This window comes from Narcine bancroftii, chromosome 2 (assembly GCF_036971445.1).
Source record: "Narcine bancroftii isolate sNarBan1 chromosome 2, sNarBan1.hap1, whole genome shotgun sequence".
Taxonomy (NCBI): Eukaryota; Metazoa; Chordata; class Chondrichthyes; order Torpediniformes; family Narcinidae; genus Narcine; species Narcine bancroftii.
In genome coordinates, this window is record NC_091470.1 from 168042751 (window position 1) to 168114839 (window position 72089).

Below are 72089 nucleotides of genomic sequence, written 5' to 3' on the forward strand. Positions count from 1 at the left end.
CACTCTAGTATTTGCCAAAGCCTTTTCCTGCTCACGGTGTCGAAGGCTTTGGTGAGGTCAACAAAGGTGATGTAGAGTCCTTTGTTTTGTTCTCTGCACTTTTCTTGGAGCTATCTGAGGGCAAAGACCATGTCAGTAGGTCCTCTGTTTGCGCGAAAGCCGCACTGTGATTCTGGGAGAATATTCTCGGTGACACTAGGTATTATTCTAAATAGAATAATAGAAACTGATAGGCTTTTACTAACAACAAAACCGAGGCAGGTCTATCCCAGTCGACTGCCCTAGACTGAGGAGGGAGCTGTGGAACAGTCGCCTGTGTCCATATGAACTCTAACAAGTATTAACACAGCAAAAAACATCTATACAGTGGTTTACCTCAGTTATATAAATAAAAACATAATGCAGGAGAAGTTCGACAAGTCGAAAAGTGTACTTTATGTAGCAAAGATTAAGATAATGTTATGGGCCCAGAGGACCTCAAAACCCATCACCAATAGAAATTCACAAAGACAAATGCTTACTTAAACAAAAGTTGCTTTTAATTTTCTTTAAACATGAAAACAGGATCAAACTTTAACTTATTACTAATAACTTAACCCTCTTCTAATTCTAAGCGCATGTGTATGCAGTGTGTACACGTTCAGGAAAGTTCTTTGATTCACAGTCCAATCTCACTTCTCACTCTGTCAAGTTCATTGGTGTCAGGCAATTCTTATCCTGTGCACAGAATTTAGCGTTTATGAATTTTCACCAGGCTCTAGTGTTTAAAGGTAATTGGTTACCACTCAGGAAGGTTCTTGTTGGTTTCAGAGAGAGATTCTTTGCTTGTTGAACACACTCAAACTCATTTACTTCTATCAGTCACTTCAGTGTCTTGCCGAAGAAACCTGCCCCATCAGGGTTTTCCAAATGATAACCTCTTCATCCAGGTCTCTACTGAGTTCCTCTTGCTTCCCTTATTTTAGGAGAAACAATTTTGCCAGCCATTTCCTCTTGTAAGGACTACAATGGCTTTAAACAGGCTGAACTCAGAACTCACAATCCATCTTCAAAATAGGGTTTTCAACTAGGCTGCCAGTTTCCAAAAGCCACTGGAGAACTTCAACTGAATTCACTCTCTCTCTCTCTCCCTCTTAGAGAAAGCCTGACTGGTCAATTCTCTCTCTCTCTGCTTGCAAAACCACATGACCTTCCTGCAGGGCTCCAGTCCCAGTCTTTGAAAGACCTTATCAGTCTCTGAGCATGGACTGTTTCATTTGCACCTGCTTTTGAAGGTCCTTAGCAAAGCATTTCCAAAAAAGTTTTTATTGTTTTTGCAAAGGGTCTTGGTGCCTCACGGTCTCACTTTCAGCAAGGCTCTTGTATTTTAAATGAGGTCTGTTTTGTGAAGCGTTTGTGTGTTTGTGGCGCTCCCACAATATCTTTTTTAAAAAACATATTTCTATATATAAAATATAACATACCCATCACAATACATAACCAACATTTCAAGCTTGAGTCATAGAACCATAACACCATAGAATATTATAGCACAAAAACAGACCCCTTCGGCCTTTCTAGTCTGTGCTGAACCATTTTTATTGCCTAGTTCCATTGACCTGCACCCACTCCATAGCCCTCCATACCTCTCCCATCCACGTAGCTGTCTAAATTCTTAAATGATAAAATTGAGCCGCATTCACAACCTTAGCTGGCAGCTCGTTCCACACTCCCACCACTCTCTGTCCCCACCCCCCCACATGTACCATCTAAACTTTTTCCCTTTCACTCTAAATCATTGTCCTCTGGTTTGTATCTCGCCTACCCTCAGTGGAAAAAGCTTATCACCATTTATTCTGTCTATCCCCCTCATAATTTTAAATACCTCTATCAAATCTCCCCTCACTCTTCAATGGTCCAGGGAATAAAGTCCTAAACTGTTCAATCTTTCCCTGCAACACAGTTCCTGAAGCCTGGGAAATATTCTAACAAGACTTTTCTGCACTCTTTCTATCTTATTGATATCTTTCCTGTAGTTAGGTGACAAAAATCGCACACAATACTCCAAATTTGGCAACACCAAAACCTCTCTTTACAACCTGTGATGCCACTTGCAGGGAGTTATGTGTCTATATTCCCAGATCCCTCAAGTATGATTCTGCCACACACTTCAGTGCTCTACCATTTACCATGTATGTCTTTTCTTGGTTGATTCTTCCAAAATGCAACACCTCACCCTTGTCTGCATTAAATTCCATCTGCCATTTTGCAGCCCATTTTTCCAGCTGATCCAGATCCCTCTGAAAACCTCCTTCACTGCCCATAACACCTCCAATCTTAGTGTCATCTGCAAACTCGTTGTTCCAGTTTAGCACATTATCATTGATATAGATGACAAACAACAATGGTCCTGGTACCGAACCCTAGTCACAGGCCTCCAGTTTGAGAATCATTATCCACCACTACTCTCTGGCTTTTCCCCTCCAACTATTGTCGAATCCAGTTTATAACTTTACCTAGCATCTGAACCTTCCTGACTAACCTTTCATATGGGACCTTGTCAAAGGCCTTACTGAAGTCCATGTAGACAACATCCACAGCCTTTCCTTCATCAACTTGCCTGGTGACCTCCTAGAAAAACACTACAATATTGGTTAAACAAGACCTACCGGCACAAATCCAATAATTTACTTTCTACTGAGGCCTATAATTTTAAGAGTTACTTTTGGAGCCTTTTTTAAGCAAAAGAACAATGTGAGTTCCCCTCTAATCTTCCACCACCTCACTTGTGGCTAAGAGCATTTTACATATTTCTGCCAGACCCCTGAAATTTCTACAGCAGCCTCCCTCAAGTTCTGAGGAAATGTCTTCTCATGCCCTGAGGATTTATCCACCTTTATTTGCTTTAAGACAGCAAGCACTTCCTCCTCTTTAATCTGTATAGGTTCCATGACCTCACTACTTGTTTTCCTTCTTCCCATGACTCTGTGAATACTTAAGAGAGAAAAAAAAACATTTAAGATCTCTCCCATCTCTTTTGGCTCCAATACAAAGCCAACCACTTTCATCTTCAAGGGGACCAATTTTTTCCCTTAAAAATCTTTTTGCTTTTAATATACCTGTATAAACCCTTAGGATTTTCCTTCACATTGTCTGACAAAGCCACCTCATGTCTCCTTTTAACCTTCCAGATTTCTTTCTTGGTTTTTCTTGCATATACTCCTCAAGTGCCTCATTTGCCCTATGTTGCCTACACCTGCCACACCCTCCTTCCGAACCAGATCCCCAATATCCCTTGAAAACCCAGGATCCCTGTGCCTGCTAACCTTGCCTTTGATCCTGTCAGGAATATACAACCTCTACTCTCAAATTTCACTTTCAAAGGTCTTCCACTTACCTCGCACATCTTTGCTCGAAAACAACTTATCCCAATCCATGCATTCTAGATCCTTTCACATTTCCTCAGAATTAGCCTTTCTCTAATTTAGAATCTCAACCCAAGGCCCAGACCAATCCTCCATAATTAACTTGAAAATCATGACATGATGATCACTGGACCCAAAATGTTCCCCATACACATACTTCTATCACCTCTCCTGTCTTGTTCCCTAATAGGAGATGCAGTATTTCACTCTCTCTAGTTGGTTCCTCTATGTATTGATTTAGAAAAGTTTCCTGTACACATTTGACAATCTCCAAGCCATCCAGCCACTACAGTATGGAAGACCCAGTCAGTATGTGGAAAATTGAAATCTCCTACTATTATAGCTTTATGTTTCCTGTAACTATTTGCTATCTCTCCACAGATTTGCTCCTCCAATTTTCATTGTCTATTGGGCAGTCTCTAATACAACCCCATGAGCATGTTTATACCTTTCCCTTTCCTCAACTCCACCCATATAGCCTAAATAAATGAGCTCTCTGGTCAATCCTGCCTGTGCAATGCCACTCCTCCCCCTTTCATTAGACCCCCCCCCCCCCATTCTATCATGTTTAAGCAGCAGAAGCCTGGATATTAAACTGCCACTCCTGCCCCTTCTGAATCCATTATTTCACATGCCAATCTAAGCTGTAAGTTCGTCTGCCTTTCCTACAACACTCCTTGCATTGAAATAGATGCACATTGGAAAATCTCCACCACGTACAACCCATTGACTTCTAACTTTGCATCCAATTTTTACATCTTTTTCCTCCTCCACTCTTCTATCTGCTCTGGCATTCTGCAAATCTAGTTTAAACCCACCAGAGAAAACCTTCCTGCTAGGATATTAATCCCCCTCCAAACTGTCCCATCGAGAGTCCAATGATTCAGAAACCTGAAGCCCTCCCTCCTGCACCATGTCTTTAGCAACAAGTTAAGCTGCATTATCCTTTTACTAACCTCATTGGAAACAACCCTGAGACCACAACCCTTTTTGCTACATAAAGTACACTGTTTGACCTGCTGAGTTTCCTCAACATTGTGCTTTTACTTCCATCATGGTGTCTGCAGACTTTTATATTTTACTTTAGTGAAACAAACTGGTTTTACTGGCCATGTCCATGAATTAAATCTGGTATTAATCTGGTATTTAGGTATCCCAATTAAATTGGGATAATCATCCAAATAAGATATTTGAACATTGAAACACATGAACATCACTTTGCCACTCAAGCCTAGTTTCTCATTCAAACGAGACCAGGGTAGATCTCACTTCAGATTAAATCAAAAATATCAGGGATTTGCAGTTACTTTTGATTTGAAAGTTAAATTTGATTTGGTTGTTATGTTTAAGTTAAATACCAGAATCACCACGATTAATCCTGTGGTTTGCAGTGAAGTTTTGGTTTGGTTAATCCAGAGTGGCCTGGCAATTATTTGCGAACTGCCTGTATGGCAGGGAATACTAAGCTTTTTACTGACTCCCAGTGCACGTGATGGTAACCAGTTCAATTCAATATGTGTCTCTAAAGCCTTCATCCCCCTTCATGGTAACATACCCTTTCAGCCAACCAGCCTGTAATGCCCAATTGACCTGCAACCCCTGGTACGTTATTGAATGGAGGGAGGAAATTGGAGCACCCAGAAGAAACCCACACAGACACGGGGAGAACGTACAAACTCCTTGCGGACATTCGAACCCCGGTCGCTGGCGCTGTAACAGCGTTGTGCTATCCACTACACTACCTGTACCACCCATGTCCTCCTGAACGTTCATCAGCATAAAACCCATCAATGACAGGTTTAAAATGGACAAATAGCCTCAATTAAATTGTTGCTTTTGGAAAGCCACAAACTTCTATTTTCATAAGAACGGGTTCCTAACTTCATGCCGCAAGGGTTTTAAAATTCAGACTATTTTCCACAAACAGCAAAAATATTTTCTCTCCATCCATCCTGTCTGTTACCTCTTAGTGTAGTGAAAACTTTAATCCCCCTTTAATTTTTTAAGTTCCAAGAATACAGTCCTGGGGTCTGTAATCACTTTGCATAGTTTAATTCATGGAGTTAATGCATCAAACGTGTCAATCTATTTTGCAATCTTTTTTAAAAAAATGTAGACATACTGCACGCTAACAGGCCACTTTGGCCCACAACTCAGTGCCGCCCAATTTACACCCAATTAACTGACACCCCCAGTATGTTTCAAACGGTGGGAAGAAGCCAGAGATGCTGAAGAAAACCCAGGCAGACATGAAGAAAACGTACAAACTTCTTACAGACAGCGTGGGATTCGAACCCTAGTCCCGATCGCTGGAGCTGTAACAGCCTTGCGTTAACTACTACGCCAACCTTGCACCAACCATGATTTCTGAGACTAATATTTTCCAATCACTTTCAGTAACATGGGATTTGCACATAATTTAGACATTTGAGAGTTGTGAATGGGCCAGAAAATCAATCTCCCACACCTCGCCCCAGAGGCAGTATCTTGCTGCATTCCTCCCCACAGATCTCTCAGAATCACGTGAATTTAGGCCTTTTACATATTTATGTCTCTGTAAAATTCACCTTATATCACCCATTGTCCACCAGCTTTTAATTTAAATTTAAAATTTAGACATGCAGCGCAATAACAACAGGCAGTTTCGGCCCGTGCCGCCCAATTACACCCAATTAACCCACAACCCTCCAGTATGCTTCGAATGGTGGGAGCAAACCAGAGCCCCCAAAGGAAACCCTCGCAGACATGGGGAGGACAGACTAACTCCATCCAGGGAGTGCTGGATTTGAACCCAGGTCGCTGGCTCTGTAACAGCCTTGCGCTAACTGCCACACTAACTGTGCCCCATGTCACGTTCAGTAAGATTTACTGCTTATCAACTGATCCGATTCTAAGAAAAAAAATGTTTTAATTGTGTGCATTCCAATACCCTCATTAATATTCCAAAATAGAGCTTGAGCTCATTATTTTATTTAAATTTATTTGTAATTCTTCTACCTTCATTAAATGTACCTGCTCCTGAATTTATTTAGCACTTTTATTGTGTTTCAAAGAAGAATTAAACATTGCAAATTTTGCTTCCTGATTGTTGACTCTGAGAGCATCTTGTGATTGGTTGTTCAACTATTTCAGGCATATTTAGACAGCATGGTAGCAGGCCCTTCCAGCCCACAAGCTCTTGCCACCCAAATATCCCAATCAACCGACAACCTCCATACATTTTGATGGGTGGGAGGAAGCTTGAGCAACCGGAGGTAGCCCACGCAGACACGGGGAGAACATGGAAACTCCCTGAAGACAGTGCCAGTTTCGAACCTGGTTTGCTGTAATAGTGTTGCGTTAACCACTATGCTTACCATGCCACCCAAATACATCACTGGTGTGGGAGGCCAGCGGATCCCTGGGACTGACCACATTGCAAACGAGAAGCCTCTCTCTTCTCTAAGGTGTCAAGGTCAGCAGCGAGCAACACCATCTTCTCATTATCTGTGCCAGTGCCTGTGGTCCAGAGTTCCACCGGCTGCTGGAAAGAAGAGATAAAGGCGACATGACTTGCTTGTCACTAGTTTATCTCAGGAAGTTCAGGACCTTTGGAGATCAGGGCAGGTTTAATGGACAATCAATCAACAAGCTGCTGTAACCATGGATCGGTTAACAACAATTGAATAACGAAGGGGATTTGACCAGTATCCATTTATTATCCAGCCACAGTACACAGTGCATTAAAAATCTAATTGCAATGGGATGCAGTATTTAAAAACCCTTAGTTGCTGAAGCTTGCTTCATCCTGAACGCCAGATAGAAGTGTTTAGATCTTTCGACAGTCCTCAATGGACTGACAAGATAATTTTGACCTGGTTAGGTAAATCCTGTCAATATCCATCTCTGCGAATGGTGCACTTTATAAGCTGAGCCATAGCTTGTAATTAGAATGAGAAGTCACTGAGGAGGTTCCAGCCTGATTGTTTGTCCTTACAGATGAAGATAAAAGAGCAAAATGTTCGTATCCTGAGGCAACTGCAGGTTATTTATTTTGTGCACTGAAGAAGAGAGCAAAGCAATGAACTTCTCACAAGGATCATTTCCAAGGTTACAAACTTTGAATTTGTATTTTTGCAATGTGCTTTCACATTTCTGGGAGTTCCATCTTTACTGCGTATGTCAAGATCATTTAGATTTTGAGTTAGAGTAAAAAAATAATTGAGATAACAGAAAAGGTAAGGCAAAGACCTTGCAAAACTCTTTCCTAGTTATGAAGAAATATTAATTCTGTTTTTCATTCCACTGACCTCAGATTTCAGATTTATTTTCAGAGTACATACATGACATCGCATACAACTCTTCACACTTGTAACTGATCCCAGGAATTAATCAGCCTTTAAAGTGCCAAGTGTGAAAGCAAAATCAGCTCACCGCCGGCGTCAGATGTCGTCATCTCACGCCGGGGATTGACGGCCTCGACCCCTGGTATAATCCAGGGCGTCTGCAGATGCTGGCGTTGCGATCAGGCAAGTGTAATTGCATTGTGGGATTGAAGTGACCCAAGTTTTTTATCTGAGTGCAGGATCATGAAGGAAGAAAAGATTAAAAAGACGGTATAGTGTGGGAAAATTGCAGAGGGAGAGAGAGAAAGAGAGAAAGGAAATAAATAGCAATAGCAGACAATTTTCAAATAGCGTGGGGAAAATGGGGAGCGCTAAGTGCACAATTTATAGAGACTGTGGGAAAAAGCAATGGAGGACCTGACTTCCCAGAATGCTGTGCGGCAGACAAATCCCACCATGAATGCTCCATGCATGCAGCCGGCATACAGCCCTTTCTCTGCCACATAGCATTCTGGGAGGGCAGGTCCACCATCGCTTTTACCCGCTGTATTTATACACAATAGTGTTACCAATGTTCCCACACTATATAAGTTGTGTGCTATAATGCTACAAACTTTCCCATGCTATATAAATTGAGCGCTAAAGCACTTTCCCACCCTGTTTAAAAATTGTCTGCTATTGCCATTTATTGCTAGCACTGTCCCACGGTCCCTTTTAAAGGTTTATATAGCTTGGCATAACAACCACAGGGACTGCAGGCCTCATACCATGCTGTACATAAAGCTTAATTATGTTATAATTTGACATGATTAATTTTGTTCAAATATAAGATCATAATATATTGATCAGGATTTTGGGCAGGTCCGCCATCCCTCGATGCGTCAATTCGTCACCAGTAGAAGGTAAAACAGCCCTAACCCCAGGGGTGGCTTCTTGCAAGTGTGAAAGAGTTTAGTGTCCCAGTTAGGAGTGGTTAAGTGTAAAGAGCCAAACCCCCATTCCTATCCTGGGACACTGAACGGCCAATTTAGTGGGACGCGTGTGAAAGGGGCTTAAGATTCTTTTTTACTTGGTGCCAGGCAGAATTACCAATTATTGGGAGTTTTAAAAAATTCTACACACCGTACACATGAAAACAAATAAAGAAATGTAATCAAACTGACTGTGCAGTGCAGAGAGAAAAAAAATCAATACATTTCAAAAGTAAGAGTGTTAAATAGGTCCCTGATTGAGTTTGTTGTTGAGGAGGCTAATGGTGGACAGGTAACAGCTGTTCCTGAACCTGGTGGTGCGAATTCTGATGGCAGAAGTGAGAACAGAGCGTGTGCTGGATGGTGTGGATCCTGGATGCTGCTGCCCTCTGACAGAAGTGTTCCCTGTTCTTGACGATGGGGAGGGTTTTACCTGTGGTGTCCTGGGCTGTGTCCACTGGGTTCCTATATTGCTTATATATAGGTCATTTGGATTTTGTGTAATATTCAAATAAATAAAATTTAGAAATGAATGTAATAAAATTAATCGAGGGAAAAAAATAGCAGAGAAGATAAGTCAAAGACCTCCTGCAAAACTCTTTTCTAGTTGCGAAGAAACTTTAATTCTGTTTTTTTATTCCATAGATGCTGGCTGACCTGCTATCTCCAGTATTTTATATTCTTGTTTCAGGTTTCCAGCAGGTAAATTTGAATTTTATATTTGATTAATTGGCAAATTAATGTAGCAATGTAGCAAATTGAGGTAGGGAGAGTTGTAAATCATACTGAAGATTTTCCATCTTTCTTTGTACACTTGAATATTCCTGAGATCGTCCGATCTCGGAAGCTAAGCAGGATCTGGTCTGGTCAGTACTTGGTGGGAAGATCACCTAGCAACACAAGGAGCTATAGGTTTCTGTGAGGGGTGCTGCACTCTCTGCCTGCCTTACGGTAGACCAAAGTTAAGTGTATGTTACATTCTAAATGTAATATTATGTGACAATAATGGAACCTTTCCCTTTATTTTTTTACACACAATGTGAAGACAATATACACTGCAAGTGGAAATTAACAGCATACAGTTTAATGCACAACCTGTTAGCAGAGCTGTGAGTTGGATGAATCTGGAAACGTAATTCAAGTTTGGCAAAAAAAAAATCAGCATGTTAAAAAACACCCCAATAACAACAGGAAATCTCCTGTGAGCGTTTATACAACAATAAACAAAGGTAAACCTTTTTAAACATTAAAATAAAGTTTAATTCTCACCAAAAAAAAAACATATGCTGGCCACCGCCGTCAACTGACACTTCCCCAATGAGGCCCCATTCATGCTGGGAACCAGGAGCCCGATGTCTGAGGCAGCGAAGCTGGTGCTGGGGGCCCGAGGTCCGCTGCACCGCTGACGGCACCGTGAGCACGACGTCAGTTCAGCTCCAAAATAAAAATTGGGTAAATGATGATGAAGATTTTGGAGAATCTGATTTCAGGTAATCAGAGTTGTAGTGTTAACGACAAAAATCTATTTTAACAATTCTCAGGCAGCACTGGCTAAACTATTTGACAAGTGCAAGACAAAAAAACTGCCAAGGAAGTTCCTCCACCATTAAATTTTAATTCTATTGATGCTGAATCTCCTATCTATTTTTTGACTGCAATAGAAGCCCAAAAATCCTGATACGAGATATCCAGACCACTTGAAAATCTGAACCTTTTGAAAACTCTGGAATTTTTATACTTTTGCATGCGGACATGTGTATGCGCCACAGATGCAGAGCGGCAACAAGCAACCATGCTTAATGCAGGTAACCTTTGATGCACGATCAATTACACACAGACTGAAGTTGATGAAACGGAAGGCTTTTATTTGCAAGAGACAGACAGCCTCCCTGCGTTGGCTGCTCATACTGACCCAGAAATGAGGGCAGGCTTGTGGCATAACAGCCTTTATGGGGAAGAAAGGGGGGAGGAGTCATGAGCCATCCAGTGAGAGCAGGGTCAACCAGGAAAGGTCATGTAATTTACATATAATGAATATGTACAATAGTGGTTTCACCACAATCTTCAGACAAAGAAATTAATTTGAATGCTGTAATTTTCTTATACAATGTTCATTTTAAACATAATTTCAAGCATGATAGGTTTTTTCTTCTGCAGGGCAACAAAATTATGTTTACATTTTTGTCAAGTGTTGACTTTATTTTCCTTAAAAGCTGCTCATTTTGATAAATGAAACACAGTGTACTTGATAATGAATAAACTATCAAAATTCACTTGTCCATCTCTTCTTTACTCCTCCTGGAATTTGAATTTTAAAAGTACTGACCAGGAATCTGGAAAATCTGAACCGACCCAGTCAGGACTTTAGGACTTGTATTGCCGAATCATTTTGATGTAATTCAGAGAGAACCATTGAATCCAAATCCCTGCCTCCCATATGTTAGTACAAGCCCATCCTCTCCATCCTTGCTAATCAATGCAAACCTTCCAAGGGAACCATTCGTTCACTTCGCAGCTGACAGAAGTGCTCGACACGGATCATCTGTTTCTTTCATAAGATCTCTCGTGGCTTAAAGCTACCCACCCATCCTTTGTACATTTTTGTCTTAAAACCATTACTCTCACCATAAAGGCCAGGCAACCCATTCAGGTTAACACTTTGTGTGCGGGCGAGGTGTTGGTGGTCTAATTGTAAAACAGAACTGCAATTTCCTTTAACGTGTGATCTTCAAACTCAGCAGCGTATTTCTTAGTTCCACTGTGACAGAGTATATAAAAATGTTTCTGGGAGATAAATTAGGAAAAGTTTGTTAGTGTTGGTAACGTGCAAGCACTTTAAAACAGATCTTATTTGAAATACTGGAGACATCGTGGCTTCTCACACCTTTTTGCAAGAGCTTTGAAGAATGTTCAAAATACATCACTAATGGATTATTATTTTTCAAAGGCAACAGGTGAAAGAGCAGGCTGGAGCTGCTGCTATCTGAAAGAAAAAATTGCTGTTGTCAGAGCGTTATGTGGTTTTGTAAGCAGAGAGAGTCAAACAGGCTCTCCTTAGTGTGTGTGAGAGGGAGAAAAGCAGAGATCACTCTGACTGTGTTTCAGCCAGCAAGAGCAGCTGGAACTGAAACAGGAAAAGCTAGCAAGAAGTCCCAGTGTGGAAGATGGCCTAGTCATAGCCTTTGTGGTTCATGCAAGAGGAGAGGACTGGCTGTCTAATGTTTCACTTGTAATAAGAGAAATAGAAAGGAACTCTGTGGTGAACTGAAAGAAATAGGTTATCATCTGGAGAACCCTGAGGGGGCAAGTTTCAGGAAGACACTGAAGTGGCTGATTAAAAAGGAATTAGTTGTGGATGTCCTGGAACATTTCTCTCTGAAAACCAACAATAAACTTCCTAAGCGGTAACCATTTACCTTTCAAGCACCAAAGCCTGGTGAACTTTATAAATGTTAATTTTTTTTCTGTGCACAGTATAAGAATTGCCTGCAACCAATGAACTTGGATGATTGAGAAGTGAGATTGGACTGTGAACCAAGAACTTTCCTGCCATCCACTGACACTTCCCCAACGAGGCCCCATTCATGCCGGGAACCAGGAAGTTCCTCCACCATTAAATTTTAATATTACACACAAGTGCACTTAGAATTAGAAGGGAGTTAAGTTAGGTTAAGATAAGTTAAAGTATAATTCCATTTTCATGTTTAAAGATAATTAAAAGCAACCTTTGTTTAAGTAACCATTTGTCTTGGTGAATATCTATTGCTGCTGGGTTTATGGGTCCTCTGGACTCGTAACACTATCCAGAGCTCTCTAACAATCATCTCTGCTTGACTCCCACTTTTACACATTTGTGGATCACTCTTTGAACTAAAACTATCCATATGGTGCTCCAAATAACTCTGCAGGATGCCGCTGTTCTTGGCCCATTTTTAACCTACTGCCTCAAACTTTGGACTGGGAGTAATAAATTGTTTGTATTTAAACTCATTAAATCGGTGCTTAGCAACTAGAGGAAGTATTAATAAAGGTTAATTATTGCAGGTTTAATGGCGAGTGTATTTTACCATTTCCTATTAACAAACTCGTATTCCCAGATCTATGTTTCATGCACACACCTTCTCACAAATGTATTTAATTTTATCAGATCTTTCTTTTTCAATCTTTGTATTAGTTTTTTTTAATGATCTCAGATACATAGATACTTATGATATAATGTTCAGGGTACAGCAAATTAAAATTACAGAATGGTAAACAAGATAGGTATGATCCATGTTATTGATTAAAAAAAAAGGAAAAAGAAAAAAATCTATAACTAATTAAATTTCTAACCCCAACCTATTACATGAGTGATTACTGTCAAAGTCAGGCATCAACTACTAATTTCAAAACTAATAGGTTTAGAGATTAAAAAAAAAAGGAAATGAAAAAGGAAAAAAAAATAGACCAAAAATAATTGATCTATAAATTTCAAAAAGAATTTTAAACAAAAAACCCCTAGAGGAAAAAAAAATACTCATTTTCGTAGTTGAGCACCTAAGGGATCCCATCAAATCCAATAACTATTGTGTATGCGAGGGAGGGCCAATATCTTTTCCCTGCAGCAAAATGAGTCTTCTAGTGATCAGGGAAGCAAAAGCGGCCACCATGGGATTGAGATGGAGTGAAAATTAAATCCATTGGTCCCCTCATTCCAAAAAAAGCAATAAAGGGGCTCGGATACAGATTGATATCAAGAATTAAAGATATATTATTCCAGTAGTTACAAAGGGAGGGACATCGCCAGAACATATGATAAAAAGTATCTTCCTGATTTGTACATTTATCACATTTAGTGAATATATTGGGGTACAATTTAGCCAATTGAGCTTTGGAGTAGTGGGCCCTACGGACTGCTTTAAACTGTAATAAAGAATATTCAGCACAGAGAAAGGATGAACATGCATTTTTCAAAATAAAATCCCATGTAACTTCAGCAGACAGTTGCTGAAAGTCAAACTTTCTTAATGTTAGATAAAGAACTATCGCTAGATCTTAAAAGTAGTTCATAAAGGACTGAAAGCAGTCCTTTCTGAATAGGTCTAAAATTATATACTCCCCAGATAAGTTTAAAATCTCAATCTTAGGGAAGCCTCAACGATAAGGCGTTTAAGAAACTCCGAAACTGTAAATAGCAAAAAAAAATGTTGATTAGGTCATTTAAATCTGGCACATAATTGCTCAAAAGTTTTGCCTTATATATAAGTCCAAGAAAGATCAAATACCCAACCTGGACCATTGAGTATATCAGATGTTAAAAAAAAAGGAATAATCAGGAAGTTGGAGGAGTATTGAGTGTGTCCTGGCTGACTGTGTGGTACAGTTGCTGCAGAGAAATGGATTGGAGGCCCATCCACAGGATCGGAAGAGTGGCAGAGAAGATCACTGGATCCTCCCTACCCCTCATCAACATGATGTACTGTGATTATTGATTGAAGAGGGTGCACCAAATCATCAAGGACCCCTTCTACCCTCAACACAGCATATTTCAGCTGCTCCTGTCAGGGAAAAGCTACAGGAGAATCAGATCCAGCTCTGATTCCCACAGGCAATGACAAGGCTGAATGAGCAAAGGAGCAGCTCACATTAACCATCCAAGACTCCAATATTTACAAAAAAAATAGTCATTTATTTATATATACGAATACATGTCCTACATATGTATTATTTGTATGTGAGTTAAGCTTGATTGTGTGCCCGTGTTTTTTACACTGAGGACCAGAGAAGGCTGTTTTCAGGTTGTATTTGTGCAATCAGAGGACAATAAACTTAACCTGACTTGACACTTTCTGAAAGTATCAGGGACATCATCCTCCAATATATTAATCAATTGAAGAAAGTGGATTTGCCGCTCATTCTGTCAATGGTCTGGAAGGGAAGTTTGCTCCCCTCATGCTTGTGAATATTTAGATAGATCATTACATCATGCAATTGTGCATGAGTCAGTGAGAGTTCACCTTTCCATTTCATTAAAACTGGCTATCAACGTACGAAAAGCCGAAACTTTCTCTCTTGAGGTGCAGACAGAGGTACATCCGGTTAAACGAGAAAAAAACAAACGAGGCAATTAAAAGGCATGGGTCTATTTTAATCGTAAAAAGCCATTGATAAAGATTGAAAGATAGTATCCCAAAATCTTCCTAATTCGGGACACTCCAGAAACATATGAATCAATGAGGCTGCAAATATTCTGCACTTTTCACATAGTGGGTTAATATTTCCATAAAAATTAGATAATTTAAGTTTAGATATGTGTATTCTGTTTATTTTAAATTGCAATAAACATTGCCTTGCACAAAATAATCAAATGAAGACTGGAAAACCAATCCTCATCCGAGAATGTTATATTGAGATCCTTCTTTGGCTTGGCTTTGCGGACGAAGATTTATGGAGGGGTAAATGTCCACGTCAGCTGCAGGCTCGTTTGTGGTTGACAAGTCCGATGCAGGACAGGCAGACACGGTTGCAGCGGTTGCAGGGGAAAATTGGTTGGTTGGGGTTGGGTGTTGGGCTTTTCCTCCTTTGTCTTTTGTCAATGAGGTGGGCTCTGCGGTCTTCTTCAAAGGAGGTTGCTGCCCGCCAAACTGTGAGGCGCCAAGATGCACGGTTTGAGGCGATATCAGCCCACTGGCGGTGGTCAATGTGGCAGGCACCAAGAGATTTCTTTAGGCAGTCCTTGTACCTCTTCTTTGGTGCACCTCTGACACGATGGCCAGTGGAGAGCTCGCCATATAACACGATCTTGGGGAGGCAATGGTCCTCCATTCTGGAGATGTGACCTACCCAGCGCAGTTGGATCTTCAGCAGCGTGGATTCGATGCTGTCGGCCTCTGGCATCTCAAGTACTTCGATGTTAGGGATGAAGTCGCTCCAATGAATGTTGAGGATGGAGCAGAGAAAACGTTGGTGGAAGCGTTCTAGGAGCCGTAGGTGATGCCGGTAGAGGACCCATGATTCGGAGCCGAACAGGAGTGTGGGTATGATAACAGCTCTGTATACGCTTATCTTTGTGCGGTTTTTCAGTAGGTTGTTTTTCCAGACTCTTTTGTGTTGTCTTCCAAAGGCGCTATTTGCCTTGGCGAGTCTGTTGTCTATCTCGTTGTCGATCCTTGCATCCGATGAAATGGTGCAGCCAAGATAGGTAAACTGGTTGACCGTTTTGAGTTTTGTGTGCCCGATGGAAATGTGGGGGGGCTGGTAGTCCTGGTGGGGAGCTGGCTGATGGAGGTCCTCAGTTTTCTTCAGGCTGACTTCCAGGCCAAACATTTTGGCAGTTTCCGCAAAACAGGACGTCAAGCGCTGAAGAGCTGGCTCTGAATGGGCAACTAAAGCAGCATCGTCTGCAAAGAGTAGTTCACGGACAAGTTTCTCTTGTGTCTTGGTGTGAGCTTTAAGGCGCCTCAGATTGAAGAGACTGCCATCCGTGCGGTACCGGATGTAAACAGCGTCTTCATGCTTGAGGTCTTTCATGGCTTGGTTCAGCATCATGCTGAAGAAGATTGAAAAGAGTGTTGGTGTGCGAACGCAGCCTTGCTTCACGCCATTGTTTATGGAGAAGGGTTCAGAGAGCTCATTGCTGTATCTGACCCAACCTTGTTGGTTTTCGTACAGTTGGATAATCATGTTGAGGAACTTTGCGGGGCAACCGAGGTGCTCTAGTATTTGCCAAAGCCCTTTCCTGCTCACGGTGTCGAAGGCTTTGGTGAGGTCAACAAAGGTGATGTAGAGTCCTTTGTTTTGTTCTCTGCACTTTTCTTGGAGCTGTCTGAGGGCAAAGACCATGTCAGTAGTTCCTCTGTTTGCCCGAAAGCCACACTGTGATTCTGGGAGAACATTCTCGGCGACACTAGGTATTATTCTATTTAGGAGAATCCTAGTGAAGATTTTGCCTGCAATGGAGAGCAGCGTCATTCCCCTGTAGTTTGAGCAGTCTGATTTCACACCTTTGTTTTTGTACACGGTGATGATGATGGCATCACGAAGGTCCTGAGGCAGCTTTCCTTGGTCCCAGCAAAACTTGAAAAACTCATGCAGTTTGGCATGCAGAGTTTTGCCGCCAGCCTTCCAGGCTTGTTTGGGGGAATTCCATCCAAACCTGCTGCTTTGCCACTTTTCAGTTGTTCAATTGCCTTATAAGTCTCTTCCCGGGTGAGGACCTCATCCAGCTCTAGTCTTAGGGGCTGTTGAGGGAGCTGGAGCAGGGCGGAATCTTGAACTGAGCAGTTGGCACTGAAAAGAGATTGGAAGTGTTCTGACCATCGGTTGAGGATGGAGATCTTGTCACTGAGGAGGACTTTGCCATCTGAGCTGTGCAGCGGGCTTTGGACTTGGGGTGAGGGGCCGTACACAGCCTTTAGAGCCTCATAAAAACCTCTGAAGTTGCCAATGTCCGCGCTGAGCTGGGTTCGTTTGGCGAGGCTAGTCCACCACTCATTTTGGATCTCCCGGAGTTTGCGCTGAAGATGGCTGCATGCGCGACGGAAGGCTTGTTTCTTCTCTGGCCAGGACGGCTTTGTAAGGTGAGCTTGGTGGGCAGCTCGCTTCTTTACCAGCAGCTCCTGGATTTCCTGGCTGTTTTCGTCGAACCAGTCCTTGTTTTTCCTGGAGGAGAAGCCCAGTGCCTCTTCAGTGGATTGCAATATGGTAGTCTTCAGCTGTTCCCAGAGGGTTTCAGGGGACGAGTCCGTGAGGCGGATTGCATCCTCGAGCTTTGCTTTGAGGTTTGCCTGGAAGTTTCCTCTCACTTCGTCTGACTGCAGGTTTCCAACATTGAACCTCTTTCTGGGGGCTTTACTGTTCCTGGGCTTGGCTTGAAGTCAAGGTTGAGCTTGCAGCGAACCAGCCGGTGGTCAGTGTGGCATTCCGCGCTAGGCATGACCCTGGTGTGGAGCACATCTTGTTTGTCACTTTCTCGCACCAGGATGTAGTCCAGGAGGTGCCAGTGTTTGGATCGGGGATGCATCCAGGTGGTCTTAAGGCTGTCCCTCTGCTGAAAAAGGGTGTTTGTAATGACAAGCCGCTGTTCTACGCAGAGCTCCAACAGGAGATGCCCATTGTCGCTGCACTTGCCGACACCATATTGTGATCCAATAAATCATTATAAATGCATGTGATCAGTATTAAAGATAGAAACAATATTAAATATATTGAAAAGATATGGGGCCCATTCATAGAATTATATTAACATTGGCAGTTTTAGGTAATTTGGATGCTCCATCGATGCTCTGACTGCCTCCGAGGGTCACTGCTTGATCCACTTTTGTATTATTTTTGGTCCTATTAAGTAACTTTGATTCGAGTATTAGTATTAATTTTTTTTCTTTTTTCTATTTATTTAGATAAGTTGATCACGAATGGCTTAATTATGGTTATCCGAGATGAAAACAATTATTTAGATATTTTACCAAGTTATGACAACTATTGATATAATGTAACTCAAGCAGTTTATATTCATAATTATTTTAACAAATAGTCAAATTAACCATTATGGATGAAATTTGTTGCAAAATACATTTTTATTAATTATATGATTTATATATGGTATGACATTCCTTTGTTATATTAGTAGAACATGTACATTATGTTAAAATCAATAAAGATATTTTAAAAAGAAAGAAGCTTGTGAAAATATAATCCAGTCCTAGGATTTAAATACTGTTATCTCAAAGACCAGCATCGATAGAAATTCACCAAGGCAATCTAATATTTTTCTTTCAAACTATTTTTTTTATTAATAACTACTAACAATATAATACATTAGTCAAATCAACCCAACTATGCACGAATGTGTGAGCGTGCGCGTGCATAAATCGTTACAGCTTAAGCACAATTCTGAAAAGTGATTCCAAAGTTCATTCTTAGAAATCCCTTGTCAAAACCTAAGCTTTTAAACTGATGCACAAAAATAATTACAAAGGAGGTCGGAGAGACCGAGTAACCGCAATGCTGAAAACTCATGAATCCTTGTTGAGTTTCTTTCAGAGAAAAGATAATTTTCTACAAATAGTTGTCACAACTCCCTTTTCTCTTGCATAGGGGAAATAAAACACATGACTTCCACGATGCTTCCAAAGCCCAGGAATGGTTCAATCAACGTGACCTTTCCTTTGATCATGGTGGTGCAATAATTCCCCTAACAGGGAGAATCAGCCAAATTGTCCATTATCGCACAGAATCATTCCTACTCCGTGTTCGATCAGGTAGCCTCTAGTCAATCATGAGTGCTATTTCCTTCAGTGTCCCACTCACATGACACTCTCACCACCTGTGTCCCCCCAAAGAAGCAAAACATTTGCCTTCTCCTCCCCGAAGTAGCAAATTTGGGTCAAGTTGCCATCCAGTCTCTCCACAACTGAGAATGGTTGCAGCCTGTACTAGCCCTTAAAGTGATATTCACATTAAATGAAACGGGAGCTCATAATAGTACAGAATCATCAGTCTGAAACTGAGGTCGAGCTGAACTGCAGGGTGAACCATCTTTTGAATTAGACATTCATCTGTGCCCTCAGGAGCACTTAATGAGAGTGTGCCAACTAATATTCATTCTCCTGTCAACGGTGCAGCCTTAAGAGGATTAATCAGACATTTCCTTGCAACTTCTGTATATTTTATTGTAACATCAGATCATTGACTCTGCCTCAATTGGCTGAACAACTTTTGCAATAACACTATGTGGTGAAAAGCACTGAATAATAGAAATCATTTAAGTTTATTTATGGCAGAATCCTGCCTGGAAATTCATTCGCCATTTAATTGCCTCTTGCAATTCATAATTTCCTACTTAATGACTGAAACATGCTAACAACCATTGCTAGATTTCTTTAACCATAGCAAGAGGGCAAAATTTGGCCAGTCTCAATGCTCTTAACCTTGCAGTTTTAAGTTTGATTTTTTTTAAATTATTTTTATTAACAACATTGTAGAAGCCATTTCCAGCCATGGAAGTGTGTGATGCCCAGTAACACCCAATTAGTTTATGACACCATATATTTTCAAAAACTGGAGAACCCAGGCACATCACTGTGAGAATATACAATTTCCTTTCAGACAGCATTGGATTCAGACCCGGGTCGCTGGCCCTGTAATAGTATTGCGTTAACCATGGTGCCCACTGAATGCGATGAAATGAAGAATTTTATCATATGGTCTCATCACGCCAGCCTTTAATCTTGGTTAATTAGATGACCAGCTAGAACAGATTCATTAAAGCAAGGTAACTGATATATGGGGTCACCTTCACATGAAAGAATGGAAGAGGTAAAAGGTAAAGGTTCCATTATTGTCACATAATATCACATTTAGAATGTAACGTACATGAAATTCTTTAACTTTGTCCAGCCCCCCTCACAGAAATAAGCCCCCAGCAAGGAATGAACTCACGACCCCCAGTTTACAAGACCAGTGCTCTAACTGAGTTATTAGAGCCAGAAAGGTATTAAAAGACTTTAAAGAAGTCAAGATCTGTCATCTGCTTGTGAATTAAGTGGTGAAGGTGGGAGCAACTATTCAGCCATTGTAGCAGCTGTTTGAATGAAGTTGTGCGAAACAGCAATGGGGTTGCCAAGGATGAAGAGCAGGTTGATGCCACTTGCCGTTGTGTTGAGTCTCTTAAAGTGTCTCCTTACAAAAGTCACCACATTCAGAGGCTTTATCTGTAATCTTTGGTGGGAGGTTTAATTACCTATAATGTTATTGCTCACCTTTCATGTGGCTCCATGGAGAGGGAGGGCACTGCAGATGCAGCGACTGGTGAAATATTTTCAAAGAATATGACTGAAAATAAAGTAAAATGCTTTAAGGTTTATCAGTTCATGCAAATGAAGTTTGTTCAGTGCAAGTATAGAATAGTATCTTTTTTTCTTTTGTCTTTTAAACTGTTTATTATTTACGCAGATGTATTAGTTGGGCATTGTAAGAGTAAGTCCCAAGAAACTGGAAAATACACTTATCCAGCATCTCCCAATACCCATAGGTGCTGGATACCAGGAGTTTTACCGTAATACAAATTAATTATGGATGTTGTAAATTAACTACCAAATAATTAGGTATTGAATACCTCTGGTAATTATTGACACAAGTAGCATGGATAATATATTAATGTGAAGGAATTTAGTCTAAATTAACTTTACAGAAGTAGTGTGGAGGATAAATTTATGGAGTATTCAAGATCTTCTTCTTTGGCTTGGCTTCGCGGACGAAGATTTATGTAGGGGGTAAAAAGTCCACGTCAGCTGCAGGCTCGTTTGTGGCTGACAAGTCCGATGCGGGACAGGCAGACACGATTGCAGCGGTTGCAGGGGAAAATTGGTTGGTTGGGGTTGGGTGTTGGGTTTTTCCTCCTTAGCCTTTTGTCAGTGAGGTGGGCTCTGCGGTCTTCTTCAAAGGAGGTTGCTGCCCGCCAAACTGTGAGGCGCCAAGATGCACGGTTTGAGGCGTTATCAGCCCACTGGCGGTGGTCAATGTGGCAGGCACCAAGAGATTTCTTTAGGCAGTCCTTGTATCTTTTCTTTGGTGCACCTCTGTCACGGTGGCCAGTGGAGAGCTCGCCATATAACACGATCTTGGGAAGGCGATGGTCCTCCATTCTGGAGACGTGACCCATCCATCGCAGCTGGATCTTCAGCAGCGTGGACTCGATGCTGTCGACCTCTGCCATCTCGAGTACTTCGACGTTAGGGATGTAAGCGCTCCAATGGATGTTGAGGATGAAGCGGAGACAACGCTGGTGGAAGCGTTCTAGGAGCCGTAGGTGGTGCCGGTAGAGGACCCATGATTCGGAGCCGAACAGGAGTGTGGGTATGACAACGGCTCTGTATACGCTTTCAAGTATTCAAGATAATTTTCTGATGAATATGTTGAGAGAGGAAGGGAATAGGTGATTTTAGATTTAGCATTGTTGATGCACAATCAATTACACAAAGACTGAAGATGCCGAGACTGAAGGCTTTTATTTACAATGCACCCCTGCGTTGATCGCTCACACTGACCCGGACTCGAACTGGCTTGTGGGATGACAGCCTTTATGGGGGAGAAAGATGGAGGAGTCACGAGCCAGCCAATGAGAGCAGGGTCAACCAGGAAAGGTCATGACATTTTCATATGGCAAATATATACAATAGTGGTTTCCCCGCAATTTTTAGTTGATGATCTGGCATGATCTACCAGCATTTTGAAAGGGGGCGATTGACAAATCTAGTCAGCATGCCTTTGTGTGTGGCAGATTGCAGCTCACCAAACCGATAGATGTTTTGGAAGAGGTTGATGAGGGTGGGGTAGTACATGTTGTATATATGAATTTTAGCAAAACCTTTGACAAGGTCCTGCAAGGCAAGTGAGTTTGGAAGATTAGATCCCATGGGGTGCAAGGATAGCTGGTCCACTTGATTAAAAAATTGTTTAGAGGATGGAGATAGAAGATGCTAGTGGAAGGATGTTTTAATGATGGGAGGTCTAGGGCGAGTGGTGAGATGCTCAGGTCACCGGGTCCATAAAACATAGGACGTAAACATCGGAGCAGAATTAAGCTCTGCCATTCCAACATGGTTGATTTACTATCCTTTTCAACCCCATTCTCCTACCTATCTCCGTGTCCTTTGATTCATTTCCTAATTAAAGACGTACCTACCTCCAACTTAAATATCCCCAATGACGTGATATCGCACAGATGTCTGCAGCAACTAATTCCAAAAATTCAGTACCCCCTGGGCAAAAACATTCCTCTTCCTCTCTGTCTAAAGGCAACACAGTTGGCAAAGCAGTTAACACAATGCTTTTACAATGTCAGCGATCGAGGTTTGAGTCCTGCACTGCCTATAAAGATTTTGTACATTCTCGCTGTGTGGGTTTTCTTGGGGGCTCCAGTTTCCTTCCACTGTTCAAAAATGTACCGGGGGTGTAGGTTGATGAGGTATAAATTGACCGGCACGGATTCATGGGCCAAAATAACCTGTTACCATTCTATATGTATGTCAAAATGGTGTTGTTGCATTCTGAGGATCTGGTCCCAAACTCCCCAACATGCTGTCCACATCCACTCAGGTAGTCCTTTCAGTATTCAGTAGGTTTCAATGAGAATCTCGACATTTATCTGCACTGGCAAATGACAAGTAAATTTGCAGATGACACCAACAATGGTGAGGAAGGGAATCAAAATTTATAGCAGTATCTCAATCAGTTGGGAAGGCAGGCAAGGGAGTGACAAAAAGACTGGAACTCTGACAAGTGTGAGGTGTTGGCAAGTGGGTCAGTCAAACACAGGCAGGAGTTGCATAGTAAATGGTAGGGCCCAAGAGAGTGTGGCAAAACACAGAGAATTAGAGGAACTCCCTGAAAGTGGCAACTCAGATGGTGAAGAAGGCATTTGGTACACTGGCCTCTATTGGTCAAGACTCCATGATTCAGTTGTACATGATTAGTAGGACCACATTTAAAGTATTGTATGGAGTTCTGGTTGCCCAGCAGTAGGAAGGATATCAATATCCTATATTAATGTATGGCTGCATTAGAAATGCAATGGAGAAGAGAATCAATGCTGCAGAGATGTGGTTTCTCAGAAGAATGCCGCGCAGATCATATATGGAGATGATAACAAACGAAGACGTTCTACAAAGAACAAAACAAAACGTACATTACTTAAAAGAGTAAGAAAACAAAATTCTTTGGGAACATCATGTGAAGAGATACCGTAGAACATTTAGTTACAACTGGAAAGCTGGAAGGAAAAAGAAGAAAAGACAGCAGAATGAAACGATCGATGGATTAACATTGTGGTTAGAAACAGGGGGAGGCAACAACTACAATTTGGAGGTTCAGAGCCCAAGATGGATGGAGAGACATGACCGCGCATGCCAAATGGCAAGGTCGCTGAATCAATGAATGATTGGAAGGGGAGTGTTGGAGATTCACCCACATTCTGTCAGGTCTAGAAGGCTTGAATTATTTGGGGGGGGTAGGTTAGAAAGGCTGGGTATTTAAGGGTTTGAGGGGTGTTCTTACAGAGGTTTATAAAATCATGGGGAATCTCTATAAATTGTTCTTTTCCCCAGGACTGATGATTGGAGAACTGGAGGGCATAGGTTTCAGGTGAGAGGGGAGAGAGTTAAAGCCTCATTTTTCTTTTCACCTCCTGTGATATAATTTTTTTTAATGTGTTCTATGTAGTCAGTATGAGAGAAATACAGAAGAAACCAAAACCTGACGGCCTCACATGGAACGGGGGTGGGGGGGAGGAGGGGTGGGGGGGGGGGTCATAAACTTACCACATAGTCCTGGAGTGTCCATCCCCAAAATAAAAAAGGATGTAAGTGGATGGTCTAGACCTGTCATTCTCCATTATTTTGAGGAGGTTTTTTGTATCAAGTTCCTTGAAGACAGACACAAAATATTGATTTAATAGCTCTTACATATTTACTTATTCTTCCTGTCCAGGTCTGCAAGGGGCTTACAGTCACTTTCGCCAATTTTAGCTTCTTTTGTGTAATGACAAAGGCTCTCACTGTTTGCCACTACACAAAAGAATGATCCGATGAGCTATCTTTTCATTCAAAGATGACCAGTGTCTGGAATGAGCTTCCAGAGCAAGAAGTAAGGGCAGCACGTTTTCTACCATCAAAAGACATTTGGAGAGTTAGGAAACGCTTGGGCTGAGTGCAGACGAGTGGGAGGTGCTCAGCATGTCAACTTGTTCGATATGCATGAGTTGGCTCAAAGGGCCTGTTCCATTGCTAGTTGTCTCCATGACGTTCTGACTCTCGTTCAGAGATCTCGAGGTGGGAATGACCACAAACAATAGACTTGGAAGAGAAATTTTGCAAATAGTTTCATTCAGTCTGACACTAAGGTTTTAGATTGGAATGCAACAAATTCAAAAAAAAAAAATTAAGCATGATTTGGTCATGGTAAGTAGAAAACTGTGCCGGAAGTTTTGAAAAGGGAAGCAGTGGGTGACATTTGAAGAAAGAAGACCCTTTAAGACAGAAAATAATGGCTGTCAGGGAACGAAGGATAGCAGTAAGCCTGAGAATTGAAAACACTTGAGAATTTGGCAAAGGAAGTTCCAAGCAGTAATAAGGAAATGATGAGTAAGGAATGTGTATATTCTTCCCCAATGTAGATATGGGTTTCCTCCGGGTGCTCCAGTTTCCTCCCACCTTACAAAAACATAAGCAAATTGGGTGCAATTGGGCAGTACGGGGTCATGGGCCAAAAGGGCTTATTCCCACGCTGAATGTCCAACTTTGAAAGCTTATTAAACAACAGGAGGTCAATGAGAAATATCAGAACAAACAGTGTGAGACTTTATCACTACACAAAAGAAGCTAAAACTGGCGAAAGTGACTGTGAGCCCTTTGCAGACCTGGAAAGGAAGAATAAGTAAATATGTGAGAGCTATTAAATCAATATTTTGTGTCTGTCTTCAAGGAACTTGATACAAAAAACCTCCTCAAAATAATGGAGAACGACAGGTCTAGACCAGCCACTTACATCCTTTTTTATTTTGGGGATGGACGCTCCAGGACTATGTGGTAAGTTTATGACCACCCCCCCCCCACCCCTCCTCCCCCCACCCCTGTTCCATGTGAGGCCGTCAGGTTTTGGTTTCTTCTGTATTTCTCTCCTACTGACTACATAGAACAGATTTTAAAAAATTATATCACAGGACGTGAAAAGAAAAATGAGGCTTTTACTTAAATGTGCTGTGGCCTGTGGGGAAGCTGTAGGGACCAGTTGAGATTGACTGGTCAAGACTAAGCAAGGAACACAAAAGAATCAGCATTAGTGAAAATGAGTAAAATATTAGAGCAGTTAATTTTAAATTAGATTAAATTAAATAATTTAAAAAAAAATTAGACAGAGCATAATAACAGGCCCTTTTGGCCCACGTGTCGGTGCTGACTGACCTCAAACCCCTGTCATTTTGAATAGTGGAAGCAAACTGGAGCACCTGAAGGGAACCCACACAGACACGGGGAGAAGAGAAACCCCTTAACGGCAATACCAGATTCAAATCCTGGTGGCTGCCAGTGTAACAGCATTATGCTAACTGCTATGCCAACTGTCCTGCCCTTGAGTGGAACTGAAAGGTGACCAATCCTCAGGTCTTCCATTCTAGAATTTTGAATGAGTTTTCCAAAATTCCATACATTCAAGGACAGTTCCCAAAATTTGGGGGAGGTTACATTGCATAGGAATGAAGGGAAAGTGAAAATAGGGAACTCTCCACTTGGCATGGATGAAGAGGTGGAAGGATGGGTCAGTAAGTTTGTGGATGACACCAAGGTTGGAGGAGTTGTGGATGGAGTTGAAGGCTGTCGAAGATGATACAGGATGCAGAGTCGGCAGGAAAGTGACAGATGGATTTCAATCCGGATAAGTGTATTTTGGAAGGACTAACTAGAAGGCTGAGAACAGGGTTCATGGCCAGTTGCTTAAGAGTCTGGATGAATAGAAGTACCTTGAGGTCCAAATCCATGCCCCTCTCAAGGTTGCCACAAAGGTTGATAGGATAGTAAAGAAGGCCTATTCAATCCTGGGATTCAGGAGTAGAGAGATCATGTAATAACTCTACAAATCTTTGGTAAGACCACACTTAGAGTATTGTGTTCAGTTCTGGTCACCTCATTATAGGAAGGATGTGGAAGCTCTGGAAAGGTGAAAAGGAAATTTATCAGGATGCTGTCTGGATTGGGAAACAAGTTTTATGAGGCAAGGTTAGAAGAGCTGGAACTTTTCACTTTGGATCGTAGACAGGTGAGAGGAGACTTGATACAGGTCGGCAAGATTATGAGAGGTATAGATAGGTGGATAGTCAGCACCTGTATCCCAGGGCAGAATCACCAAACTCCAGAGGACATGAGTACAAAGTGAAGGGAGGGAAGTTTAGGGGAGATGTCAGGGGTAAGTTTTTTTTTACACATAGAGTTGTGGGTGCCTGGAATGCCTTGTCGGGGATGTTGGTGGAGTCTCAAACATTGGGGGCATTTAAGAGTCTCTTAAACAGACACATGGATGAAAGGAAAATAGAGGGTTATGGGGTGGGAAGGCTTTAGGATTTTTCTGGAAGGAAAGTATGGGTCAGCACAATATCGAGTACTGTATTGCTCTATGTTCTATGTACTCTTGCTACCCTGACCTCAGAAATCAATTTTCAATTTAGCATGAAAATCTCCTCAAGGTCTGTCCCACAATATCTCATGGGAAGATGATTTTAACAAAGGCAGAGGGTGGGACAATAAGCTCAAGGAGTCAACATCAGGTTGACTCTTCAACAACCCAGGCTGACAACAATGTCCTTGAGTATCAGTCAGTCCATCCACATTTGTCCTGCCTCGGAATGTTCTACCAATGAATCTCTTGGTGCCTGTATTGTTACCTGCAAATGATGTTTGACATGGAAGAGTTCTGATTTGTCACCTGAACGGGAATGGCGTACATGGTAATTAGCTGGTGTCATCATTTCCCATTTTTGACTTTACCATGTTGCGAGTTTTAGTCAGTTTTGGGGACTCTTGACGTACACTATTGAGCTAATATTACTCTCAATCCTAGCCCTCTGGGACGATAGAACACGATCAGAGATGATTACATCAAACCAGATGTCGGTGTGCCTATTCTGGCCTCCCTTCACTGGCTGCCAGTATGGCTCAGAAACGATTTTAAAGTTCTCCAGTTTGCAAAGCCATCAAAGGACTAGCCCTCTCCTACATCACCGATCTCCTAACACACTATTCCACTTCTAGACCCATCAGATCAGCCAATTTAGGGTGCTTGGTTGTTCTGCGCTCAAATCGCACTCAGGGGAGATCGCGCCTTCGCTATTGCAGCCCCCAGACTGTGGAACAACATTCCACCCCCCCACCAGCCCCTTCCTTTAACTTTCAAATACAGGCTGAAGTTGTATTTTTATTCGCAAGCATTTTGAAGTGATCGTTGATTGTTGTATGTGATGGATGATCTGTACAGCACCCTGGTCAATGTGCTCCTTTAAATGTGCTATATAAATAAACTGAAATCCACGCATTGCCATCCTTTTCACATTTATACTTGGTCAGAATTAACTTGATCGTATCAAAGATCAACTCCACAAGCATGTCACGTGAAGCATTTCAAAGAAGTTATTTTTCCCACTATTTTAATGTCCTTAACTTGTTTAAAATGATTTCATGATTTAGTTAAAATTGTAGAATATTTATGAGCGTGAACTGTGCTGGGAACATCAAAGCAGTTAATGCTGAAGGATTATCATTATCTTCCCTCATCTCTATTTAAATATCAGAAGGAATGAGCTGCAAATTAGTCAACGAGGCAGCTCAGGAGATATCGGATCTTTCAGGGTCCTGCTGGAAAACTTAGTGTTAAGTGAGTTGCATGGCAATGACATAATTCCTTCTGGAAGCCTTTATGTTTGGTGCGAGCATTGTTTATCCCCACTCCCTCTCCAACATGTCTGTCCTTAGTCTCATGTACTGCCAGACTGAGACCACCCATAAACTGGGGAAACAACACTTGATCTTCTGACTGGGAACCCTCCAGCCAGATGGCATTATCATCGACTTCCCCGCCCCACCTTTGCTTCCCCTGTCCTCTCTCCATTCCCTGCCTCATTTCACACAGACATGATTTAAAAAAAACCACCAAATCCCTCATCACATCCAATTAACACCTTTCGTTGGCCTGGATTCCTCCCCCATTGTTTGAATTCTGAGACTTTCTGATACATCCTGCTTCGGATTCTTCCTCAAAGAAGGGCTCAGGCCCAAAACATCGGTGATATATATTTGTCAAAGAGATCCTAGATGCTGAATAAACCAGCTGAAATCCTCCAGCATTTCCTTTTTTTAAATGTTTCTTCTCAGTAGACGTGGTGACAGATTAGGTTAGATTAGGTTACCTTGAACAGCCCCATGGACCCATGGTTGTATGTCTTCATTTAGAATCTATCTCCTTCAGCCAGCTGTTCATAGAGAGTTATTTTCTCTTCTGTTCCATGGGGAGCCAAGGCACTAATGAGAGAGAGAGAGAGAGAGAGAGAGAGAGAAAGAGAGAGAGAGAGAGAGAGAGAGAGAGAGAGAGAGAGATTTTAAGATCTCTCCGTGACAGGTTGGCCAGGAGATCATTTGTTTTCACCACATCATGCAAACTGTGAGAGGCGTTTACACAAGGATCAACGTTATGTGATAACGAGATACGTTAATGTCCTTTCAGGTATGGAGGTGTGGAGGGAGTGGTGGTACAGAGTGAGGAGGTGAAGTGGGCTGGAGTGTACCGATATGTTTTCCTCCATTGTATAGCCCCTACCAGTTAATCTATATATGAGGCTGGCCCGCCCACTAATGACTCATCCCTTAAGTCTCCTCCTCTTTTGCCCTGGCCATAGAGGTCGCATTCCTCCCCCTTTCTGGCAGTCTGTACCTGGATCCAGGCCAGCCAAAGCCTTGTGTGCATTAAAGCCTATTGTTCCTGCAGTCTCTGACTCTGTGGTTATTGATAGAGACTGATTACATATCATTGTGGCATGGTTAGTAGAATACTTAGTGCAATGTTATTGCCAGGTCAGCGACTTGGGTTTGAATCCAGTGCTGTCTGGAAGACGTTCTCCCTTGACTCTCTCTCTCTCTCTTCTGTAGTTTTTTCCCCAGATTCCAAGGACATATGGAGTTAGAAGGTTAATTGGTGTATATGGTGGTAGGAGGGAGTAGGAGGAGGGCAGGCTCATGAGCCAGAAGACCCGTTACCGTGCTATATCTGTACATTTTAAAATTGAGATTGCTGTATTATAAATGGCGATGCTTCTTCAGGGGTTTCGATTTACCAGAGCTTGCACAAAACCTTGACAAACCAGAAGAGCACGGGAGGAGAGGAGTGTCAGACTAGGCTAGCCCATTTTATGCGAGCGGACAAAGTCTAGATTCCAGACGCTGAGTGGAATGGAAAGGTATTTGACAGCTGGTGAGCTGGGTGTCGGTCTTTTCTGGGGAAATCCAAGGAAACTTGCTTGGCTTGGCCGGTCACAAGCCCTTCTCCTGATTTGGCTGGACAATTTCCTCCAGGCTATACTTAAAGACAGAGGAAGGTTGCACTAAACTATGACCAACCTGGCAATGCAAGTCCACCCAGTGGAAAGATTATGTAATTTTACAATGGCCCAGCGGCCCGTTTATTTCTCAGTATGACACCCAATGCTACTTTTTCATAGTTTCTTGGGGTTATCCTCATCTCTGGTCATGAATTACAAATTAATGCACTCGCATTAAGAATGGCTGAGATGCTTGATCCCATCTCCGCAATGTTCACAAGTTTATTTGATCAGAAAAGGTGCTCTGCATGCAAAGCTCTACCTGAATATTTTGGTCACTGCAATACAAACGGCGGGTGATGCGGAAGGGGGGACTGCAGTGACTTTTTGAGTTAAATTGTAGAACCAAATAAGCTGCTCATGCTGAGACCTGAAGCAAACACTAAGTATGTTGGAAGCGAGAGTATCAGAATTTATTGACAGGAACAAGTCACAAAATTTGGTCTTTTATGGCAGCACTGCAGTGCAGACATTCACATTATGAACCATCTTACAACACATATATTAAAAGTATAGGAGTGCACGAAAAGTAAGGCACTGTCTTTGGTTCATTGATTATTCAGGAATTTGTTGGCAGCTCTAAATTTTTTTCTGAAATTGGTATGTCCGTCGATGAGCCTTTTAAATGTCCCAGCCTCCACCACCAACCCGTGCAATGCCAAAAGTAGCACACCCACACGGAAATGTCATGGCGTCATACAGCATAGGAACTAAGCTCAACTTGCCCATGTGGACCAAAATGTCCCACCCACACTAGTCTCGTCTGCTGCATTTTGTTGCAAACAAACTCAAAACTCAAGAAGACTGTATTAGAGCTTAAAGTTGAACACCAAGTCTCTGCGGCCTCTGGTTCCATGTATCGACTGATTTAGGAAGAGGATGGCTCGAGTCTTGATTGACATCAGGCAGGTGGGGCCAGCCTCCAGGTTGCCTAGCTGCAGATACAGTGATTTCTCCCTGCAGTAGGCCTGAGTAGTGGTCGTATCGTCATAGTTCCCTAAATTTTCATCTCCTCACCTTAAACTAATATCCTTTAGCACTTCTTGTCGTCACCCCAGGAAAAAGTTGCTGGCTGTCCACCCTATCTAAGCCCCTAAAAATCTTGACACCTGTAAAGTTACCAATTAAAGTTTAAGATCCATTTTATTGTCATGTAATCATTCAGAAAATATAATATTTCATGAAATTTCCTTTTGTCTGTCATAAGGCAAATAGTTACCATTAGCACTGCCTGGTGCCCCTAATGGTCAGAGAGAGAAGTAAAAGCGATTCCCTTCAGTGTCATGAGCCCAGAGGACCCCAAAACCCAGCAGTAATATGTATTCACCAACACAAATGGTTACTTAAACAAAAGTTACTTTTAATTACCTTTAAACATGAAAACAGAATCACGCTTTAACTTATCACAATTGACTTAACTAACTTAACTTAACCCCCTTTTAAGTCTAAGCGCATGTGAATGTAATGTGTGTGTAAGTTCAGAAAATTTATTTGGTTCACAATTCAAGCTCACTTCTCATTCCTCCAAGTTCGCTGGTTGCAGCCAATTCTTATGCTGTGCACAGCATTTAACATAAAGTTCACCAGGCTTTGGTGTTTGAAAGGGAAATGGTTACTGCTCAGGAAGGTCTTGTCGGTTTTCAGAGTGAGATTTGTTGTGCCAGGACATCCACAACTGATTCTTTTTAATCAGCCACTCCAGTGTTTTGCTTATGAAACTTGCCCCTTCAGGGTTCTCCAGATTATAACTCTTTCTTTGAGGTCACCACCAGTTCCTTTTTGTTTCTCTTATTCGAAGTGAAACATTAGACAGCCAGTTCTCACCTCTTGGGTGAATCACAAGGGCTTTGACCAGGCTGTCTTCCAGAATGGGGCTTTCCTCAAGCTTGACAGCTTGTTCTTTTCCAGTCCCAGCTGGTTCTGCTAACTGTAACACTGTAGAATGATCTCTCGCTCTCTCTTTCTCTCTCTCTCTCTCTCTCTCTCTCTCTCTCTCTTTCTCTCTCTCTCTCAGAGAGAAAGCCTGTTTGACTCTCTCTGCTTGCAAAACTACATGACCCTCTTAGAACAGCAAGTTCTCCTTCAGACTGCCTGCAGCTCTGACAAGATCTTTCATCTGTTGCCTTTTGTAAACAACAATCCATTAGTGAAGCCTCTTGGGCACTCTCCAAAGCTCTTGCAAAGTCTGTTGGCCCTGACAGGTCCAACATGGGGCAGAGCTCCAGTATTTCAAATAAGATCTGTTTTAAAGTGTTTTTATGTGATCTACACTAACAAACCTTTCTCAATTTATCTCCAAAAAACATATCTATATACTCTGTCACACCATAGATTCACCTCCAGTGCTCGTGCAGCCCTTGCAGTCACGCAGACTCCTGTTCTGTCTGCTGACAGTCTGGATCCAAACCTTCGATATAATTAGGGAGCTTTCAGTGCCTGAGGCCCTTTTGAGAGCCCTTCTTCAATTCCGGTTCCAATACCTGACTTCGATGAGCCAGTCTCCAACTGACCACAGCTTGAATGAGTGTTTCTACTGCACATTACCAAAAGCCTGAAAACTGTGTGGGTCCTTTGGCCACAGTACCCCTCGCTTGTCCACATCTGTGGTGACCAGCCTGCAGGATCATCTCCTTCTGCTTGTGAACGGTGGGTGGGTTCTCCTTCTTTCTGGTTCCTTATGTTGTCTGCTGTTCCCACAGAGTCTGCAACCCCCTCATGGTCCGCTGCCCAGCACAGGTGCCGCCATTTGTGCACAGACTCCATTGGCTCCTTTAACAGACAGTTTAAAACCTGTATGCAGCTATACATCAAACCCAGGCAGTAGGATCCTGTGGAGCAGTGCTGTGTCTCTGATCCCTGCTCTCTCAAGTCCACAGCTGTGGCAGCATTGTTATTACAACTCCGGCAGCTCTGCGATTTATTTACGTCTTCTATTAAGTCACCTCTCCAACATTTTTCTTTTCGTTATCAATTTATGTCTTGCAGGTACTCAAGATCCCCGAAGATATTGCCAAAGTTAGACATGTAGGTAATATATAAAAACTAACATCCAAGACCTTATCCAGCAACACATCTTTGGTATATTTTATTATCTATTGCCATTCCTTCTTTGTGAAAATAATGTTGCTGATAATGTGCTGGTTTCAAATCATAGAAATGTTACAGAAGAAAATCAATCTAATCAGCCCATCATAACTCTGACAAATAATGATCCTGTTTAAACCCTCTTCTCAGTTCTCACTCCATTATCTTGTAGCTCTCAGCAAGCGCACGTGTCTCTTCATGGTGCTCGCGTTCTTGAGCAGCTCTGTCCGCTGCAATAGCTCGGATCTCCCAGTGGCCACCCATTTCATTTCCCCGCTCCTTTCCCTTGCCAACATGTATGCCCATGGCTTCATGCATTGCCAGATTGAGACCACTTACCAATTGGAGGAGCACATCTCATAGTCCATGTGGCTGCCCTCCAACCGTACGGTATTAACATCGACCTCTCCGGTTTCTGTTAGCACCCATCCACCTGCCTTTCCCTGTCTCTTCCCTTTTCCCCCTGTCTTCAACTCCTGCCCTTCCCCAATCAATTCTCATCTTTCTTCTCTCCTGTCCTCTTATAAAATCCAATGAACATATTTTCATCTGTTGGTTTGCACATCTCCCCCTCTAATTCTTCTCCTTTCACCAGCCTTTTATGAAAGGCCCATATCCCACGAAATCAGTGGTTTTCAAACTGCCCCCCTAAACTCACATTCCACCTTAAATGATCCCTGTGCCATAGGTGCTCTGTGATTAGTAAGGGATTGCTTAAGGTGGCATGCGAATGAAAAGAAAAAGGTTTGAGAACCATTGACTTGTTATGTGCAAAGTTTCACAACTCCAAAGGAAATAAGCCAATGACAATTTTTCTCAAGCAAAATACTTCAGTAACAATTGGATATAGAGCAGTGGTTCTCAACTTTCCCTTCCCACTCACGTACCACCTTAAGCAATCCCTTCCCAATCACAAAGCATCGGGACTGCTTAGGGTAGAATGTGAGTTTGGGGGGCAGTTTGAAAACCACTGCTCTAAACCTCTCAAATCAAACATGTTCAGTGGTTTATTGATGAAGAACCTGCATTGAGAAGTGTCTCCATCATTTATCAGGCAGTGTGAAGAAAGAGGATCCTGTTCAATTTGAAAAGATTGGTGATTGAGGCGCATTGACCTTGGCCTCACCTGGTAGCCCTGCTGTTGAACATTCCTGCAATGCAAGGCCCTTTTACAGTCAGAATCCAGCTGGTTGCTTCTCAGCTGAACAATTACAGTTGGATAACTGATGTCTTGGCTGACTGCAGGAGACGGATAATTGTTTTGGAAATTAAAGTTTTAGACAGGCAGTTTAAAATGCATTGTTGATGTGGTGCTTTCAATTAAGGAATATGCTGAGGTGTTGAAATGATTCTACTCATTTTTTTTAATAGTTCTCTTTTCTTGTCCTTTCTCATCATCTTCCTGACTGCTGAACAAATGGATGTGGCCAATTCTCTTTGAACTCATCCAAATTCGAAGTTCATGGACTGTGTGTGATTGGGCTTTTCAGTATCCAAGAGCTGGCAGTGGGGAAATTCTGTCATCACTTAATACTCATATCAATTCACTGACCTGCCAGCTAACAAGCAACAACACCTCCCCCTTCCCCTTCAATCCTCACCTATCCTCTCTCCTGTCCACTTATCACATCCAGTTTTGTCTGTTGGGCTATACTCCTCTCCCTCCCATTCTCCTCTTCTCCCTTTTAATTCAGGTGCCTGCCTACTTTTTACTCACATGTTGAAGAACGGCTCAGGCCTGATATCTTTACCTCCTATGGACGCTGAGTTCTTCCAGTATTGTTTTTACTACAATCACAGCTTCTGCAGACTTCTGTGTTTCACTGCTGGGTAATTCAGATTTATTATCAGAGTACAAACAAAATATCACAACCAACCCTGTAATTCTTTTTCCAGCTGGGCAAAGCAGAATTACCAAAAGAAAACTGTACTCAACATGTGCGTGGCACCCATATTTAATAGACTCTGAAGACCTCATTTCTTGGTAACAGCCAACATTAGAATTTATGATAATGCTCTGTTCCCTTGGCATTCTCCGGTCCTTCTTTTTCTGTTTTCTTTTCTTTATTTCTTTCTATAGGTTTTGGGGGGGTTTATATTCCACCAATATAAGTTTTTGAAATAACTTTTGAATTGAATGTAATGTAATTATTACTGTGGTTTAAAAGTTGTAAATAAAAATATTTTAAAGAAACAAAAACATGTAAACAAAAAAAAAGAAATGCACAAACTGACTGCAACACAGAGAGAGTGAAGTCAATAAAGTGCAAAAGTGAGTCTGTCGTTGAGGAGTCTGATGGTGAAGGGGTGGCAGCTGTTCCTGAACCTTGTGGCACTGATATCTCTTTCCAGATGGCAGCAGTGAGATCAGAGTGTGTGCTGGGACCCTTGATGATGGCTTCTGCTCTCCGATGGCAGCATTCCCTGTAGATGTTCTTGATGGTGGGGAGGATTTTGCCTGTGATTTCCTGGGCTTTATCTACTACCTTTTGCAGTGTTTTATGCTCAGGGGTATTGGTGTCCCGTTGATGCAGCTGGTCAGCATCATATCAAATCTCTGAAAACTCTTGAGGTCATAGAGATGCTTCACAATGTCATAGTGTGTTGGGTCATGGAAAGATCCTCTGAGATAGTGAGGCCCAAGAACTTAAATTTGCTCACCTTCTGGGGCCACGGGTGCGATGAGAGTCCTTGCTCATGAGAGCTTTCCAAGTCAATAAATAGAGGAGCAACTGGATGATAAAAGCTGAGAGATTCATTCTTCAAACTATGGAGAACAAGTTGATTTTGGACTAGCCATGTGGAAGCACAATGCTCTCATCTGATCGAAGCTCGAAGCATCTGCTGGAAATGTAGTGATTAAGAAACAGTGATTATATTGTATTGTACCATGCTGTGTGTGAACGCAGTGAAAAGACTGAGGCAACAGGTCATGAGCTCATTTTGCACATCTGATTTACTTTGAAGTTCGCGCTGCAGCCTTTAAGGCCGTCCTCAGCCCGCCCCTTATGTTTTGGAACTTACATCATGTTGACGCAAGCGCGCACACTCTCTTCTGGTCTGGACCAGAAGAGAAGGTCCCGCAATGCCACCATTGCCATGGCTGCCCTGCTGACCACGCATGACAAGCGGTGTTGGTTCCCTGCTACAATTATGTGTGTCGCCATGTTATATCCAAATAATGATGGTGTGGTGCTTGGAAGTCCGCTTGCAGCTGGCGCTGTTAAGCAAGAAAATCTGCAAAGCCTGGCGTCGAGAGCAATGTGCAAAACATGGTGGAGAAACTCAGCAGGTCATGCAGCTTTAGAGTAACTAATATTTTGGCCCTGGGCCTTTCAGCATCCATCTGCAAAAACAGATCTGAATAAAAAGTCAGGGGGAGTGTAAAGGATTCTATTTTTGAGTCACCCATGTCTTGATTAAAGTTCACTAGTACAGAATCTAGGGTTTCAAATTGTCACAGCCATGTACAGTGAAAACAGGAACCACATGTTCATGTTTACTGACAGCAGCGACTTCCTAAATGCGCATTGTTCAACAAGTTTAACAGCTTAAGCGATCTGATAGAACCTGTTCCCATTTGATTAACGGCTGACCGATAGGGATCTGTCAAGATTACTTTGCATCTCACTATCAATAAAATCAAGAGAATAAGATTTCAAAACTGTATTGGAATTGTCTTCTCTGTTTATTGAGCCAATACCTCGGACCAGTAGTTTTAGCAAGGCTACTGATTAAGCTCTTTCATGTAAAGGTGGGGCATGGGAATATTTTGGTGGGGCGTAGGGCTTAAGAATATTTTAGTGGGGTGGAGGAATATTTGGGAAATAATTAAAAAGTTGGTTTGAAAAAATAAACTCGTTATGTTGCTGTAGAAGATACGACTTGGCAAAACTGTCAATACCATGCAATCATGGTAACTTCCAAGTAAAATAATTTTGTTCTTTTTATTTTCTTAATATGTGTTTTTCTCTTCTGATGTTTCTCTGTGTTTCTTTTATTTTAACTGTTGTTATCCTTGGTTAACATTATAATTATATTTTTATTCTGATCCATTCCAAATTATCTAATTGGTGACGAGGAGTCCAAATTATCTTGTTTCCATCCGTACCCCTTTACTTTATCAGTTCAGTCGAGACTTGTATCTGGTATGTATCTTTGTGAACTAGCGTATTGATGGGGGAGGTGGGGGAGGGGGGGTGGGGTCCAACCCAGGTGCTAGCTTGAGAGGTCACCAAAATCAAAAAAAAATAGGGACCGCAGGAAATAAAGTACGAGGCCAGCGCAGTTTTGATGCACTCTCTGCAAGATAAGTTGTCAGAAATCGCACTAGTGTTTTTTTCATGTTTTTTACAGTCAGTATTCTTCCTTTGATTTGAACATTACTTTTGTTACATTATTCAATTCTAAAACGCAATAAGATATTGTATTAATCTGTTTCAGGGAGCTTGCGCTGTTGCATTAATCTGTTTCAGAGAGCCTGCACTGTTGTATTAATCAGTTCCAGGGAGCTCGCACTATTGTATTAATCTGTTTCAGGGAGCCTGCGCTGTTGTATTAATCTGTTTCAGGGAGCTCGCGCTATTGTATTAATCTGTTTCAGGGAGCCTGCGCTGTTGTATTAATCTGTTCCAGGGAGCTCGCACTATTGTGTTAATCTTTTTCAAGGAGATTGCGCTATTGTATTAATCTGTTTCAGGGAGCTTGCGCTATTGTATTAATTTGTTTCAGGGAGATTGCGCTGTTGTATTAATCTGTTTCAGGGAGCTCATGCTATTATATTTTCAAAATGAGCAGACCAAGCACGCAAAAGGTTCGTCAATATTCAGTGGAGTTCTTGAAGTTTGGGTTTAGACCTGCTGTACACAATGAATGTGCACCTTTTTCCCTATTATGCCAACAGATTTTGACAAATGAATCAATGCAAGTAGGCTGTCTTGAAGCTCATTTGAGGGTAAAACATCCTAACCATGTTAATTCAAAATTGGAATATTTTGAAACACTGAAAAAAAGTTTGAAAATAGATCAAAAATCACTTGGCCTTCTGGCCTTCGATTATTTGCTCCGCCAACTACAGCCCTGAATTGTATTCTTGAAGCGAGCTATGAAATTTCTTTGCTGTTAGCAAAACATGGGAAGAATCAAACAATCCTCAATATAATTGTTTCTCGAAACAGTTCTGCAAAAGGATGTCAAAAATGTCCGAGCAATGCCATTGAGTAATAATACTGTCTGCCGCAGAATAGTGATACGGTTCAAAATGTCGAAAAACAAGTTAATGAAAAGTTGAAATCACAAAAGTTCTCAATACAACTAGATGTACGGGACAGTGAGGCTCTGTTATTGGCGTGCGTGAGATACCATTGATCAAGAAGAGATGTTGTTCTGTGAATCATTATAAACAACTACTACTGCAGTTGATATCTACTGCAACCTCCAAAATTATTTGGATGAAAATGAAATACCAATACGAAACATTGTACCTTGTGCTATAGCTGGTGCACCTGCTATGATGGGTTAAAAAAAAAGCAGGATGTTTAAAATTAATGAAGGATGAAAATCCAAACATGTTTGTTGTGCATTGTGGTATCCACCGAAGAAACTTTGTTGGCAAGCAAGTTTCCCCTGTTCTACATGAGGTACTGCATTCTGTGATCAAGTGCATCAATGCCATCAGAGCTAATGCCAAATGTGAACGTCTGTTTAAGCAATTTTGTGCCGATAAAAATGCAGAACAAGTGAGATTATTGCTTCACCCTGAAGTAAGGTGCTTGTCAAAGGGAAACTGCTCCAAAAGGTTTATGGAACTGTTTGATCTCCTCAGCTAGTTTTTGAAGGACAAACCTGAAGTGAAGCTCTTGCTAACAACAGATGGCAAACCTTAGGTGAGTTACCTGATGGACATTTTTGAGAAACTAAGTACATTAAACAAGCAAATCCACGTAGCAAGTATGATGCAAAAACAAAGGTATTTGGATTCATAACATTTCTAGAATTATGCCAAAGGAATATTTCTGCAAGAAATTTCAGTCAATTTTATTGGTTGAATAAGTGTGAGATAACTAATGCTGCTACAAACGTCATCGTTGACCATTTGAAAATGTTGGTTACTGACTTCAATTATAGATTTTTGTGATTTAAATGCAATGGATTTTCCCTCTTGGTTAACTCAGCCACTGCTGGTGGACTTATCTGATGTTCCAGTGCAATACCAAGAGGAATTATCTGAGTTGCAACATGATGAATCTGTGAAAACTCTATTCAAAGTGAAAGGAACCATGATGTGGCTGTCTAATGAGATTGAAAAGAAATACCCAAACTCGACTACTGTAGCAAGGGAACTATTGTTAGATTTTCTATCGTCTTATTTAGTAGGATGTAGCTTCAGTGGCGTTAGTGATTGGCTACAAGCAAAGAGAAACTGACTGGAAATTACAATACGTGGTGATTTAAGATTGAAAGTAACAAAATTAATCCCTTGAATCAAAAAAAAATCTGCAGCCAGCATCAGGGGAAAGATTCCCACTGAAGTGACAGCAATTGTTGAATGTGTGTTTGAAATGGATAACATATTGAAGTAGTAGTTGAATATGAAATATGTAATTCAGTACATTCCCAACTTTAACTGCTTTGAATACACTTGCAGTAAATTATTTAATTAAAAATTATGAATATATAACTTTTTTTCCATTAATGGTAGGGCTTAGGTTTTTTTGAAAAATTAAAGTGGGGCGTAAGGCAAAAAAAGTTGAGAACCACTGACGTAAACACTATTCCTCTCTTCGTAAGCAACAAACTTAACGTAATGAACTTTTTGGTATCAGATAATTATGTCTTTCTCTTTGAACTTGAGCAAAAAGTTTCCATTCCTTTGTGGATCTTAAAGATTCAATTAAATTTCCAGGCTAATGATTTGCATGTGATTATTAAAGCTTTCACCTCATGCAGACAGGACATGGACATCAAAGTGCATTGAAGTCAACTCCTTCTAGACATTTATGTTTTTTTTAAACACAGCTGCTGCATTCCAGTCAATTATTTAAATATTTCTGGAATGCAGTCTGTGTAAAAAGACTGCGATCTTATTTCCAATCTGAAATTATACCTCCTGGACCCCCTAAAAATTTTGACGGAATGCCTGCAGTCTAAACTGAACTGCAGGCGATCCGTAGCAACGGGACGTATAGATGATGTGTGATGCACCAGCGCTGACTGCTGACCCAATGGCCCTGGGCATTAGCACAGGTCCCGAAAGCTTCCACTCTCTCTGAAGACCTTGGTAATCCCAGAGAAGCACTGGACTTACACCTGTTCTATTTGTACTTATTATCATGAGATATTTATTTCCATGTACTTTGAGTACCCATCCGATCTCCCTATAAACATGGATCTTGCAGGTTATCCCTTAGAAATTGAAAGATTTTTTTTTCTTTAGAACAAATCTGGGAGTTTCAGGGATGTATTATTGTTTTATTTCATTCCAGAATCAGGTATGTAACTGAAGGGGGATTTGAACACATGATCTGCAAGCCCTGGGAATTACTGGGGGATTTTCTGAATGGTCTGGCGGGCCGAGCAGCCCTGATGTTAGAGAGGGGATCAGGTTAAACGCCAGGCACTAGTCCCCATTACATGAAACAGACACTCATTTCCAACAATAGTCGTGCAGCAAGGTTCAATGTGTGTTCAAACAGTTGGGGAAGAAAATCAGACAAATACTTAAAAAGAAGGGTTGAATGCAGAAAATTGCAAAAGGTGGGAAATGTCTGAAAAAGCGAGGAATTTATATCCATTGAATTAAGCATTGATGCGGTGATGCTGGACGTCACTCATAGGTTATGCATCACGGTCGACGTTGACGCCGTGGTGTCCAATATCCAGCCTACGTAAATACCGCACTTCAGATACTCAGGCTAAACTCGCGGTGATATCCGGATATTTGGAGTTTTGGTCGTTCATGTGCGGACGCCCACTCTAGAAGTCAGGTGAGACAATTCCAAACAGGAAAAACATGTAAGTTATTTCTAAAAAAGTATAATTGCCTCATTTGTTTGTAAGATATGAAATGTTACCATTATCACATGGACATGTGAATAGCTAATTGACTTCAATCAATCATTTACCTTTCTTACAAAAGGACGATGATTGGTGTTTGCAAGGACCACTAACAAATATACTTCAAATGAATTGAAAGAGATGCTCATCAACCAGTTAGAGATATGCTGCCAAATATGACATAAATACTGTGCCATTTCACTGTGATCTTTGAGAGAGGGTCAACATTGACTAAGGTGACATTGTGTTTCCCTCCCCCACCCCCCCCCACGGCCGGTGTAATTTATGAAATATGTATTGCTCTATGGTTCTTCTTTGGCTTGGCTTGGTGGACGAAGATTTATGGAGGGGTATGTCCACGTCTGCTGCAGGCTCGTTGGTGACTGACAAGTCCGATGCGGGGCAGGCAGGCTTCAGCGGTTGCAAGGGAAAATTGGTCGGTTGGGGTTGGGTGTTGGGTTTTTCCTCCTTTGCCTTTTGTCAGTGAGGTGGGCTCTGCGGCCTTCTTCAAAGGAGGTTGCTGCCCGCCAAACTGTGAGGTGCCAAGATGCACGATATGGGTCTATGGTTCTGCTGCGTGTTTTTCTACATGTTCTTGAAGCGTCTTTACTTCAGCCAATCTCAGTGAACATTGATTCAATTTTTACCATGTCTCGTATACTGAAAGGATGAACTCCAGAGATGGGATGTGTAAGGGTGACCTGCCCTAACTGTAATCAATGTAAATGGGATCCTCATTTTTAACATGATAAAAACAGGCCAAATTGAAACCAATGTAAGACACATACAAGGTTATGGGATGTGAGGTTTGGAAGGGTTAGGTATGTTACGTAGGATTAGATGTTAATATCCCTTATTGCACTTCTGAGACCTGTTGCCTAGACTCTGTGGGGTGGCCAAGTGAGTGGTGGCAACTTCTGGGTCATCAAGCAGGCACCCTCCTTCCTCAGTGTTTCGCTGATAGACCCATGGCATCTCGAGAGGGTTCACCAGTGAATCCCGGCATCCCGGGCTCACCCCCTAGATACCATTCACTCACTTGGGTGCCCAGGTAGAATCCTTTCCCATCGTCCAGAGCCATTGATGATCTTTTTCAGCAGGTCTGGAGAGATCTTTGACTGCTTGTCGGTGTATCTATCCTCACACTCCCAAGCCTTGATGTCGATGTGGCTACAAACCCTTTGCAGCCGACTTCAACTGATCGAACCCTTGACTTACACCCATGTTGTTAAACATCAGTTGCAAGATCAGCGTACCTCAGTTTCTTGCGCTCATTGACCTCCTCCACTGCATCCTCCCATGGTACTGTAAGCTTGATGATATAATTGAGATGGAGTGAGACCGGCCACAGCATGAGGTCTGTTCTGAGGTTGGTTTCCATGATTTATGGTGGAGTAAGTGTTATACAGGACTGCGCAACATTGTTGGCTAAAGGGCGTGCTATGTGATGTTCTATGTTCTATGTCAATTCCTCAGCTCAAACAAAAAACAGGAGGAAATATTGAAGATTCACAGCAGGTCAAGGCAGCATCTGCTGATGGAAATACCCGGTCAACAGTTCAGTGCAGTATCCTTCTCTTCGAGCTGTTAAGTATCGACCAGATTCCATTCTGAGTGGGAAAATGCTGGCAAAGATTTCTCTGCTTGTGAGCAGAAAAATTATGGTTGTTTACACTCCAAATTACACAAAAGGGGAAGCATGTTGGAATTAATGGCACAACATCCTCCTCACGGGAAGCAATAGGTAGCTTAGATCTGATAAAATGTGGATTAATTCTTAGGAGATGCAGTTTCTATGAATGGATTACTCTACACTTTGACATTGCGCTTCAACATGTGACAATATATTGGGGTCCGTTTGGGGAACACTTACAACAAATGCTCACTCATCTCTTTTTTTTTCCTTCTCTTACTCTTTTTCTTGGGATTAACTAGCCTTGTGCTGGCTGATCTGCAATGCTGTGCATTAATTCCACATTCTGAATGTTTTCATGTCCAAAATAATAGACTTTACCAACTCCCTTTGCTATTTCTTGTAGGATTACTGGCCGGGAGTATTCCGCTTTTCTTCTTTCTTTATTGGCTGCCAGAAGAGAGCATTCTAATATCCAGGGAGCTCTCAAAGAGCGAAACCAACACTTAGCCTCTGTCATAAACCACTTTGAAAACCTAAGGATTTTGTTTTGGTCATTTGGATTAGTGTGCAAGTTTCGTGGGACTCGTGATCTGAGCAGGCCTTTTCTGGAGCCAACAAACTAACGTCATCGTGAAGAGAGCACGTCCGCGCGGCTTCTTCCTCAGGAGCTTGCAGAGGTTTGGTACGTCATCGGAAACCTTGGCAAAAATACAGATGGTTAGAGGAAAGTGAGCTGACTGGCTGCATTATGGCCTCATCAGTGGTGGGGGGGGGGGTTAGTTGGGGGGGGGGCTCTGCTTCCAATGCCCTGCAAGAGGTAATAGATTTAGCCTGTTACATCATAGGCAAAACTCTCCCCACCATCAACAACATGTACAAGAATTGACAAGTCCCTGCACCAGATGAGATATATCCCAGGTTGCTATGTCAAAGGAAGAAAGTGATTTCTGGGAGTGATCGGTGCCAGAAGATTGGAGAATGGCAAATGTGCTCCCTGCATTTAAAAAGGGCATAAGGAGAATTCTTGAAACTATAAACTGGTAAGTCTTACATCAGTGGTGGGGAAACTACCCCAGAAGCTGTGAGCTCAGCGCACTCCTGTTCAGGCTACTGACCCACAACTGCATCGCCAGATTGAGCTCCAACAGTGTCATCAAGTTGGCAGATGACACAACAGTAGTTGGATTCGTTAGAAACAATGATGAGTCGGACTACAGAGAAAATCTCCTGAAATGGTTCTCAACATGGATTCAGGAGGACCAGAAATGTCCACCCTCCAATACACATCAATAACGCCGCAGCAGAGAGAGCAGCAGAGAGAGTGGAGAGCACCAAGTTCCTTTGAGTTCACTTAACTAGTGACCTATCATGCACATGCAACATCTCCTCATGTGTCAGGAAGGCACAACAGCGACTGCACATCCTGAGAAGACTGAAGCAGGTAAGGCTTCTCAGGGATAGTCAGCATGGCTTTGTAAGGGGAAGGATGTGCCTCATGGGCCTAACTGAGTTATTTTGTGAAGGTAACAAAGGAAATTGATAAAGGTAGGACAGTGGACGTGGTGTACATGGATTTTAGTAAGGCACTTGACAAGGTCCCTCATAGGAAATTCGTTCAGAAAGTAATAGGCATGGGGATCCATTGAACCTTAGCTGTGTGGATTCAGAATTGGCTTGTCAGTAGAAAGCAGAGTGTAATTGTGGATGGAAAATATTCTGTTTGGAGTTCTGCAGATCCCTGTTCTGTTCTGGGACCCCCTGCTCTAAATAACCTGAATGAAGAAGTAGAGTTATGGTTTAGTACATTTGCAGATGAGATGAGGTTTGGAGGTGTTGTGAATAGCGCTGAAGGCTGTCGTAGGCTCCAACAGATACAGGATGCAGAGTTGGGTGGAGAAGTGGTTGATGGATTTCACTCCAGATAAATGTTAGGTCATACATTTTGGAAGATCGAACTTAAAGGCAAAGTACATGGTTAATGGTGGGGGATACTTACGAGTGTGGAAGAACAGAGCGACCTTTGGGTCTCAATCCATAGATCCCTCGGATCAGATTGATAGGATAGTTAAGAAGGCCCGTGGTATGCTGGAATGAAACATGAAAATCTGCAAACGGTGTGATTGCAGTCAAAACACAGGAATGCTGGAGGAACCCAGCCAGTCTCGTAGCGTCCATAGGAGGTAAAGATAGACAACTGACATCTCGGCCCCGAGTCTTTTCTCCAACATTTCTCTGATTTTGGCTAGGCTGGGTTTCATGAGTTGGGAGATTGAGTTCAGAAGTTGTGAGGTTGCAAATCTGTAAATCACTGGTTAGACCACATGTAGAATGTTGTGCTCAGTACTGGAAGGATAGAAAGGCTATGGAGAAGGTGCAGAGGAGATTTACCAGGATGTTGTCAAGGTTAGCAGAGCTGGGACTTTTCTCTTTGGAGCGAAGAAGGATGAGAGGAAGCTTAAAGAGGTCTACAAGATGATGAGGGGCATAGCACCTTTTCCCTTGGGGCAGGAGTAACAAATGCCAGAGGACATCCGTTCAAAGTGAAGGGAGGAAAGTTTAGGGGAGAGATCAGGTGTGTTTTTTTAAAAAACGCTGAGAGTTGTGGTGCCTGGAATGCATTGCCAGGGTAGTGGTGGAGGCTGAAACAATAGAGGTGTTTACGAAACATGGGTGGAAGAAAAATAGTGGGTTATGAGGAAGGAAGAGGTTTTTTTGAGGGGGAGGGATAAATATCTATAGGTCAGCACAAGTGATGGGCCAGAAGGCCTGCACTGTGCTATGTTCCATGGACATTGCTGTAAGAGAGCAGCAACAATTATCAAGGATCCACCCAGGACATGCTGCTATCAAGAACGAGGTACAGGTGTGACAAGACTCATCCCTTAATATTCAGGATTAGTCGCTCCCCTCCACTGCTAGCCTACCGAACAGCAGACTCATTCCGTGACCTATTTAAGGACCCGTACTTAATTATTACTGAATACTTATAGAGTTCTTTTACATTTAGAGTTACAATTCTGTCCGGCACACAGGAAAAATAATCTCAGGGTTGTAATATGTATGTAGTCTGACAATTAATTTGAACTTTGGTACCTCTCAGTACTGTTTCATTCTTAACCTGAAGTTCCCCGTTTCTCTTTCTCATTAGACCTTCAGTTTCTCATTATTTTGAAAATATTCTAAATTTTGTCCCTGATAAAGTCACAGTCACACAGCACAGAAACATTATGTTGATGCTGACCACTGTTCACCCATTCACATTAAACCTAGATTCATCCAATTTTTAATCTTCCCACACACCCATTAGCTCCCCCAGATTTTACCGCTTGTCTACTACACACTCACCTCAATTGGCAAGTGGCCAATTAACCCACATGCCTTCATCATGTGGGACATCACTGAAGCACCCAGAGGAAACCGTGTGGTCACAGAGAAGGTACGCGAACTCTAGATGAATAGCGATCGAGGTGAGGATTGAACCCAGATTTCTTGCACTGTGCGGCAGTAGCTCAATTAGCTGCAGCAGTTTGCCACCACAGAATATTTAAAAAAATTGATTTTTACCTGAACTCAGTTGTAAACCAATTGTTTAATGTCTCTGCTATATCATTTCTTCTCCATTTCTCTCCACACTTACTTGTTCCAATCTCTTATTTGCATACTTGCAATCTATTATCAGGTCTCTTGTTTAATATCCAAGATCTACTTTCCTCTTTATTAAGTTCTTTATCATCTTTGCTATAAAATAAAAACTTTTATCATGTGTCTTCTCTTTGACACTGAAATTGAGAGAGGCAAGAGAAAGTCCCTATTGTTCTCAGGCAAAGACTAGCAGTTCTTTCAGTCGATTCAAAATCATTTTACTTTAATCAATCCATGAAATGTAACTATTTTCTGAGCTATTTAGCAGCTGTTGCTCCATTATTGGTGTTTAAAAATACAAGCAATCCCAGTCATAGGCGGTAGTTGAATATCAATTATCAAGACAATAGACCTTCACTGCTTTAGCTGGTGTAGAATGATATGAACCTAGGCACGTTTACTTTCAGTATTCATGAATATTTCTACAGAATCTAAATTCAGATCTTTTTTTTTTCTCTGTGCAAATTTACCATTGACCACAGAATTTGTTAAAATTCCTGAATTTATAGCTGCAAAGTGTGAGTAAATGTCTTCAACAGTTTGCTTTGGTTGATATATCTTCCGATATTTTAATGTAATGCAGTTGTCTATTTTAGTCAGCTTGCCGAACATGCCCCATCCTAATTTTTGTTCAGATTTTGATGCCAGCTTTGGTCTTAAACACAATGTACAAATCTGTTGTACTATGATCATCTAAACAAGGGAAACAGCAAGATGATAGGGGGAGGAGTTGGTTGACGTAGATTGAAAACATAGGCTTTTACGATGGGATAGTTGAAGAACAGTGTAGGAGATTTTTCACAGTGATCGACAAAAGTATATTCCAGTTACAACAAGGGTGGGGAATAATTAAGGAAAGAAAGACAGGCAGCAAACTAAAAGCTCCTGCATACAAAAGAAACGGGAAGATATGGAAAACTTTTAAAAAGCAACAGAGAAAAAAAAATTAAGTAACCAAATAGGAAAGATAGATTATGAAAGTAAACTAATGCAAACATAGAACATCATAGTCCAGGCCTTTCGGCCCTCGATGATGTGCTGACCCATATATCCCTTCTTAAAAAAAGTTCTAAACCCTCCCTACCCCAAAACCCTCTATTTTCCTTCTATCCATGTGTCTGTTTAAGAGTCTCTTAAATGTCCCCAGTGTTTCAGCCTTCACCACTGTAGAGCTCGTCGAAAGAATCAAAGACTTGTTGATCCAAACCAAGGCTTTTATTAGCAAAGGACAGGAGCTCTTCACAGGTGGCCGACCAGTCCGGAATGATCCGACCTGGCTCGGGACACAACCCTTTAAGGCCCAGACAGTAGGCATGGCTAAGTTCTCAGCCAATCGCTGTAAGCAGTCTAGATACTGTAACTATATACACTACATACATTGGTGATAGATCTGTACTATCACAACCACCATTCCTCAGCAAAGCATTCCAGGCCTTCCTCACCCACTCAGACCACAATGCATCATGCTTTTGTCCTTCTAGCCTAGTCTCTTCCTCACATTCCAATTTTCACACCCCTGCCAAACTAGTTAAACCCTCCCCAATATCTCTAGCAAACATGCCCACCAGGATATTGGTCCCCCTCCAGTTCAGGTGCAGCCCGTCCCTTTTGTACAGGTCAGAGTTACCCCAGAAGAGATCCCAATGATCCACAAATCTGTAACCCTGTCCCCTGCACAGTAGTTATGGGGGACTTTAACATGAAAGTGGACTGGGATAATCAGACGGGGGCAGGAGCACAAGAGACTGAGTTTATTGAATGTCTATGAGATACTTTCTTGGAGTAGCTAATGGAGGAACCTACCAGGGGGAAGTCGATTCTGGACTTGGTGCTGTGCAGTGACGCAGAGTTAATAAGTGACCTCGATGTAGGGGAGCCATTAGGGAATAGTGACCATGGTATGGTTGCTTTTGAGCTGCAATTAGAAAGGGAAAAAGAAAGGAAGTCGGAAGCATCTGTACTGCAGTTAAATAAAGGGGATTATGCAGCTATGAGGGAGGAGCTAGCCAAAATAAAATGGAAAGATACACTAGCTGGGAGGACAACTGGGGAAAAATGGCAGGTACTTTTGGACATTTTTCACAGGTTTCAGGACAATTTTTTTCCAAAGTGGAGGAAAGGCTCTTGGAGATGCAAATGGCAGCCGTGGCTAACTAATGAAATCAAGTGTAATATCAAATCCAAAGGGAGTAAGTATAGGATAGCGAAGTGGAATGGGAAGTTAGAGGATTGGGAAACCTTCAAAGAGCATCAGAGGGTAACTAAGAAAGTCATAAGAGAGGGGAAAATTAAGTACGAGAGGAAATTAGCAAATAATATAATGGAGGATAGCAAAAGCTTTTTTAAATATGTGAAGAGGAAGAAATTGGTTCAATCCAAAATTGGTCCATTAAGAATGGAAAATGGTGAAATTATTACCGGAAACAAGGAGATGGCTGAGGAATTTAACAAATACTTTGCAACTGTCTTCACCAAGGAGGATATAGGTTATGGTCAGTTAGGGGGTAATGGTCATGCGGTGTCAAGAGACTTGGGGAACTTTCCTGGGGAAGTAGGGGATCTAATGGATATCCGGATCCAGAAACAGGAGGTTGTGAGTAAATTGTTTGGACTGAGGGCTGATAAATCCCCAGGGCCTGATGGGCTGCATCCCAGGGTGCTTAAAGAAGTTGCTATGGAAATTGTGGAAGCACTGGTCGACATTTTCCAAAGTTCCATAGATTCGGGTGAGGTCCCTGAGGATTGGAGAGTGGCTGATGTGGTACAGATTTTTAAGAAGGGAGGGAGGGAGAAAATGGGAAATTATAGACCGGTCAGCCTGACGTCGGTGGTGGGGAAGATATTGGAGTCTATCATAAAAGGAGTAATAGCAGAACACTTAGGCAGAAATAATAGTATAAGGGCTAGTCAGCATGGATTCCTTAAGGGTAAGTCAGGCTTGACTAACCTGGAATTTTTCGAGGATGTGACAAAGAGGGTGGACTTGGGAGAGCCTGTGGATGTGGTGTATTTGGACTTCCAGAAGGCCTTTGATAAGGTACCGCACGGGAGACTAGTGGGCAAGATCAGGGAGCATGGTATTGGAGGTAAGGTGCTGACATGGATAGGAAATTGGTTAAGAAATAGGAAACAAAGGGTTGGGGTAAGCGGGTCTTTTTCAAGATGGCAGGATGTGACGAGTGGAGTGCCGCAGGGATCGGTATTGGGTCCTCAGTTGTTTGTAATTTATGTAAATTATTTGGATGAGGGGATTATTAATAATTTGAGCAAATTTGCAGATGACACAAAACTGGGTGGCGGTGTGGGATGTGAGGAGGATGTCAGGAAAATGCAGAGGGACTTGGACGGGTTGGGGGAGTGGGCTGCTGAATGGAAGATGATGTTCAATGTAAGCAAATGTGAGGTTATCCATTTTGGGGGCAATAATAGGAAAGCTGAGTATTATTTAAATGGAGACAAGCTAGGGAGTGGGGAGGAGCAAATGGATCTGGGAGTACTTGTTCACCGGTCACTGAAGACTAGCATGCAGGTTCAGAAAGCTGTGAAGAAGGCTAATAGCATGTTGGCTTTCATAAAGAGGGGATTGGAGTATAGGAACAGAGACGCCCTTCTGCAGTTGTACAGGGCCCTGGTGAGACCCCACCTGGAGTATTGCGTCCAGTTCTGGTCTCCAATTTTGAGGAAGGACATACTAGCTATAGAGGGTGTGCAGTGCAGATTTACAAGGTTAGTTCTAGGGATGGCGGGGTTGACATATGCTGAAAGGCTAGAAAAACTGGACTTGTATCCGATGGAGTTTAGAAGGATGAGGGGGGACATGATTGAGGTATACAAAATTATCAGGGGGATAGACAGGGTGAAGTCGGATTACTTGTTCCCAATGATGGGGGAGACGAGGACTAGAGGGCATAGTTTAAGAATACAGGGTAGACCCTTTCGGACGGAGATGAGAAAACATTTTTTTACCCAGAGAAGTGTGAATCTGTGGAATGCTCTGCCACAGAGGGTGGTAGAGGCAGATTCGCTGATTATGTTCAAAAGAGAGTTCGATAAGACTCTAGTGGGCAAAGGAGTTAAGGGTTATGGGGATAAGGCTGGAAAGGGGTACTGATGGTAGTGATCAGCCATGATCTGTAAAATGGCAGTGCTGGCTCGACGGGCCGAAGGGCCTACTCCAGCTCCTATTGTCTATTGTCTATTGCACCAACTCTTCACCAAAATGTGAAATAAGACTATAAACATTTGTTATAATTATGTTGTTGGAAATGGTAGCTAAGGTGAACTTAGATCCCTTGGTAGATGAGATGGAGGAATTAATATTGGGCAATGAAGGATTATGTATTGTGAAAGACACAAGTGACTTGCCAATCACTAAAGAGGTAGTGTTCAGCACAATGGTGGGTCTCAGGTAGATGCGTCCCCTTGTCACATCCCAGAGTGCTGAAAGAAATTACAGAATTTATAGCAGCAGCATTTGTGGAAATTTGCCAAAATTCTCTGGACTCTGGGCAAGTCGCGGCGGAGTAGAAGACAGCAAATGTCATGCCGCTGTTTAAAAAATGATGTAGGGAAAAGGGCTAGTTAGCTCAACGTCCGGAGTCAGGAAAATACCTGATGCCATCATTAAGGAAGACGCAGTTCAAATGTGTTTCCATCAGACAGATGCAGCAGAATTTTAGAAAGGTAATTTGTGTTTGACAAATTTGTTGGTGTTCTTCAAGACTGTGATGAGTTCAGTGAATAGAGGGGAACAGGTGGATTTCCAGAAGGTGTTTGAAAAGAATCTGCATAAAAGACTTAGCCATAAGGTAAGGATGCATGGATTTGGGAAATGTATTAGCATGGATAGAGGATGGGTTGGCCAATAGAAAGCAGAGAGTTGTTTGCGGACATCACATGGAATTAATGTAATTTCCTAAAGGGTGGTTAGATCTAACTCCTGTGACTGTGGAGAACTCAGAAGGAAGCAAAGATGGATCATTCTTTACTTCATAATCTTGTCTGAATGTAGATAGAAATAGTTTAGATTCTAACACCTTTATTCTGGGCCCTGTTGATTTTGGGCAGGTTCTTAAGAGTCTTCTCATCTCCTAAGGCCTTTTAATTGATGACCACAAAATACTGTATTTACAGTAAAATCCCTGGTATCCAGCACCTAAAGATATATTACCAACCAACAGTGCAAAGCCTGTCATTTTTCACATAGCTTGAGGAAGGTCTCAGGCCCAAAACTTTGGTAATAGATAATGATGTAAGCCTGAATGATTCACAACATATTAATGGGCTGATGATAGAAGCAGAGGCATCGTTATCAGCTTGCAGAAGCTTATAATGGGGCATGGTGGAAGTGTGAGCTCCAATGTGATTTACACAAATTGGATGAATTAGCAAATGAAGAGTAAAAATACACAAATCTTTGGATCTTCACCTGAGGAGCAGACTGTAGTGTGGAGTGAAACACGAAAGTCTCCAGACGCTTGTGATTGCAGTAAAAATGCTGGAGGAACTCAGCTGATCTCACGGCATCCATAGGATGAATTGGCAAACGCATGGAGTTGCAGTGTGATGTAAATGGAGTTCACTAAGACCATCGCATGGATTAGCTGAAGTAGCAGGAGAGATTTGGTGGGTTCGGCCATCATCTGGAAATCTCAGAGAAAATAATAACATTCAAACAGGACTAGACAAACTAAGTGCGAGGTGGATGTGCCCTGTGCTTGGAGACCCCTAAACCAGGGACCACTGCCTCAGGAAATGAGGTCTGCCATTTACAACCAAAACGAGGAAACATTGCTTGACGTTATTGGTGGTGAACATGTGAAATTCTCAGCTCAAGAAGTCAGGAGTGCAAAAAAATCATTTAAGTACATTCCTCCTTGAGGAGGGATCATATGATGCGGGGAGAATGCCTGTATATCATAGTATAACATGGGACAGGTCCTTCCCTGCTGACCAATTTGCCCCATTTGCCCGTCTAAATCCTTCTCAACCCTTTCTATCCATATATTTATCCAAAAGACCTTTAAAACAGCCATTCACAACCTTTTTATTTAGCTATGGCCCCTTTAGGTCTCTGGTTAAAGTTCATGGGCTCCCTTCCCTATGATGCAGTCAAGTTTTTGTTTCTTCCACACTTCTCTCCCACCAATGACAAAAATAAAACATAACCAATATTTATGTCATGCTAGGTGAGAAGAAAACAAGGATATTACTTAAATGTGGCATGGACCCCGGAGGAGGTTGGGGTGGGGGAGGTGAACGTCAGAACTCCACCCCCCAACCCCGCTGTTGAGAATGGCTACTTTAAAACATCATCGATGTGCCTGCTTCCACAGTTCCCTCTTGCAGCTTGTTCCACATACATCCCACCCTCTGGATGAAGCCAATTGCAGTCTGCTGGAGAAACTCACCATGTCAGTGGGAGGAAAGGAACGGGCACTGTTTCAAGCCAAAACTCTTCTTCAGTCTTGATTTTCTAAGTTCTGATTCATCATTTTGTTCATTCATGGTTTAAATGCGTTGTTCCATTTGCAGTTTACCTAAACAGTGGGTTCCCCTGCCTCAGCGAACCTAATCCTTGAGAGCCCCATTTCATCTTTTGCCTGGATCTCTGTTTTCACTCCCTCTCCTAGGCAGAGCAAGGATATCCTTCACCTTCAATCCCCTTGGCCTTCATTCTTCATAGTTTCTCCAAAATTAAATGGCAGTCTCCCCTCCCTTCCCCTTTCATCAATTCCCTCTACATCGCCCTGACCCATCATGACTAAAAGCTCCCTGTCTTATGGCATTTTCTTGTGCAACTGAAGGAGATATAACCCTTCCCCTTACACCTCTCCCATCGAGGAACGCCAAACAGTTCAACCAGATGAAGTAGCAATTTATTTGCACTTCTTCCAATCTCATACAATGCATTTGGTTATCTAGACTTTTCATCGATTAATTGCTTTAACCAGTCCCTGTGAGAGCTACCTCCACATTCTTCTTGCCTTTATATATGAGCTTTCTCTATTAGATTTCATGTTGACTTGCAACGTATTGATGGTTTCCAGCTATGCTGTTTCCTCAATGAAAATAACACCATTGTAAACAAAAACTGTAGATACTGGAAATCTGAATTAAAATTAGAACACGGGTTGAAGTACTCAATAGTATAGGTGACCTTTCTTTAGAAATAGCAAAGTTTTCTTCAGAATGGGAAAGTTAAAAAATTATGTTTTTAATTAAAGACCAGGAGGAACTTTCAATGTCACATTCTCCTCTCTTCTCCACACTAAGGAAGAAGTATAACATGTTTCTTTTGCTGATATGGCGGCCGTAGAATGCAGAGTTGAATATTTAGGGATACCGATTCTGTTTCTCGAGTTCTACGTCCTGGTTCCTTCCCCTATTTGAGATCTAGGCAAGAAAAGGAATTAAATCCTCTGAAGGGGATCCAAGATCCCGACAGTTCCTCTTCCTTTTCTCTTTTTTCTGCTGCTTTCTCTTTATTTTCTCCTTCTTTCCTTTCTATTTCAGCATTTTGTTTAGGGGAAGCAGGTGAGGACAACTTGTACCATTGATTTTCTCGTTTCATTTTATGTATTTAGGTAATGGTTATTTCTTGATACATGTTTGACCCCAAAATTAAAATAAAGTATTCAAAAAAAAGATATGAAGATTCATATAAAATTGTTTAAAAGCTTCATTTATGTTCTTTGATTTATATGAGATCCTGCCCGTCTTTGACTTAATACATTTATCGTTGTCGAGGCTTGTTCTGATTTCAACTGCCAGGAGAGGACCTTGTGGGCTCTTTCCCCCAGATTAGAGTACCTTTGCTTAGATTTTGTTCTTATTTTTTCCATTTTATACATATTTATTGCACCATACTTGAGCTCCTTACTAATTGGTCTTCTATGCTTTTCATCAGTGCCTCTTTGTTGAAGGCCCTTTTTTTAAAAAATGTGATCTCGATAGGCCAATTGCTTAAGCAATGGATGGTGTGTATTCAATTTTCTAAAGACATTAGGACAAGGTGCCGCACAAGAGGCCACTTAAAAAGATAAGAGCCAATGGTAACGCATTGTATAGAGCATTGGCTGACTGGCAGGAAGCAGAGAGTTGGTGTTACACAGGATTCGGACTGGTGTTACACAGGATGAGGCCATTTCTTTTATGTTGTATATTCATGATTTGCATTATGGAATGTGGCGGTTTCCGCATGACACAAAGGTAAGTGGAGGAGCAGTTAGTGTTGAGGAAACACAGGCAGAGCAATAGAAAATGAAATGCAATGTTGGAAAGTGACGGTCATGCACATTGGGAAAAATAATATATGGGGAGACTATTTTTTAAATAGAGAAAAAATTGAAAATACCCAGTGGCAAAGAGACCTGAGAATCCTCATGCCTGAAGGTGAACATACATATTGAGATGGTGCTCAAGAAGGGAAATCATTTCAAGAGGTATAGAATGTAAGAGTTGGAATTTAATAGTGAGATTTCACTTGGAGTACTGAGCAATTTTGGACTCCTCATTTAAGAAAAGATGTGCTGAAATTGGAGAGGGTTCAAAGGAGGTTCACTAAGATGATTCTGGGAATGAACGGATTATTATTTGAGGAGCATTGGCCTGTATTCATTGGAATTTTGGAGAATGAGGGGGGTCTCATTGAAACATTTAAAATGTTGAAAGGCATGGACAGAGTAGATGTAGAAAGGCTGTTTCCCGTGGTGGGAGAGTCTAGGACAAGTGGGCACAATTTCAGGATTGAAGGGCATCCGCTGAGGACACAGATGTTGAGGAATTTCTTTAGCCAGAGCGTGGTAAACCTGTGGAATTTGTTTCCACAGATGGTTGTGGAGGACGGGTCATTGGGTGTATTTAAGATAGAGATTGACAGGTCCTAGATTAGCCAGAGAATCAAAGGTTATGGGGAGAAGGCCGGACAGTGGAGCTGAGTGGGAAAATGGATCAGCTTATAATTAAATTGCGAGGCACACTCGATGGACCGAATAGCCTATTACTGCTCCTATGTCTTAGCAATATCTGCCTGTAATGTTTTTGAAGACCTCGCATTATTTACCTTCTTAATTATCAACAAATTTGGACAGCACGGTATGTCTAAATTAAATAAAAATTAAATTGATATTTAGAAATAAATTTCTTATTTCCAAAGTTTATATCATTAATGTAAATTGCAAACAGCATTCGTGCCAGGACGGAACCTTGTAGCACACCACTATGCTCCTTCCTGGGCTGCACTCCCATACCTCTCATCATTCTGTCCAGAAGCCAGTTTGCTATACATTCTGGTACATGTCCACCAACTCTATATATTCTAACCTTTACCATTAATCTTATCAAAGCCTTTTGAAAACATTGATAATTTAAACTTGCTGCATTGGCATTGTCTACTCACTCTGTCCTTATTTTAAAAAAATGTAATAAACTTGTTCATGCAGAACCTTCTCTTTGGAAGCACATGGTGAATATGCAATATTATATTCTGGCATTTTGCTATTTTCTCCATTACCAGTGATTTGTGCCACTACTGTTTATTAACTGTTCTATAATATCCTGGTCATAGTCTATGCTTCATCTTAAACAAAAATATGTCATATTTGATTTAAACATGCTGATTTTCACGTTGTAAAGAACAGACACTGCTCTCCTAATGTTCCAATTAACGCAACTTATTTTACCTGCAATTTAACACCAATTTCTCAACAAAACCATTGTGCTAGTCAAATAAAATTGTAAAGACTGTTCTTAATCCAACAACATGCATACAAATCATCTTCAGCACCAAGTCGCAGGATGCTTTATCCTATGTTCAATGATCTGCCCATTTCCATTTGCTGCATTGTAGACTGGTTATTGTTTGGGTTCTCGTTGCTTTACATATTCCTCAGAGGCATCTATTCCTGTAACAGCTAACACCTTCCTCATTCTTGTCCTCATTGGATATATTCCAGAATAAATAAAGGAGCATTTTTCTTCCATCTTGCTTGCTGATTAAATCATTACCTCAACCCCTGATTTAAGCTCAAGTTTATTTTTCATCCGATTGTACAAGTACAACCCAATGAAAAAGCGTTCTCCAATACATCGTGCTTTCAGACAGAACACGTATGCAGACAAACGATACATATACACAGAAACGCAGAACCTACATGCGTGGCTTATTAATAAATAGTCATCACGGAGAGATGTTTTAGCAATTCAGTAGTTACTCAGCAGTCTCTCAGTTTTTCAGCCTGGTGGCACTAGCTCTAACATTTCTGCATCTCTTTCCCGATGAGAGGAGTTGGACGACGCTGTATGCTGAGCGGTAGGTGTCCTAAGAGGTGACGACTCCTGTTTTCTCTTCTGTGGACATCCTCTCCTCAAGTAGGAGGCCTGCTTTTCTTTACGTCTCCACACCTCCACCTGCTAATTTAGTTGGGATCTCTCGATCCAGCAGCCTCGTGGCTGTGGCCCAACGTTAGGCTGGTCCCACAGTTCCTCGTTGTTTGGTAGAAGTGGCCACTGGCATTCCTATACTTGTTTATGCTGAGGTTGAACTCTGCCTGTTTCTTTCGCCAATCTCCAGAGTGACTCATCTTTTTATTTACAGATTTCAATTGGATTGTGAATATTGTGGTGAGGTCCTTGTGGAAAGCTTTCTCAAGTAGAAATGAAAGATCAGTGAAGTCAAATTGCCGCCTCTCTTTTTCAGAATATATAAGGAGGTTCAAAGAAATAAGAGTGCAATTAAAAAAATACTTTGCTTCTGTCTTCATGGAAGAGGCCTCAAATAACTTCTGGATAATCAAAAGTCAAATGAAAAGGAGCTGTTAAAGCAAGGCTTCCCAAACATTTTAGCTCTTGGAACATTTTTGGGGAGCACTTGGAAATTGCAAAAAACCAAGCATCATTTGCTCAAGCATCGTAAGAAAGTAAACAAACCAGAAGCAGATTAACTTCCATCCAGATGGTAAGGCTCCCGCTGACCTTGCCCCACTATAGGCCCAGGCTACCCAACCCTCCCCCACCGCTGCCTCTCACTCCTCACCGCAGCCCAGGCCACCCCTGTCGCTCCTCGTCATAGGCCAGGGCTACTCCCGGTGCCCCTCGCTCCCTGCCATGGCCCAGGCGGGGTGTTGATATACTGGCATTGGTTTAAGATTGGTTGGCCCATGTGAAGCAGCATATGGGAATGAAGGGGCTTCTTCCCAGATTTCAGCCTAGTAAGCTGTGCTATCCACAATATATACAGTAAGACCTCTGGTATCCAGAATTCAAATGAAGAAATTAAATTTAAAAATTAAATAAATAAGAATAAAATCTTCAGCATAAAATGCATGTTTAAAATTTTAAAATTCTTCTTTTTTTCTTTCTTCTTTTCTTTGGCTTGGCTTCGCGGACGAAGATTTATGGAGGGGAATGTCCACGTCTGCGGCAGGCTCGTGGGTGACTGACAAGTCCGAAGAGGGACAGGCAGGCACGGTTGCAGCGGTTGTAAGGGAAAATTGGTGGGTCGGGGTTGGGTGTTGGGTTTTTCCTCCTTTGTCTTTTGTCAGTGAGGTGGGCTCTGCGGTCTTCTTCAAAGGAGGTTGCTGCCCGCCGAACTGTGAGGCGCCAAGATGCACGGTTGGAGGCGAGATCAGCCCACTGGCGGTGGTCAATGGGGCAGGCACCAAGAGATTTCTTTAAGCAGTCCTTGTACCTCTTCTTTGGTGCACCTCTGTCTCGGTGGCCAGTGGAGAGCACGCCATAGAACACGATCTTGGGAAGGCGATGGTCCTCCATTCTGGAGACTTGACCCACCCAGCACAGTTGAGTCTTCAGCAGCGTGGATTCGATGCTTGCAGACTGTGCCAGCTCGAGTACTTCGATGTTGTTGATGAAGTCACTCCAATGAATGTTGAGGATGGAGCGGAGACAGCGCTGATGGAAGCGTTCTAGGAGCCGTAGGTGATGCCGGTAGAGGACCCATGATTCGGAGCCAAACAGGAGCGTGGTTATGACAACGGCTCTGTATACACTGATCTTTGTGTGTTTCTTCAGGTGGTTGTTTTTCCAGACTCTTTTGTGTAGTCTTCCAAAGGCGCTATTTGCCTTGGCAAGTCTGTTGTCTATCTCGTTGTCGATCCTTGCATCAGATGAAATGGTGCAGCTGAGGTAGGTAAACTGGTTGACCGTTTTGAGTTCTGTGTGCCCGATGGAGATGTGGGGGGGCTGGTAGTCATGGTGGGGAGCTGGCTGATGGAGGACCTCAGTTTTCTTCAGGCTGACTTCCGGGCCAAACATTTTGGCAGTTTCCGCAAAACAGGACGTCATGCGTTGGAGAGCTGGCTTAGAATGGGCAACTAGAGTGGCATCGTCTGCAAAGAGTAGTTCATGGACAAGTTACTCTTGTGTCTTGGTGTGAGCTTTCAGGCGCCTCAGATTGAAGAGACTGCCATCCGCGCGGTACCGGATGTAAACAGCATCTTCATTGTTGAGGTCTTTCATGGCTTGTTTCAGCATGATGCTGAGGAAGATAGTAAAGAGGGTTGGTGCGAGGATGCAGCCTTGCTTCATGCCATTGTCAGTGGAGAAGTGTTCGGAGAGCTCATTGCTGTATCTGACCCGACCTTGTTGGTTTTCGTGCAGTTGGATAACCATGTTGAGGAACTTGGGGGGCTTCTGAGGCGCTCTAGTATTTGCCAAAGCCGTTTCCTGCTCATAGTGTCGAAGGCTTTGGTGAGGTCAACAAAGTTGATGTAGAGACCTTTGTTTTGTTCTCTGAAGTGGCAGATAAACCTTTGGTGAAGACAGGAGCAAATAGTCAGCCAGTGGAGGGCCTTGGTTGGGCTTTGATCGTAGCAGCTGTTTGAATAACGTTGAGTGAAACAGCAATGAGGTCGCCTGGGATGAAGAGCTGGTTGATGCCGCTTGCCGTTGGGGTGTATCCTTAAAGTGTATCCTTATCCCTGCTTAGTAAGAGTGGCCCCAGTCAGAGGCTTTATCTGTAAACTTGGGGGTTGGGGGGGTGTGGTTTATGATCTGTAATGTTATTGTTTGTCTTTTGGGCGGCTCCATGAAGGGGAAGGAATCTACAGATGCATCGACAGTTAAATGTTTTCCATGAATGTGACAGAAAATAAAGCAAAATTTTTCAAGGTTTATGTATTCAAGCAAGTGAAGTTTGTTCAGTGTATGTGCAGTATATTATTTTTCTCTTTAAAATTGTTTATTCTTGAGGCAGATTTCAGATTTATTGTCAGAGTACATGCATGACATCACATGTACCCTGAGATACTCTTTCCTGTGGACACACAAGTATTATGACTAATTGGTAATGCAAAAGAAACTGTACACAGTGTAAACAGGTAAACAAAGAGATAATGAATGTAAACGAGCTGACTGTGCAATACAGAGAAAATAAAGAAAACAATAAAGTGCACGAGTCCTTAAATGAGTCCCTGATTGAGTTTGGTGTTGAGGACTCTGATGGTGGAGGGGTAGCAGCTGTTCCTGAACCTGGTGGTGCAAGTCGTGTGATACCTACACCTCTTTCTGATGGCAGCAGCAAGAATAGAATGTATATTGGGTGATGTGGGTCTTTGATGATTCCTGCAGCTCTCCGATGGGGCAGTGTACCCTGTAGAGTTCTCGATAGTGGGGAGGGTTTTGCGTGTGATGTCTCGGGTTGTGTCCACTACCTTTTGGAGGACTTTACGCTCCATACCAGATACAGCCAGTCAGCACACTATTCACCATACCTTTGTAGAGATTGTAACTCCCAAGGACTTAAATTTACCTCTCATCCCCCAAAGATCACTGGATTGTATACCTTTGGCTTTCCTGAAGTCAACAGACGTATTAGACATTGTAAGAGTAAGTCAAGCAATTGAAGAATTCACTTACACTTATCTGGCATCTACTAGTCCCCATAGATGTCAAGTACCAATCATTTAGAAAGGGATCAAAGTGTAATATTATTAAATTTATCAACAGTACAAAATTGGATAGAATTGTCAGCTGTGAAGAGGGTGCAAAGAGCCTTCGAGCTGATTTAGACAAGTTGAGTGAGAGGCCGAAGGAGTATAATTGGGATAAATATATATTTTTGAAGGTGTGTGGGGAAACGTCCAGAGGAGATATCAGAGGTATTTTTTTACTCAAAGAGTGGTGGGTGCCCGGAATGCATTCCTGGGGTGTGGTGGTGGAGGCTGGAGCAATAGGAACTTTCAAAAGACTCTTAGATAAGCTCATGAATGTAGGGGTGTGAACTAAAGATAAATTATTGCTGTGGAGTAGGTTTCCATAGGTCAGTACGGAATCATGGGCCAAATAGCCTGCACAGTGCTGTAATGTTCTCTGTTCTATGCCACATAATCGACTTTTGTTGGAAAGCCAGAAATGCACTGAATTATTTAAATGCCGATAGATTGGGAAACATTGATGTACAAAGGGATCTGTGAGTTATTTGTAAACCGTTCACTGAAAGCAAACATGCAGGTGAAGCTGGCAATTAATAAGGCTCACAATATCTTGGCTTTCACTGCAAGAGTTTTGGAGTAAAGCTGTAAAGTTTTGCTGTAATTGACAGGAGGCTGGTGATGCCAACCCTCCAATACCAGAAAGATAGTTTTGACCTTTGGTACAAATACTATTCGTTTGGCGAGGCTAGTCCACACTCATTTTGGATCTCCCGGAGTTTGCGCTGAAGATGGCTGCATGCGCGACGGAAGGCTTGTTTCTTCTCTGGACAGGACGGCTTTGTAAGGTGAGCCTGGTGGGCAGCTCGCTTCTTTGCCAGCAGCTCCTGGATTTCCTGGCTGTTTTCGTCAAACCAGTCCTTGTTTTTCCTGGAGGAGAAGCCCAGTACCTCTTCAGTGGATTGCAGTATGGTAGTCTTCAACTGATCCCAGAGGGTTTCAGGGGACGGGTCCGTGAGGCGGGTTGCAGCGTCGAGCTTTGCTTTGAGGTTTGCCTGGAAGTTTCCTCTCGCTTCGTCTGACTGCAGGTTTCCAACATTGAACCTCTTTCTGGGGGCTTTATTGTTCCTGGGCTTTGGCTTGAAGTGAAGGTTGAGCTTGCAGCGAACCAGCCGGTGGTCAGTGTGGCATTCCGCGCTAGGCATGACCCTGGTGTGGAGCACATCTTGTTTGTCACTTTCTCGCACCAGGATGTAGTCCAGGAGGTGCCAGTGTTTGGATCGGGGATGCATCCAGGTGGTCTTAAGGCTGTCCCTCTGCTGAAAAAGGGTGTTTGTAATGACAAGCCGCTGTTCTGCGCAGAGCTCCAACAGGAGGCGCCCATTGTCGTTGCACTTGCCGACGCCATGTTTGCCCAGGATTCCTGGCCAGGTTTCTGAGTCTTTGCCGACACGAGCGTTGAAGTCGCCCAGGATGACAACCTTGTCGGCTGTGGGGGTACGTTGGATGAGGTTGCGCAGGTCGGTGTAGAACTTGTTCTTTTCTGCTGGTTCCGCCTGGAGGGTTGGAGCATAGACACTGATGAGGGTGATGTGACGCTTGTTTTGAAGTGGGAGTCGCATGGACATGATTCGGTCCGAGAGGCCTGTCGGAAGGTTTTCGAGTTTGGAGGCAATGAAGCTCTTGACCATGAAGCCTACACCAGATAGGCGTCGTTCATCCGAAGGCTTTCCAGACCAGTAGAGTGTGTAGCCCGCGCCGCGTTCTTGGAGGCTGCCTACATCTGCCAGGCGGACTTCACTGAGAGCGGCTATGTCGATGTCAAGTCTGAGGAGTTCATGTGCAATGAGGGCAGACCGACGTTCAGGTCGGTGGCTGTCAGCCTTGTCTAGCATGGTTCTGATGTTCCAGCATGCTAGCTTGAGTTTGTGAGCATCTTTTGAGGGGGAGGACGTGGAGGGGGAGGACGTGGAGGGGGAGGACGTGGACCTGTCCTCGGGCCTGCGCAAAGGAGCTTTTAGGTGGAGTGCAGTGCGCGCAGTACTGGCCCCACCCTTTACACCCATGGTTCGTGTGCCGTGGCCAAGCAGGCTGGGACGTGGCAGCGAGGTCCTTGGGTCGTAGGTTTTATATCGGAGTGGCCTTCTCCTATGCAGGTTTCTTACCCGGGCTGGAGGGGCCTGCCTCCCCTCCTAGATCGGTCCATACTGCCCGGACCGGGGCCGAGGCCGCCGCAGCTCACCCTGTGCCTGGATTGGGGCCGCCGCCTCCCACTCTCTGCCCGGATCGGGGCCTTCGCCAGCCCCACTCGACCGAGGCCGGGGCCGCCATCTCCCCCTTGCTCCTGCCCGGATCGGTGCCGCCGCCGTCTACCCTTCGCCTGGACCGGGGCCGGGGCCGCTGCTGCTCTCCCTGTGCCCGGACTGGGGCCGCCGCCTCCCACTCCCTGTCCGGACCGGGGCCTCCGCCTGCCTCACTCGACCGAGGCCGGGGCCGCCGTCTCCCCCTTGCTCCTGCCCGTATCGGGGCCGCCGCCGTTTACCCTTCGCCCGGACCGGGGCCGGGGCCGCTGCTGCTCTCCCTGTGCCTGGACTGGGGCCGGCGCCTCCAACTCTCTGCCCGTATCGGGGCCTCCGCCTGCCTCACTCGACCGAGGCCGGGGCCGCCGTCTCCCCCTTGCTCCTGCCCGTATCGGGGCCGCCGCCGTCTACCCTTCGTCCGGACCGGGGCCAGGGCCGCTGCTGCTCTCCCTGTGCCCGGACTGGGGCCGCCGCCTCCCACTCCCTGTCCGGACCGGGGCCTCCGCCTACCTCACTCGACCGAGGCCGGGGCCGCCGTCTCCCCCTTGCTCCTGCCCGTATCGGGGCCGCCGCCGTTTACCCTTCGCCCGGACCGGGGCCGGGGCCGCTGCTGCTCTCCCTGTGCCCGGACTGGGGCCGCCGCCTCCCACTCCCTGTCCAGACCGGGGCCTCCGCCTGCCTCACTCGACCGAGGCCGGGGCCGCCGTCTCCCCCTTGCTCTTGCCCGTATCGGGGCCGCCGCCGTCTACCCTTCGCCCGGACCGGGGCCGGGGCCGCTGCTGCTCTCCCTGTGCCCGGACTGGGGCCGCCGCCTCCCACTCCCTGTCCGGACCCGGGCCTCCGCCTGCCTCACTCGACCGAGGCCGGGGCCGCCGTCTCCCCTTTGCTATTTACCCAGCGCCGCGTTGAACTGCAGGAGCAGGAGCGCCGCACAGAAGCGGGCGGACATTGGCGACTTCAGGGGTTTCTACGAGGCTCTAAAGGCTGTGTACGGCCCCTCACCCCAAGTCCAAAGCCCGCTGCGCAGCTCAGACGGCAAAGTCCTCCTCAGCGACAAGATCTCCATCCTCAACCGATGGTCAGAACACTTCCAATCTCTTTTCAGTGCCAACCGCTCAGTCCAAGATTCCGCCCTGCTCCAGCTCCCTCAACGGCCCCTAAGGCTAGAGCTGGATGAGGTTCCCACCCTGGATGAGACATATAAGGCAATCGAACAACTGAAAAGTGGCAAAGCAGCAGGTATGGATGGAATCCCCCCAGAAGTCTGGAAGGCTGGCGGCAAAACTCTGCATGCCAAACTGCATGAGTTTTTCAGGCTTTGTTGGGACCAAGGTAAACTGCCTCAGGATCTTCGTGATGCCACCATCATCACCCTGTACAAAAACAAAGGCGAGAAATCAGACTGCTCAAACTACAGGGGAATCACGTTGCTCTCCATTGCAGGCAAAATCTTCGCTAGGATTCTACTAAATAGAATAATACCTAGTGTCGCCGAGAATATTCTCCCAGAATCACAGTGCGGCTTTCGCGCAAACAGAGGAACCACTGACATGGTCTTTGCCCTCAGACAGCTCCAAGAAAAGTGCAGAGAACAAAACAAAGGACTCTACATCACCTTTGTTGACCTCACCAAAGCCTTCGACACCGTGAGCAGGAAAGGGCTTTGGCAAATACTAGAGCGCATCGGATGTCCCCCAAAGTTCCTCAACATGATTATCCAACTGCACGAAAACCAACAAGGTCGGGTCAGATACAGCAATGAGCTCTCTGAACCCTTCTCCATTAACAATGGCGTGAAGCAAGGCTGTGTTCTCGCACCAACCCTCTTTTCAATCTTCTTCAGCATGATGCTGAACCAAGCCATGAAAGACCCCAACAATGAAGACGCTGTTTACATCCGGTACCGCACGGATGGCAGTCTCTTCAATCTGAGGCGCCTGCAAGCTCACACCAAGACACAAGAGAAACTTGTCCGTGAACTACTCTTTGCAGATGATGCCGCTTTAGTTGCCCATTCAGAGCCAGCTCTTCAGCGCTTGACGTCCTGCTTTGCGGAAACTGCCAAAATGTTTGGCCTGGAAGTCAGCCTGAAGAAAACTGAGGTCCTCCATCAGCCAGCTCCCCACCATGACTACCAGCCCCCCCACATCTCCATCGGGCACACAAAACTCAAAACGGTCAACCAGTTTACCTATCTCGGCTGCACCATTTCATCAGATGCAAGGATCGACAATGAGATAGACAACAGACTCGCCAAGGCAAATAGCGCCTTTGGAAGACTACACAAAAGAGTCTGGAAAAACAACCAACTGAAAAACCTCACAAAGATAAGCGTATACAGAGCCGTTGTCATACCCACACTCCTGTTCGGCTCCGAATCATGGGTCCTCTACCGGCACCACCTACGGCTCCTAGAACGCTTCCACCAGCGTTGTCTCCGCTCCATCCTCAACATCCATTGGAGCGCTTTCATCCCTAACGTCGAAGTACTCGAGATGGCAGAGGTCGACAGCATTGAGTCCACGCTGCTGAAGATCCAGCTGCGCTGGATGGGTCACGTCTCCAGAATGGAGGACCATCGCCTTCCCAAGATCATGTTATATGGCGAGCTCTCCACTGGCCACCGTGACAGAGGTGCACCAAAGAAAAGGTACAAGGACTGCCTAAAGAAATCTCTTGGTGCCTGCCACATTGACCACCGCCAGTGGGCTGATAACGCCTCAAACCGTGCATCTTGGCACCTCACAGTTTGGCAGGCAGCAACCTCCTTTGAAGAAGACCGCAGAGCCCACCTCACTGACAAAAGGCAAAGGAGGAAAAACCCAACACCCAACCCCAACCAACCAATTTTCCCCTGCAACCACTGCAACCGTGTCTGCCTGTCCCGCATCGGACTTGTCAGCCACAAACGAGCCTGCAGCTGACGTGGACTTTTTACCCCCTCCATAAATCTTCGTCTGCGAAGCCAAGCCAAAAAAGACAAATACTATGAAGAGAGAGGGCATCAAAAGATCATCAGACTGGCAGGATTGTTTCATGAGGAGAGGCTGGTTCAACCAGGCCTATATTCACCAGAGTTGAGAACAATGAGAGGAAATCTATTTGAAAAACTTAACATTCTGACAAGGCTCAACACATTGGATTCAAGGAGCATGTTTTGTGGGTTTAGTTATTAATAACAGGGCTGACTGGGGCCACAGTCAGCTGAGTAAAGCATTCAGGACTAAGATGAGGTGGATTACTTCATCTAGAAGATGCTGAACCTATGGAATTCTTCATTGCAGAAGGCAGTGGAAGCATCTCTGAATATATTTAATACATGACATTAAAGGTATTAAGATGTCTGGGAAGAGAATAGGAATACGATATTGTGACAGAAGATCATAATTAAAGATAGAGCAGGCTCAAGGGTCTGAATGGCCTCCTACTGGCACTATTTTTTCTAGGTTTCTATCTTTCTGAATGGCATCATCGCCAGTAGATTGCTCCCCCATGTTACTTATTACATCCTTTGGGTTCTTTGTGATTTGATGCCTTAGAACTACTTTCAAGTGTGCAATAATCCTGTTTTTGACAATACTTTTGAGTGTGAAGTATTGAATTGTTGAATGATAATGGGATTGCTTAATTCAGCTCCAGTGGTATCTTTGGTCCCCAATGCTAAAACTCTCACATTCACCAGTTTCCTTACTTCACATTTCATCACCGAAGAATCAAATTCACTCATGTTGATAAATTTTAGATGATTAAATGATGAGATAAAGACTAACTAGTTCTTTCTTTCTCTCTCCCCTTTGCTTTCATCCCCCCCCCCCCCCACTTTTATCTATTCCTCCTTCAAACACATTAACTGTGGCCAACTAGCCTTAACCACCCTCTTAGCCAGCACGACACCACTTGTGTATTAATCTCTTCTTCAGTTCCATCTATCACAGGCTCTCTCCAACCTTCACCTTGCTCCGCAATGTTGAACATGGTTGATTTCCAAACTTCTTTCACTTCTGATCAAAGATTATCCACATGCAATTTTGACTTTTGACAAACGTCTGCCTGACTTAATGGGTATTTCTGCCACTTTTTGCTTCAATTTTAATTTTGGGAAATGAGCTACACTAGTTCCAGAACTGGAGGAGGGCCAACTGGGCTCCACTTGGGATGCAAGAATTTTTTGTTCACACCGAGTATATTGGCAATTCATTGCTGGAGGGTCAATTGAACAGCAGGCAATAGTATTAATGACATTAATGGTCATGGAACCAAGGCACGTTGAAAGAGTCAAAATGCAAATCAAATCTGATCTAATGAAATGGAGCATGGGTGAATTGGAGACACGAGAGGCTGGAGATGCTCAAATCTGGAAGAAAAGAGTCAAGGAGTTTATGTGGAGGAAAAGGTGAAGTTTGGGTCGCGACCCGAAAAGTCGACTATCTCCCTGCCTCCATAGATGCCATTGAGTTTCTCCAACTGTTTGTTTCTTGTTCAAATGGTGGCTTGTCCCCTCTGTTTTACTACAGTCACAGAATTATATAGCACAAAAATAGCACCCTTAGGATCCATACTGTCCATCGCACCGATCTATAAGAATTCCATTTTCCTACACCATTTCCATGTCCCTCTGCACTCTGATTATTTCAGAATCTAATCAATTGTCTCTTAAAAGATATGACTGTTATTGCCTCCACCATATCTGCTGAGTTTTGTGTGAAATATTTACCCCTTTGAGCCCCTTTAAACCTTGCTTGTCTCACCTTAAACCCATTCCTTCTACTTTCAGACACCTCCACCTTGGGAAACAGACTCTGGCTAACCGCCCCTATCTATGATTCGCAAGCCAATCCCATCCAATCTCTCCTGATACTTCAAGCTCTTCCATCCATGCAGTGATCCTGTGAATCTTTTCTGAAACCTCCTAAACTTAATTACACCCTGATTAAGCGGCATGGTTAGAGCAACGCTGTTACAGTGCCAGCAACTTGGGTTTAGGACCAGTGCTGTCTGTAACGCCTTTCTGTTTTCTTCCCGAGTCTGTATGAGTTTCCTCTGGTGTTCTGGTTTCCTCCCACCATTCAAAATATGGGTCAGTTGGGTGTAATTGGGGAGTGTGGGTCCGTGGGCCGAAAAGGCCTCTTAATTAAAAAAACCCATCCAGTAGAGTTTCGACCGGAACAGCATGCATTGCTTTAAGTGCAACCTAACCAACATTATGAACAAGTGCAGCATGATATCCAATATGTGCTCAGTGCATCAACTGGTGAAAGCAAGTGAGCCACATGCCTTCCCATATCCCCTCTACCTGTGTTCCCACCCATGATTCCAACCTGATCGGGAGATCATAATTGCCCCATTCATAACCTCCCTGTATTACACACACACACACCAGAGCACGGATCGACGCAAAAAATAAATGCTGGCTAATCAACATCTAACTTCACATCAGTCCAGATTTATTTCCCATTGACTTCCAAAATCCACAGAGCTGTATTGAATGAAACACCATCATTTTTTTGGCAGGTTAAAATCTTTGGAATTATTGTGAACGTTAAATTGACAGTACACTGTCATTATGGTTTATTTACACACTTCATATTCTTGTCAGCAACCAGCTGTAAACATTTACACATCAATCCCATTGCATCCAGATGCCAGATATAATTGAGCCCTTTCTGGATTCTATCGGTTCTCCATCTGTGAAATAAAGTGTGTTAAAATCCTTCCCATTTTCAGGCAGTCATTCAGAATGTTCCAAATGATTGTATAACCACTAGTCAACTCTATTCTAAACTTTAAGTCCTACTTTATTCAGTTCAGTGTTTTGAGAACCCCCTATGCTATTTGAGTGCCTCATCAAGTTCATGATCGGATCTCTAACCCCACATGAATTAATTTGACATCTGTCCTTGAGCTTAGCTTCAGAACCTAATTAAGATTCTACATATTGCTCAGTTATCAACTGAATCAGCTTCCCAACTGGAGCTTCAATCTTCCCATGAAAATGAGACCAGCTCCAGGAGTATGTGAGTAAAAACTAAGTCTTTATAATCTAAAGAAATAGACACATCTCTTCAGCATTAAAAATAAACGGCTGCCGAGAGCGGGGAGCGAAGCCTCAGCACTCACCCACGGGATCCAACCACCAAAATCTCTGCACAGGCTTTAAGCGGTCTGTTAAAAGGGCCGATGGAGGTTTATTTTTAAATCCCATGGTCCGGCCGAGGATGGTGGCGCCAACGATCGGAAGCAGCAATGAGGGGTTGCAGACTCCAGGGGAGTGGCATCTAAAGACAAGGAGCTTTGGAACTCGAACTCAGCTGCTGATGGATCAAATGGGGATCGGGGCAGCGCTGGAGGTAAATACATAACATATAACAATTACAGCACGGAAACAGGCCATTAGGCCCTTCTAGTCCGCACCGAACCAAACACCCCTTTCTAGTCCCACCTCCCTGCACAATGCCCATAACCCTCCATCTTCTTCTCATCCATATACCTGTCCAACCTTTTCTTAAATAATACAATTGACTCCGCCGCCACTATTTCTCCCGGAAGATCATTCCACACGGCTACCACTCTCTGAGTAAAGAAGTTCCCCCTCATGTTACCTCTAAACCTCTGCCCCTTAATTCTTAACTCATGTCCTCTTGTTTTAATCTTTCCTCCTCTTAACGGAAATAGTCTATCCACATCCATTCTGTCTATCCCTTTCATAATCTTAAATACTTCTATCAAATCCCCTCTCAACCTTCTACGCACAATCTCTCTGAAGGGACTCTCTTTTGCTTCTCTTTTTCTCTTAATGCAAACGGAACCGGGTTATATTAATGGCGACAATTTGTTTGTCTTTCAGCAGGGAATTTTGTGAAATTTTACATTTTCTGTATTATTACATGACAATAAATCAATCTTGAATCTTGATTATATATACAAGATTCTGTTGTTATCATTTAATAGGGGGAAAGGGAAGGGTAAGGAGTAGTTAGGGGATGTGTAAGTGGGATCCACCAGTGAGATTGGGACGGATGAGAAAATCTGGAGAAAATCTGCTGGACAAACAGAGTCCTTTATAGAATATATAAAATATATAAGGTAAATCTGTGGAACTTGTTGCCACAGGCGGTCATGGAGGACAGATCATTAAGGCATGAAAGGTTCTGGGGAGACGGCCGGGCAGTGGAGCTGAGTGGGTAGAAGAAGCAGCTCATGATTAAATGGAAGAGCACTTGATAGATCTATTTCCACTCCTCTGACTTAACGTCTCATGATCTTCAGGTGTCGACCAATTCATTCCTGAAGTCAATTCCATGAAACTGTGGCTGGCTGAGTCTTGGCCTCAGCACCATTTACTCCATATGCTCACAATTCTGCCATAGTTCAGATTTTAAATCTTAAAATCTATCTTGGGCTGAGTAGCACACTGGCACGCTAGTAGATGCACCATCTCACTATCCCGACCTGTGGTGCTGTCTGCCTGGAGTCTGCACCCTCTTCCTCTGACCATTGGGGTGTATCCTTAAAGTGTATCCTTGCTCCGGGTTCTACGGTTTCCACCTATATCCCAAGGATGTACGGGTCAGTAGGCTATTTACCTCACTGCAAATCATTCCTTATGTGCAGATAAGTGGCCATGTCTGGGGGTCGTTCATGAGGAAATGGTTTGAATAAAGAATTGAGATCAAAGTAGGATTGACGTAGACGGTCGGCAAGGATTCAGTGGGCAGAGGGCCTTCCATCATGTTGTGTTTCTCAATGCTCTGAGACTCTACAACTCCCCTTTCACAGAAAATTCCAAAGATTCACCACTCTGCGGAAGATGATATTCCTTCCCATCTGAACTGATCCCTTGTTCTAAAGCAATGGCTCCATTTCTCCCCGTGATGGGCAACATCCTTTCAATATCCAGCCTACTGGCCCCTCTCAGAATCTTACCTGCTACCTTTTATATCCGATATCTCAAAATAATTCTAAATCAAACTGCTCTACTTTATACCAAACGGTTCCTCCCAAGATCAATCTCGAAACTCTGAACTACTTCCAATGGATCTGTCTGCCATTCTCCATAGTAACATTCATGCCCGACAATTATCTGTCAAAATTTCCCTGCTTTAATACTCAACACCCTTGCTATAAAGGCCTATATTCCATTTGCATTCCCAATGAGCTGCTACACCTGCAGGCTTATTTTTTTGTCTCAAAATCCCTTTGACTCACATTTTCTCATGTTATCCCTTTAAGACAAACAGTCAGCTCACAGTGCAAGAGATAAGATTCAATCCTGACCTCGGGGTTGGGGGGTTGGGGCTGTCAGTTGAATTTCCACATTCTCACTGCACTCTCCTTGTCTCACATCCCGAAATAGAGGGATATTGGCCTTTAGAAAACTGCTTCTCTGTGTGCAGGCAGAATCTGGGGAGATAAAAAGGGATTATGTAGAATTAATGATAGATGACAAGCACTTGATGGGCAGAAGGACCTGCTTTCATGCTGTCTGTCTCTATGAGATCAAATAATTTACTTTTCCATTCATCCGTCCAAAATGGATACTTTGACATTGTCCCGCACTATAAACAATCAGCCAATTTCCTGCCCACTTTACCGATTGGCAACCCTCTGCAGTTAATTTGCACACTCTTCATAAGTTGCTGACAGCCTTCCTTATGTGGGTATCAACACCAAATTTGTCTACAAAACGAAAAATTCCTTTATCCAAGTTATTAGTATAGTTTGTAAACATTTGAGGCCCCAGCACTGATTGCCGTTTCATTGGTTACTGTCCCAAAATTAATCCCCAGATCCCAATTCTTGATCTTCTGGCAACTCATCTATCCATGTCAATATGTCACGGCCAACTTCATGTGCTTTTAGTTTGTGCTCAGGGCTATTTGAAATAGTTGCAATAATTTGAAATATGAGAAGCAAGGACTGAGAATCAAGAAGAATGTTCAGTACCCATCAGCACTTGATTCAAAGTTCAGGTTTATTGACTTCACGTACAGGCCTGAGATTATTTTTCCTGTGGGCCAGGCAGAATTTCTACTTATCGGTAGAGCAAAAGAAAACTTCACACAAAAAAAAAGATCAGCGTACAAAAGAGGGAAATGTAAGAAGAGAGGGAAGTGCAAACAAACTGTGTAACACTGAAAATAAATATTCAGTAATAAATAATGTGCCAACTCAGAATCCTTCAATGAGTCTCTGATTGAGTCTGCTCTATAGGAGTCTGATGGTAGAGGGATAGCAGCTGGTTTCTGATGTCTTGGGGCACCGATACCTATTTCCTGATGGTAGAACAGAGCGCGTCCCGGGTGGTGAGGATACTTGAAGATTGCTGCTGCTCTCCGACGGCAGTGTCCATGTTGACTTTCCTCAACATCGATTCCCTTCATAATTTTAAATACATCTATCAAATTCCCTCTCAACCTTTTAGGCTCCCACGAATAAAGTCCCAGTCTACTCAATCTTTCTCCATATTCAAGAAACTGCAATCCAGGCAACATTTTTGTAAACCTTCTTTGCACCCTCTCTACCTTATTTATATCCTTCCTATAATTTGGAGACCAGAACTGCACAAAAAATACTCCAAACTTGGCCTCATCAATGCCTTAAACAGTCTCAACATCACCTCGCAGCTCCTATATTTTGTTATGATTTACAAAGGCCAGCATACCAAAAGCCTT

The 72089-nt window shown here is 43.1% G+C and overlaps 1 long non-coding RNA gene across 1 annotated transcript; it reads left to right on the forward strand.

The window, feature by feature from the left end:
* Positions 1–20083: 20083 nt before the first annotated feature.
* On the forward strand, positions 20084–34035 carry LOC138752514 (uncharacterized). Its single transcript, XR_011350715.1, has 3 exons — positions 20084–20170; positions 32798–32836; positions 33951–34035. It is a non-coding gene; the product is annotated as an uncharacterized lncRNA (long non-coding RNA).
* The last annotated feature ends 38054 nt before the right edge of the window (positions 34036–72089 follow it).